Source organism: Perna viridis, chromosome 1 (assembly GCF_037379345.1).
Source record: "Perna viridis isolate PV_CMFRI_1.1 ecotype Kerala chromosome 1, ASM3737934v1, whole genome shotgun sequence".
NCBI classification, from domain to species: Eukaryota; Metazoa; Mollusca; class Bivalvia; order Mytilida; family Mytilidae; genus Perna; species Perna viridis.
Genome location: NC_142445.1, coordinates 20,537,247 through 20,609,335, shown reverse-complemented (window position 1 = coordinate 20,609,335; position 72,089 = coordinate 20,537,247). Strand labels below are relative to the sequence as shown.

At 35.4% G+C, this 72,089-nt stretch overlaps 5 protein-coding genes and 1 pseudogene across 7 annotated transcripts in view; 3 read left to right on the top strand and 3 right to left on the bottom strand.

The window, feature by feature from the left end:
• The window catches only part of LOC148627703 (uncharacterized), a 5,934-nt gene extending 5,117 nt beyond the window's left edge, over positions 1-817 (top strand). For both annotated transcript variants that reach the window (XM_088577194.1, XM_088577205.1), the window contains exon 4: positions 606-817. In XM_088577194.1, coding sequence (XP_088433320.1) covers positions 606-802 — 197 coding nt within the window. In that variant the 3' untranslated portion in view covers positions 803-817. The remainder of the gene's footprint in view (positions 1-605) is intronic.
• A 5,650-nt stretch (positions 818-6,467) lies between these two features.
• LOC148627701 (uncharacterized) lies at positions 6,468-8,317 on the bottom strand. Its single transcript, XM_088564679.1, has 2 exons — positions 7,096-8,317; positions 6,468-6,883 (listed from the first exon to the last, which is right to left on the bottom strand). The coding sequence occupies exon 1, from the start codon at positions 8,179-8,181 to the stop codon at positions 7,699-7,701; it is 483 nt and encodes a 160-aa protein (XP_088420805.1). The 5' UTR covers positions 8,182-8,317; the 3' UTR covers positions 6,468-6,883; positions 7,096-7,698.
• Positions 6,624-7,650, bottom strand: LOC148627702 (uncharacterized). Its single transcript, XM_088586246.1, has 3 exons — positions 7,642-7,650; positions 7,096-7,510; positions 6,624-6,883 (listed from the first exon to the last, which is right to left on the bottom strand). Exons 1-3 carry the CDS (start codon positions 7,648-7,650, stop codon positions 6,624-6,626), a joined length of 684 nt encoding a protein of 227 aa, XP_088442372.1.
• Positions 8,318-36,586: 28,269 nt separating the features above from the next.
• On the top strand, positions 36,587-40,952 carry LOC148627700 (uncharacterized). Its single transcript, XM_088577154.1, has 4 exons — positions 36,587-36,743; positions 38,644-38,791; positions 39,288-39,433; positions 40,548-40,952. Exons 1-4 carry the CDS (start codon positions 36,695-36,697, stop codon positions 40,793-40,795), a joined length of 591 nt encoding a protein of 196 aa, XP_088433280.1. The 5' UTR covers positions 36,587-36,694; the 3' UTR covers positions 40,796-40,952.
• A 3,765-nt stretch (positions 40,953-44,717) lies between these two features.
• LOC148627699 (uncharacterized) lies at positions 44,718-51,606 on the bottom strand (annotated as a pseudogene). Its single transcript, XR_015922574.1, has 5 exons — positions 51,456-51,606; positions 49,800-49,911; positions 47,383-47,414; positions 45,541-46,186; positions 44,718-44,931 (listed from the first exon to the last, which is right to left on the bottom strand). The product of XR_015922574.1 is annotated as an uncharacterized LOC148627699 (transcript).
• A 3,718-nt stretch (positions 51,607-55,324) lies between these two features.
• Positions 55,325-71,497, top strand: LOC148627698 (uncharacterized). Its single transcript, XM_088577141.1, has 5 exons — positions 55,325-55,408; positions 57,657-57,729; positions 65,387-65,456; positions 69,731-69,867; positions 70,884-71,497. Exons 2-5 carry the CDS (start codon positions 57,723-57,725, stop codon positions 71,282-71,284), a joined length of 615 nt encoding a protein of 204 aa, XP_088433267.1. The 5' UTR covers positions 55,325-55,408; positions 57,657-57,722; the 3' UTR covers positions 71,285-71,497.
• The last annotated feature ends 592 nt before the right edge of the window (positions 71,498-72,089 follow it).

Here is a 72,089-nt window from a genome sequence, read left to right as displayed (position 1 = left end):
AAATATTCACTCCCTTGTTGAGTTTATTAGTCAGAACTAATATCATTTTTATACAGAGAAAACGTATGAAATATATCACTGTAGTCTTGAAGTATCGTGAGGCAAAAAGGTTTGATGTGTATTTCGCCTATTTTTGTTTTACATATACATTAAAACTAAAACATTATTGTGGAGATTTAGACCAAAGAAGAAGAAATATTTAATCCTTTGTGAAATGGTTAAAATACACTTTAAACTTTTCTTGACCTTTTCTTAATACAACCCATCAAAATTATATCTTTTTCCCAAGCTATCTAAAATATTTGGTTTAAGTTGTGTATCCTCTAAGTTTGTTGACCGAGTTCAGCAATAAACAATCCCACAAACGTTTCTATTTTAGGTTTATCACTACATGTCTCCCTCTAACATGAACTTACAATGTATACATAATCATACTCCCTTGACATTGCTAATCTTTGATAAATATGCTGATCATGCAGTTAATAGATTTCGTGATGGATCATCCATTTACGGTTATTCAGATTCCTGAAAATTCATCTTGACTTGATTTTCTTTGTTTAAAAACTGACTCAACGTTGAACTACATGTATGTTACTATATTTTAGATAATAACCAGCAAAGAGCAACATTTCAACCACCTCCACCTTATCAGCAATACGACCAAAGCTGTCAACCACCATCATACACTGCAGTCACAACTAATGAAATATCTAACTGTGATAGAAATTACTTATTACATTTATACCTACAATTATATCACGGAGTTCCTCCTAGAAATTCACCACCACCGTTTTATCAATAAATGAATAATACACTCTTGCGTAGTCTCTCGCAACTGGAGGTTGAAAGACGTGCAAACGTCATTGAAACAGTGATAAACTCATAATCTGTCTACATTTTTTGGCAGGGGAGAGACACGTACATGTAAACACCTGGCAACACTTCCGCTTCCAAGGTTGACTGGACAGAGTTAATATCACATTAAATTTTAACACAAAGACGGTAACTAATCCGGCTGCGCAATCAAACGAAAACTATAACTGACAACTCCAATTTAATATATTACATCTTCTTTATACGCTTCGGGAGGGAGCGTTAATGGTTTATTATCTACTGGGTTCTGCACACTTGTGGTCAGTGAAACATCAATACCCGGTTTGTACCTTCAGTTTCAGGTGCTTAACATAACATTACGGCAGCTTCATTTGCGTATACTCTGTAAATTTGATTAAGAACCAAACCAGTCTCTGAAAGAGTAATCAAGGGAACCAAGGTTATAGCGGTAATCCGAAGAATGTAATTCAGGGACAAAGACCAGACATTGAAAACAGACATACACAACAAAGAACATAAAGTAACTAAAATCATACATACAAAGTAACAAAAGCAAATGAGCAACTCGGACTCCACTAAAAACTGGGAGCATGGACCAGTTGCACCGGTAGGGTAAGCGTCCTCTGCTTTTCTAGAAACACCCGCCGAGTTGCTCATAAAAAGTCAAGTCCGGGATAGACAAACGAGGGAAGGAAAACTATGATCCGTTGAATAAATCAGTTTTCATGGTGCTGATGGATACACCATATTGATCCACGAGTTCATACAAAAAGTCTGCGCAAGCTCTGGCATAACGTATGAGTTGTGCTATGAACACTCCATACGCAGGAGTCGAAGGGATATTGCCACAGATGAAAGGAAAGTTGACAATTCTGAATGAAAAGTCATCACGTTTGTCGTAAAGTTTGGTCTATAGTTTTACTTTACCATCGATTTCCAAGTGTAGGTCAAGATATGTGGCTGACTTCACAGTGTCTGTAATATCCTTTATCTCAAGTTCTTTTGGGTAGATGAAAATATTCGTTAGTTTTGATGAATAATTACAAATTGAATCATGATAGCTTTTCCAAGATAAGATAGGCCATAACAGTTTGCAGTATAGCGTCCAAATGTTTATGAAAATGGCGAAACCAATATTACCGATAATTCTTGGTTACTTAAAATTGCGAAATGGTAACGAAATAAAACGAAACGAAAAGAATCGATAAAAAGAGAATTGAAACGAAACAATTCGAAACACAATGAATCAAAACAAAATAAAACGATACAAACCGAAAAAGAATGAAACGAAACTAAATGAAATAAAAGAAGTATTTTAAGACGTTACGAAGTTTATACATGTAGGAACCATAATGTTAACTTTTGCCGAACAATTCGACCCAAAGACATTTCGGACCATGACAACCCATAATTCCTTACGTATGCCATACATCTTAGCCCATAGACATTTCAAAACCATGACCATTATGATAATGTATTGGGACAATTAAATCGTACATCATTACAAAATTTACCATATTGGAAGGTTATAAGAATAATATATCAAATCAGAGCTGACAAAATAATTAAAGGTGTTTTTTATTAATGTTTCCCCGGGAGCGTTAAAAGGCTTCACCTTCCTCATAATTAAGTAACATTGTCAATTAGAACAATTGGATGCAGACATGTATAGATACTAAGAAAAGTGGCTTGTTCAAATGTTTTGCAACACCTGTATCTTCCACTGTTTCACTGTTTATACTACGGAGCGGGGTTAATATACTGTTTTACATATGCCTTTCGTTCAGTCATTTCGTAACACTTTTTTAATATTTTTTTGTTTTTAGATAAAATAAATATTGAAATTACAATGAAGTCGTTACTGAATGTAACCCCCTTCCAATAAGTCTCTGAAATACATTTTGTAATATTACACAATTCTTACAATGACCCGTGTTCAATGATATTAGTTTGCACTGATGTTTTGAAAATTGAAAATTGAAAATACCACATACCTTCTCCAATGCCGATGTGGCATGCAGTACGTTGGCGAAACAGTACCTTTCAACAGGCGTATGAATGGTCATCGCAGTGACTACAAATGCAAATCAGACCTCCCTCCAAGTCGCCATCTTAGATCCGCCGGACACACCCAGGAGGATCTCCACAACATTGTTGTTACGATTAATAGAACATAATAAAAACTGGTCAAAATGTAAAATGGTATCTCGGGAAAGCTTTTGGAAGAAGAAATTGCAAACAACTTCTCCAGATGGAATTAACGAGAAAATATAATTCATTTTTAAGTCTTGGTCTAAGGCTGGTACAGCCCTACTTGCTATACATCAATACGCCGTACTACTATATTTGGAATTTTTATTTTTTTTAAATTGTTTTCCACAGTTAATTGTAACTTTGATAAAAAGACCCTCTTTGTTATTTTCATTCAGGCTCCTTATCAGTTGCTTATGTGAGCCTTTGATAAAGGTACAATTACCCACAGCGTACGCGATTCAGCTTCTGAATCTGTTTTGATCTTGAACTTTGTGAGTTTTATGCTCATTATAGTTTTATGCTGAGGAAAGATATCAGTTATCCGAAATATTCAACTTAAATGTTCTGGTGATGTTAAACATAGTTAGACGTTAATTTAAGTTATTGTTATGTTTCGCATCGTTTTTAACGATCCATCACCCCGTATATATATGTATATTTTTTTCCCTGTATCAATTTGATCCGATGAAGCAGTGCATAGAATAGAGTCGTCACATTCACCTAAGCAAGTGAATACCTGTGACGTAAAGAATTTCACTGACAGTTAACGAAGATCTTGAACATTGTGTCATAATGTTATAAACACATGTTGTGTGTTGGTCTTGAACACTGAACAATAAAACTAAAAATATTTACAAACACTGTAATAAGAAACTACAAAATAGAAAGAACTTAATGTTTTTCGCTAATTCCGTGTGGGTGTTAAATACGGAGTTCTTTTATCCAAAATCCCTCCCGCTTCACTCTCTGTAGATCGCTTCAGAACGTGTTTGTTCCACGATGAAGATTTTCATTTTGTGGAAATCATCGAGGCAGTGGTTTGGTTAGTTCTATAACATAAAACCACGCATTTTATGTTTATATTTCACGTTTTCATCGGATATTTTCATTTTTTGTTTATAGTCAAAATGCGAGGTTTTAACATTGGACGCCATTCTGCAGGAGTGACGTTCCGGTGAATTGACCTGATTGATTGATTGATTGTTCTTTTATGCCGTTTCGGCCACCAGGGCCATATCACGGTAAGAACATTTAATGTAAGGAAAATATTAAAAGCAAGATCAAAGTCTCTTCAAAAAATAATGAAATTAAAACAAACAGCTATTTACATATAAAAAGGTACATTAAGGTAAACATTAGACATAAAATACATATAGAAACATAACTTCGATAAAACATATATAATATCCTTGGACGACCCATCATTTCTGCTAATTGTCACCCTACCGAAAACATTTCTGAGTTTGTGGATTGCCATCTCCGACCACTTGTTCAAAAGCTCCCGTCATATTAAAAGACACCACGGACTATCTGAGGAAAATGGAATCAATGAATCCTTTACCTCCCGAAACACTTCTGGTCTCCCTTGATGTCACTTCACTCTATACTAATATACCACATGATGACGGTATAGAAGCCTGCAGAGAAGCTTGGTAATCACGAGATATTTTGGACCCCCCTACCGACTGCCTAGTTAATTTACTCACTTTAGTTTTCAAGTGTAACAACTTCACTTTCAACGACGAACACTACCTCCAAATCAATGGTACAGCTATGGGAACGAAAATGGCTCATTCGTATGCTAACATCTTCATGGGTAAATTAGAAAATCAAATAATCTCAACATCTTTATCGAAACCCCTCTCTTGGTTTCGGCCCCGTGCAGGTCCGGGTGTTAAAATAATAGGCCTGCAGCAGCGCTAAGCTTGTCGTAATCTGATCTGCAATAGTCTCCAGATGAATTGCTTCCAAATAAAGTTTTATTCGAATTCCAAAAGGAGGGGTTTTGTTTTCATATTTTCGATAAATGTCGACATAAATAGGATTAATGACACAGTCGTAGGCAGGGCTATCTGGGTAGGCCATAAGTTTGTTTACATATTGAAGACCTAATTTCAAACGTCTGTCTCCAATGGATGGTTCATTTTCCTGGGCATAAAGGCTGTCAATGGGAGAGGTTCTGAAGGCACCAAGGCAAAGTCGCAACCCCTGGTGGTGAACAGCGTCTAAAATTTTAAGGTAAGATTTTTTGGCGGAACCATAAACAATAGATCCATAATCAAGTTTAGACCTAACCAAAGATCGATATAAATTTATTAACATTGAGGTATCGCCCCGTGCAGGTCCGGGTGTTAAAAGAATATGCCTGCAGCAGCGCTAAGCTTGTCGTAAAAGGCGACTAAGTAGTGCTCAGAACCCTAGCCGGGGGCTAGGCCGCTTTGCCCACAGAGCAACTGGGATGTGTGCCCCAGGTGGTAGAATGGGGTACTCCTGGCGTGTTATATGCTGGGGTTGTCAGGCTGTAATACGGAAAACCTGACCGCAAACCATAGTGGTGCACCGTGTTGGGAAAGATGCCACGTTCCTCGCACGTTAAAGAACTCTACTGTGGTATTCTCCCGGAGTAGGAACCATAGGGCTCCGCCACAGGAGGCTAAATTGCCCGACCCTACCCACCTCTCCCTATTTCCAGTGGTAATCAAAATTTGTCGACCCCATTGTCCTTGTGCCCCATCCCTTTTTCATTATTTTCATCATTTCATGTTCATTTTGTCATCCATTTCATGTTCATTGTCTGAATATAGCTGAAATATTGCTGCTCGGACGTTAAACCCCCACAAACAAACAAACAAAATAATATTGAGGTATTAGCACCCTAATCGGTACTGGACACCATTTTTAAAATATCTAGTGCCTTAAGACACCTATATTTAAGTCATTTGATATGGGGAAGAAAAGAAAGTTTACTATCAAAAAGTAAACCAAGGAATTTTGTTTCTTCTACTATTTTGATTTTATTACCAAGAAGGCGTCGGGTAGTTTCGCCCTTTTTCCCATTCGCCCTCTCGTTGTATCCCCTTTTTCCCGTTCGTCCGGGTTGTTTCACCCTTACTGCAGGGTCGTTTCGCCCTCATTGGATATACATGTGTTCATATATACCGAGTAATTGATGGGTCATTTCGCCCTCCTTAGATTTATTTTCCTGTTAATTGGCGTGTGTTGTGACAGGTAAGAATACATGTTTTTTCTGTGAATAAAAACTTGAATGTTTGTATAGTAGGGGTTGATCTAATTGTTAAATTGATAGATACTTGTACTGGTATTCCTTTTTCTTTCAGATAAAGCCCATCAGTTGCTGATTCTGAGGCAATGTCACAAGAGATATTTATTGAGAAATGAGAAAATTGGAAGATATTGATAACCAATAATGTCATTATATATCTTTTTCGGCCTCGAGAATAAATGTGATATATGGTGATGACAGAAGAGATTAATATAAGTTCTGAACATTTATTTAAATAATTCATGAATATAAGAGCACAATTACTAACACATTGTTACAACAAACTGTTTAAAGAATACATAGAAAATGAAGCATGATTAAAATTTGATTGAGAATAAAAGCACTATTTATATAAGTTACATATAATAACACATAGTAAATGACAGGGTTAAAAATACAACATGATCATGGGAATTATAAAAGCACTAATTATAATAGTCACTACATCGTTCAAAAACACTGGATCACAATATCACCAGTCGCAAAATCGGTATATATGTCCAATCTTCTTGAGGAACGTTGTTGTTGTCATCTGAGTGGAAGGGTCCTGGTACATGGTCCACAATTCCTTGAGTTTGTCGTCCAGTCGGTTGTAGCGGCGATTGGTCTCCCTGGCAAGGTCATCGGAAGCAACACTGATGGCGATGAGTTCAGCCTCCCTTCTCAACAGCGGGATCAGTCTGTATATTCCACGGCCGGAACTGGATTTCTGGTTGAGTCTGGTGTGCCATCCTAAAATGAAAAAAAACATGTTAAAATTGCAAGGAAAATGTATTTCAAAACCTGAAATGAAAGAGGTTGTTATACATTTCTAGTATATTTAGTTATGTATCCTATCGTGGATTCAAAATAAATTTCTTTTATTAAATTGATATTTCTTTTCATTTTAGTTTAACTATATAGGTGTTTGATATTAAATATAAACTCAATAAAAATATAGATACCTTCCACGTCGTTATTCGTACGTACGGACAGCTGAAAGACGCTCCACGATTCCACTGGAATAACTGAGTTCCGAACCCACTGCCTGTCGATGTAGGTGACGAGGGCTCGCAAATTGTCTGTGTTGGCCTTGGAGTGTAGGTTGCTGAACGTCTCTCTGATCTGGGCTGATGGAAGAAATGGTAGGGACATCAGTTGGCGAAGGTACCGGTGAAGTGAGTCATTCTGTCGGTAGGCGGTGGATAGTCCCTCCTCCTGGATACGTCTCCAAATGGCCTGGGTAAAGTGGAAAACACAGCCCTTGATGTCGATGCCTGGGTAGACGAGTCGTAGGGCCTGCCATAGTCCTGTCTCGAAGTCGGCCACAAATCCCTCCACGCTGACGTTACCTAGTAGTTGCTGCAGGTGAAGGAGGACCTGGAAAGATTAAAAAAATATTTGTAAGATAAAGGTATTGTTGGATCCAGTATTTAATTTTTTTTACCAATTACAAGTTCAATTCATTGACTCAAGTTTTACTAGATAAGTTCAGAAAATCAGTACTATACTGGATCCATCACATTTAATAATACATGAAAACAAACGAAGCTCATATTAAGATGTATTTATAATGCTTTAAATAAATGATCAATTATAAAAAGATTGAACATTAAAAAGTGAGTTGGTGGTAGTACATCAATGGATTGAGTTTGTGGTGGTACATCAAAGGATTGAGTTGGTGGTGGTACATCAAAGGATTGAGTTGGTGGTACATCAAAGGATTGAGTTGGTGGTGGTACATCAAAGGATTGAGTTGGTGGTGGCACATCAAAGGATTGAGTTTGTGGTGGTACATCAAAGGATTGAGTTTGTGGTGGCACATCAGAGGATTGAGTTGGTGGTTGGGAGTCATCTGGCCAGTTGGACGTCTCACATGGTCTACATACAAAGTGGATGTTTGCACCTGACTTAACGGCATTGCGGTATTGCAGTTGTGCAATACCCGTGTTACATATACGATGTTGCCATTTCTGACAAACATCGCATGTAATGGCGTGCTGTCGGTCGGTTACTGGTCGGGAACACTCTATGCAAAGTTCAGTAGGCATACTGGAGTTGTTTGGGAATGCCGGATGATCCCATGGAACTCGTATTTAAGCACCTCGGTGAACGATGCCCAAGCTATTCGATCTTAAGATCAAACTATTACCACGATCAAGCACTGAAGCCGTGAATGCAATTACATACGGGTTAAAACATTATATACTATTACAAATTAATTAAGTTTAATACTAAAGCTGTGAATTCAATTATACAAAGGTATAGTGTAGATCAATTTAGAACTAATTATGTTAAATGCTGAAGCTGTGAATACAATTAAATATGGGTCAATAAATTACCTACTATTAAACATGAATTGATTTAATTGCTTAAGCTGTGAATGAAATTAGCAAACATTTAATTGAAAAGAAAAGATAATGCATTCTATATTGTTTTTGACAAGCTGTCTATGCAGTTACGCAATATTCCGCAGCATTCAAAATTAAACAGTGAACTTGTACGTATGAATATGTACATTTAGAGAGAGAGAGAGATCTAAATAACTATTCAACATTTGTAGGGGCAAAATCTTCGATCTTTTTTTTTCTATCAATAAATAAATAAATAAATAAATAAATGTCTACGGAGGATCGAGAGAATTCAATAATTGCCTAGGGGCGAAAATCTCCGACCTTTTTTAACAGAAGAAATAAATACATAAAAATGGAGGGATAAAATGACTCATCACATAAACGAACTCTTTTTAATGTATCATCAACTATTTATTTGTTGTAATGATACATAAACGTATTAGGGAGTGAATATTATAAACGAATTAGAGAGGGCGAAACGACTCACATCGAGAACGAAGGCTAAGATAGTAGTAAATAATATTTATAAGGAGAAATTCCTTATTAATAAGGAAAGGGCGAAACGACCCGGAACCCCATAAAGAAAGAGATCTGGGTCCGAATACAGCTTTCGCTTTCGACAAAAGTGCATACCAACAGTTTTAGATGTAGAAAACTTAAACCCGTTCTCCAAGCCCATTTCTCAATTCTTTTGAGGCAAAGTTGTAACTGCCTTTCAATATTACACATATTTTGTCCCCTGTAGCAGATCAAAAAGTCGTCTAAATACAAGGAACTGTCAATATTGTCCTTCAAAACTTGAGCTAAACTATTAATTTTGATACTGATACTGAAAAGAGTGACAGAAAGAATACTTCCCTGAGGAACTCCCATTTCCTGTTCCTTCTCAGAAAAAGTCGAATTTACCCTTATATTAAAATGACGATCTGACAAAAAATTAGACAAGAACAGAGGAAGTGTTCCTTTCAACCCCATATCAAATATATCTTTTAAAATACCATGTTTCCACGTCGTGTCGTAGGCTTTTTCTAAATCGAAAAAGACCGACACAATGTGTTCATTTTTAGCAAATGCATTTCTGATGAGCGTTTCATACCGGACTAAATGGTCAAGAGTAATTCTGCCTTGCCTAAAACCACACTGAATATTAGTGAGTAAGTTGTGCTTCTCAAGGAACCACACATGGCGATCATTGACTATTCGTTCCATTGTCTTGCAGACGCAGCTTGTCCATGCGATCGGGCGATAATTTGAAGGATCCGTATGATCCTTTCCTGGTTTTGGGATAGGGACAATTGAAGCCGTTTTCCAGATGGACGGAACGTTACCGGAAGTCCATATCTCGTCAATTAACGCAAGAAGTGTATGTAGAGATGGATCAGGAAGATGTTTCAAAAGTTGATAGTGAATATCATCTAGCCCACTAGCTGTATCGTGGGCTTTAGTCAGTGACGATTTTAGTTCCTCTGTAGAAAATTGAGGGTTGTAGGATTCAGCATTATTTGACTTGAAGTTTAATTTTGTTTGTTATTTTTTTTTCGGTGGTTAAAGTGGTATTACCAACTTTAAGGTGTTTCACTTAAGAATTCGAATTTTTTCCTTTTACTTTTCTGATAAAATTCCATAATTTATTGAGGGAAGTGTGAGATTTAATACTAGAATCAAACTTTTTCCAAGAGGTTCGTCTGGCTTGTTTACAAGTTCGTCGTCCCCGTGCAGGTCCGGGTGTTTAAAAGAATAGGCCTGCAGCAGCGCTAAGCTTGTCGTAAAAGGCGACTAAATAGTGCTCAGAAACCTAGCCGGGGGCTAGGCGCTCTGCCCACAGAGCAACTGGGATGTGTGCCCCAAGTGGTGGAATGGGGTACCCCTGGTATGTTACATTATGGGGTTGTCAGGCTATAATATGGAAAACCTGACCGCAAACCATAGTGGTGCACCGTGTTGGGAAAGATGCCACGTTCCTCGCACGTTTAAGAACCCTGCTGTGGTATGCGATAGGAGTAGGAACCTTTGCGCTCCGCCACAGGAGGCTAAATTGCCCGACCTTACCCATGCCCCCTTTTTCTAGTGGTAATCAAAATTTGTCGACCTTGTTGTCCTTGTGACCCATCCTTTTTTTTATCATTTTATGTTCATTGTCTGAATATAGCTGAAATATTGCTGCTCGGACGTTAAACCCCAACAAACAAATACTAGTACGTCGAGCTTTTGCTCGAAGTATTCGGAAGTTTGACAGATCTGCTGGTGTAGGATTTTTGTCAAACCGGCGATGGGCCTTTTTGCGTTCTTCGATCGCTTTGTCGCACTCATCAGTAAACCATGGTTTACTAGGCCTTTTTGGATTTGTCGAGGTTTTAGGTATTGTTTTAATAGCAATTGATGTCAGTCTTTCATTAAATAAAAAAATTGGATCTTCAAAATCCCTCATCGTTTCTAATCGTAATTCTTCAAGACAGTGGGCTTCTTTTGGAGTTTAAAAAGAGGTTGACGTTCCTGTTTTGGAGGATTAATGCTCCAAAATAATTGGAAAATGATCACTCCCGCACAAGTCATCATGAACTCGCCATGTAAACTCTGACAGTACGAGAGAATCACAAATGCTTAAATCAATAGAAGAAACGATCCATTGCCTGAATGAAGGAATGTTGAAGATCTGTCATTAAATATGCACAAATCTTCTTGCTGAAGGAACTCCTTAACTTTTTTACCTTTATCATTCGTATGATTACTTCCCATAAAGGATTATGAGCATTAAAGTCACCGAAAATAATTAATGGTTTGGGCAACTGTTTAACCAAATCAACTAATTTATTTCTGCACAAAATTGAATTAGGGCACTGTGAATGGAACAAACGGTTATGGTTTTATCAAGGGATAACCGAACGACCACTGCTTGTAGATCAGTAGTTAAAGGAACTGAACTATATATTACTCTGTCCCTTATAAAAATGTAGATCCACCCGCAGTTCGTTCGCCCCGTGCAGGTCCGGGTTTTCAAAGAATAGGCCTGCAGCAGCGCTAAGCTTGTCGTAAAAGGCCACTAAATAGTGCTCAGAGACCTAGCCGGGGGCTAGGCGCTCTGCCCACAGAGCAACTGGGATGTGTGCCCCAGGTGGTGGAATGGGTACCCCTGGCGTGTTACATGCTGGGGTTGTCAGGCTATAATACGGAAAACCTGACCGCAAACCGTAGTGGTCCACCGCGTTGGGAAAGATGCCACGTTCCTCGCACGTTCAAGAACCCTGCTGTGGTATTCGATAGGAGTAGGAACCTTTGCGCTCCGCCACAGGAGGCTAAATTGCCCGACCTTACCCACCCTCTTTTTTTCCAGTGCTAATCAAAATTTGTCGACCCTATTATCCTTGTGACCCATCCTTTTTGTTTTTCATTTCATGTTCATTTTATCATCCGTTTTATGTTCATTTTCTGAATATAGCTGAAATATTACTGCTCGGACGTTAAACCCCAACAAACAACAAACCACCCGCAGTTCGTTCGCCCCGTGCAGGTCCGGGTTTTAAAAGAATAGGCCTGCAGCAGCGCTAAGCTTGTCGTAAAAGGCGACTAAATAGTGCTCAGAAACCTAGCCGGGGGCTAGGCGCTCTGCCCACAGAGCAACTCGGATGTGTGCCCCAGGTGGTGGAATGGGGTACCCCTGGCGTGTTACGTGCTGGGGTTGTAAGGCTATAATATGGAAAACCTGACCGCAAACCATAGTGGTGCACCGTGTTGGGAAAGATGCCACGTTCCTCGCACTTTAAAAAACCCTACTGTGGTATTCTCCCAGAGTAGGGACCATAGGGCTCCGCCACAGGCGGCTAAATTGCCCGACCCTTCCCACCTCTCCCTAGTTCCAGTGGCAATCAAAATTTTTCGATCCCATTGTCCTTGTGTCCCATCCCTTTTTCATTTCATGTTCATTTTATCATCAATTTCATGTTCATCGTCTGAATATAGCTGGCCCCGTGCAGGTCCGGGTGTTAAAAGAATAGGCCTGCAGCAGCGCTAAGCTTGTCGTAAAAGGCGACTAAATAGTGCTCAGAAACCTAGCCGGGGGTTAGGCGCTCTGCCCACAGAGCAACTGGAATGGGGTACCCCTGGCATGTTACATGCTGGGGTTGTCAGGCTATAATACGGAAAACCTGACCGCAAACCATAGTGGTGCACCGTGTTGGGAAAGATGCCACGTTCCTCGCACGTTAAAGAACCCTGCTGTGGTATTCGATAGGAGTAGGAACCTTTGCGCTCCGCCACAGGAGGCTAAATTGCCCGACCTTACCCATCCCCCTTTTTCTAGTGGCAATCAAAATTTGTCGACCCTGTTGTACTTGTGACCCATCCTTTTTTTTATCATTTCATGTTCATTGTCTGAATATAGCTGAAATATTGCTACTCGGACGTTAAACCCCAACAAACAAACGCTTTGCAACACTAGCATATGATGTTTTGCCAGATGCAAGAAAATTGTTGGAAAGGGACCACTTCTGGCGAGCGTCACTATATGAAATTTTGTTTTCAGTTCTTAGCTTTAAAATATCTTTCTTTTTTTATAAAGAGGGCAATCTTTAGATGATGACATGTGAGCTTCCTCACAGTTTCTGCATTTCAGATCTTTTTTGCAGTCGACTCCCTCGTGTCCTTCTTCAGAGCATCGGATACAAAACAGTTTTCCTCTACACTGACCCTTTCCATGCCCAAACTTCTGGCATTTAAAACACCGAAGTGGGTTAGGAATATACAGACTGACAGCTGTCCTGTATGGACCAATGTAGACATGAGATGACACTGAAGTGGAACTAAATGTTAACAGGGTTCTCATTGGTGTGGTTGCATCTGCAAGTTGAGAAGTAAACCTTATCACTGACTTAACGCCTTGTGATTTCAGTTGCTCACAGATCTCTTCATCAGTCAAGGCGTCGAGGTCTCGACTTCTGTATTTAAGGACACCCTGTGACTGATTTAGTGACGTGTGTAGATATAACCACATGAAGGTCACCAATCCTGGTTAATTTTAACAAATTTGATGATTGGCCAGGTCTGAGGCATTAAATTAAAATTCCTGGTCTTATTTTCTTTGTATCTATAACTTCACCAGCTACACCCTTGATAGTTTTCTGTATTAAAAAAGGAGAAAGGTCATTAACATTTTTGTCTTTATCTTTTGCAGAAATTACAATAAATCTTGGCCAGTTATTATCACTTTCGTCAGAAGAATTGCAGACATCACTTTTTCGTTTTTTTTAACAAGAAACATTGGACTCCCCGTTGTTTTTTGTCGCCATGTTAAGTTTTTATAGCCCCGTGCAGGTCCGGGCGTTAAAAGAATAGGCCTGCTACAGCGCTAAGCTTGTCGTAAAAGGCGACTAAATAGTGCTCAGAAACCTAACCGGGGGCTAGGCGCTCTGCCCACAGAGCAACTGGGATGTGTGCCCCAGGTGGTGGAGTGGGGTACCCCTGGCGTGTTACATGCTGGGGTTGTCAGGCTATAATACGGAAAACCTGACCGCAAACCATAGTGGTGCACCGTGTTGGGAAAGATGCCACGTTCCTCGCACGTTAAAGAACCCAGCTGTGATATTCGATAGGAGTAGAAACCTTTGCGCTCCGCCACAGGAGGCTAAATTGCCCGACCTTACCCATCCCTCTTTTTCCAGTGGCAATCAAAATTTGTCGACCCTATTATCCTTGTGACCCATCCTTTTTTTTTCATTTCATGTTCATTTTATCATCCATTTCATGTTCATTGTCTGAATATAGCTGAAATATTGCTGCTCGGACGTTAAACCCCAACAAACAAACATAAGTTTTTATAAGTTTCATCGTCTCTGTTCCCCACCAGCCACCGAGTGCCAACACGGGCGATCCTAGGACTCGACGGATTTCCAGCAGATAGCATCAGGGATTCCAGAGACGACACACTCGAACAGAGCGTATCTATCAATGGCACATAGACAGCGTACTACTCGATTGACCCATGAGCCACTGCCTTCTTCATTTGCCATTTGTAGGCTTTTGAAAATCTTAGAAACATTGGATTAAACAAAATGCCATCAGTAAAGCAGATGGACAAATGAAGGCATGGCGTGACCAGCCGATTGATCGAACCGGGTCCAGCCGTATCCTCGATCGTGCAGGTCCGGGTGTTAAAAGAATAGGCCTGCAGCAGCGCTAAGCTTGTCGTATAAGGCGACTAAATAGTGCTCAGAAACCTAGCCGGGGGCTAGGGCGCTCTGCCCACAGAGCAACTGGGATGTGTGCCCCAGGAGGTGGAATGGGGTACCCCTGGCGTGTTGCATGCTGGGGTTGTCAGGCTATAATACGGAAAACCTGACCGCAAACCATAGTGGTGCACCGTGTTGGGAAAGATGCCACGTTCCTCGCACGTTTAAGAACCCTCCTGTGGTATTCGATAGGAGTAGGAACCTTTGCGCTCCGCCACAGGAGGCTAAATTGCCCGACCTTGCCCATCCCCCCTTTTTCCAGTGGCAATCAAAATTTGTCGATTACCACTGGAAAAAGGGGGAATGGGTAAGGTTGGGCAATTTAGCCTCCTGTGGCGGAGCGCAAAGGTTCCTACTCCTATCGAATACCACAGCAGGGTTCTTTAACGTGCGAGGAACGTGGCATCTTTCCCAAAACGGTGCACCACTATGGTTTGCGGTCAGGTTTTCCATATTATAGCCTGACAACCCCAGCATGTAACACGCCAGGGGTACCCCATTCCACCACCTGGGGCACACATCCCAGTTGCTCTGTGGGCAGAGCGCCTAGCCCCCGGCTAGGTTTCTGAGCACTTTTTAGTCGCCTTTTACAAGCTTAGCGCTGCTGCCAGCCTATTCTTTTAACACCCGGACCTGCACGGGGCCACACCTGAAGAAGTCTCCAGTGTTGATTCATTACTTTTTGTTGTTATTGAACTTTTCAACACATTATATAACAAAGGTGCTTTATTTTCTACCTTTTTTAATGTGCAATTCCAAGAGAAATTCCTAATATTGGAGACATTAACATCTTGACACAGATATAAGTCTGTTTCTTGGTGGAAAAAGACTTTATTTCTTTCTTCACAATTTGTGAGCATACGCGTATGAAATGTTGCCTACTGCCATTTGTTTGCTCCATAAAGATCCTTTATTGCCCTGGTGTATTTGCGAGATTTAACTACATTTATTATGGTGTCCCATTTTGCGTACTTGCTTGTATTTGGTTTATATGACATTTTATTTCCAGATCAATTATAGGTACGACATGAGATAAAAATAAAATATGACTCGAATTTGACATAGAAATCTGAAATAAAATTCCATCTACCAGTTCAATCAAAATCCAAAATACCAATAACTATCATCTTTGTCAATGTAAATGAATGCGTTATAAGACAAACATAACAAGGTACGTCGTTTACCAATTCCAGTTGCAGTTCCTGCCAAGTCAGGAAGAGAAGAGTAGTCAAGGACGTCAAAAACCATCTCGGTCAGTTCCAGTCATCTTTGCAAATATTTGGTGAGCTTTGTCTACTTATTTATTACGAGACGATTTAACAAGTTAAATCATTTTTGAAAACTAATACAATCCATTCTTGTTAAAATGATCGTTTCTAGCTAAATAAAATTAAGAAATAAAACGAGGGCGTCGAAAAATTAATCAGGAATCACGCTTTCTGACACAATATGTATCAATTATGCAGTTTTCAGATGTGAAATTCAGGTACTTCAGATATACTCCAAATGATAAAATATCGGATAATTAATTTATGCCAGTGACAGTGTTTCTAATCGATTTCATTGCGGATATGTCTTTATAAGCCATTGGAATATTTAACGCAAATATATCGAAGACGGTCATTGCATTGCAAAGGTAAGCCCTTATACACATTCACGCACACATACAGTGACACAACATTTACAACAAAACTTCAAAACAACTGAATTAACAGGTGGCATATACTATACTTAAACCATATAGTACTACATGTAGTTTTTTTCCGCCATCCTACATTTTATGAAGGCGATGATGGCTTAAAATAAAAGAACGACAAGGTTTTTCTTTGAACGAAATGACAACATTTAAGTCAATGTAACTCTTTAATTTGATAGAGTGTTTTTGTTTCTTTTCATATATTGTTTTTTTATATAGTTGAACAAAAAATACTGAAATTTGGTTTATAATGTTAACCCATTTATTCGCCATAATAATAATTAGGTTGATTTAATGTGGACATGTTGACAATACCATTCTTGCCCTAAGTAGTCGAAATTTAGGCGAAGGAAAGGAAAATTTAATTTATTCAAATTTGTTATACTACATGGTGTTTCTAAAGAAACTGCCATGTTGATTCCTTTATACCATTACGAAATGTTATGCAATCTCAAAATTCAACGATCATGTTACCCGAGAGAAGAAAAAATTGATTAGTTAAGGAAAATATACTTATCAAGTCTTATCTATATAAAAACAAAAAAAGTTCAATTCTCTCAACCAAGCATGCGTTTTCTACCTAAATATTTTTCATGATGGAAACTATACGCGCTATAAAATATCAAATAGACAAAACAATTTTTCAATATCGATCTTGTTTTGGCATGCCATGATACTTAGATTATCTAGTCACACCTCTAGTGAAATATTATATCATGTACAGTGCTTTTAACATCTAGAGTTACCATTAGACTGAAACGTAAAGTTTTCATATTGCAACTCATACATTATGCCAGAACTTGCCATAACAACGCAGACTGTGTATCGCGCTAGACTTCTTACAATTAGCCTTTATTACAGGATTATGTTGCTATAAGATTGAATTCATCACTACAGCAGTTTTATGGTCGTCATCATAAACTTTGTATCTATCTGCACCATGAAAACTGATTCGTTCAATGTGTCTAAGTTTTCCTTGCGTCTTTTGTCTACCCCGGACTTGACTTCTAATGAGCAACTTGGCGGATGTTTCTAGGAAAACAGAGGACGCTTACCCTACCGGTGCACATGGTCCATGTTCCCATTTTTTAGTGGAGTCCGAGTTGCCCATTTACTTTTATTACTTTATATGTATTATTTAGGTTATTTTATGTTATTTGTTGTATTTGTCTGTTTTCCATTTCTGGTCTTTATCCCGGGATTACATTGTTTCGATTTCCGCTAAAATCTTGGTTCCTTTGATTACTCTTTCACATTTCCCTATTCCTAATATCCCATTGTCCCATTCGCCAAAAAATTCGTAAGTAATATTATTGTTCATTTTACGAGATTATTTAGTTAATTTTAAATCATATTTATCATTCAAAATTGAAATACAACTTTGTAAATGGTCAAAAATTCCAAAAAAGTTTCAAGTGAAATCTAAAAAGTCTAGAGTAAGCAAATACTATATGATTATGATATCATGAAACATATAGAACACCACCCACTGAATTAAGGATAGATAGTAAAAATCAATATCTGACTGTATCTTAATTTTTCAACTAGGTTGTTATATCATCGGCAAAGCATGAGTAACTGCACATCAGGGTCATCAAGCAGACAAAATACTACAACAGCATCAATACTTCTGATTCCGTTGTCTACAGCAACGCTCGTTCTCAATTTGCTTTCACTCAGTGTTCTATTGCGGTCAAAGAAACTGCGAAAAAGCAAATTCCTTAGTCTATTGCTTTCTTTAAGCATTAATAATGTGGTTGTAAGCTTTGCAAGTATCTCCATAATTGCAGCAACCCTAGTTCAGATGCAATGTATAAACATTGGGTATGTTTGTTTGTGTTTACACTTACTGACAAATACTGCCATGTCTTGTTCTCTATTGCAAGTTTTGTTTATCTGCATCGAAAGGCTTGTAGCAACGTTTTCAGTTTCGACAACCAACCGTTGGTCACGAACCTATACGTGTATATACACAGTCTCCATGTTGATAACTGCAGGTTATGTTACGTTGCTTTTTGTTCTGTATGCCGACCATGAATCATCATCCTGCAGAACAGATGAGATGTTTGCTGAAAACTATTGGCTCTATAAGCTTCTTTTGGGTATTAAAAGACTAATTATGATTGTAACCTTTTCCGCTGTCTATTCAACTGTGGTTGTACGTTTAAAAACGAGAATGAAGAAAATTTCGCCATTAGGGTCGATTCAACAAAATGCGCAACTGTCAATAAATAAAACCAATAACGTTCAACCGTCAACGACATCACTGAGTCCAACAGCGAGCACTTCAGCTTTCCATGGTTTTACTAAACTTCAAACGTCAAGCAAATTAAATGAAACTACCGATCACGACAATGTACAACATCAATCGGCTCAAGACGGTTCACAACCATCTACAAAAGAACGATCACAATTCGATAACGTCGAATCATCCATCGAAACAAACCAAGGAAATTCAAGAGCCAAACGATTTCGACAGTCAATGGTAACTCTGGTAATGGTTATAATAGCTACATCTGTTTGTGTTCTTCCCAGTATAGTTACAAATATGCTTTCGGCTTTGACGGTTGATGTTGTCTCAAACGGAACATTGGAATTCACTAATATTTTCATCGTCCTGAATCCGTTGATAGATCCGATTGTGTATGTTCTACGGATAAAGGACTTTCGAGACAAGCTGAAATGTAGGAAGCCATAATATTTTAGTAAAGACGTATTATGCGTTTTAAGAGTGTCATAAAAGGATCCAAAATCATAAAACTTTAAAGTTTATATTTATGGATGTCTCGTATACTTTATAACCAGTTGGTTGTTCGACATCAGTATATTGATCTATATGTGGCCAGAAAAAAATCATTCATATTAATAAAATGTTTCCTTAACATCAATCAATTTTTGACGAAAGACTAACGGAATTTTCATTTATCTTGAAAACTGTATACAAATTCAGCCGCCCCGTGCAGGCCCGGGTGTTAAAAGAATAGGCCTGCAGCAGCGCTAAGCTTGTCGTATAAGGCGGCCCCGTGCAGGTCCGGGTGTTAAAAGAATAGGCCTGCAGCAGCGCTAAGCTTGTCGTAAAAGGCGACTAAATAGTGCTCAGAAACCTAGCCGGGGGCTAGGCGCTCTGCCCACAGAGCAACTGGGATGTGTACCCCAGGTGGTGGAATGGGGTACCCCTGGCGTGTTACATGCTGGGGTTGTCAGGCTATAATACGGAAAACCTGACCGCAAACCATAGTGGTGCACCGTTTTGGGAAAGATGCCACATTCCTCGCACGTTAAAGAACCCTGCTGTGGTACTCAATAGGAGTAGGAACCTTTGCGCTCCGCCACAGAAGGCTAAATTGCCCGACCTTGCCTCTTTCCCCTTTTTCCAGTGGCAATCAAAGTTTGTCGACCCTATTATCCTTGTGACCCATCCTTTGTTTTCATTTCATGTTCATTGTCTGAATATAGCTGAGATATTGCTGCTCGGACGTTAAACCCCAACAAACAATCGTATAAGGCGACTAAATAGTGCTCAGAAACCTAGCCGGGGGCTAGGCGCTCTGCCCACAGAGCAACTGAGATGTGTGCCCCAGGTGGTGGAATGGGGTACCCCTGGCGTGTTGCATGCTGGGGTTGTCAGGCTATAATACGGAAAACCTGACCGCAAACCATAGTGATGCACCGTGTTGGGAAAGATGCTACGTTCCTCGCACGTTAAAGAACCCTGCTGTGGTATTCGATAGGAGTAGGAACCTTTGCGCTCCGCCACAGGAGGCTAAATTGCCCGACCTTACCCATCCCCCCTTTTTCCAGTGGCAATCAAAATTTGTCGACCCTATTATCCTTGTGACCCATCCTTTTTTTTTTATCATTTCATGTTCATTTTATCATCCATTTCATGTTCATTGTCTTAATATAGCTGAAATATTGCTGCTCGGACTTTAAACCCCAACAAACAAATTCAGCCATCGTATTAAGGTTGCCAAAGTTTTTTTCCCATATAGCATGTACATCAGTTTAAAGTTATACTTAAACCTACATTATTAAAAAGATAATGATTAACTTTAGTTCAAGTTCAAAAAGAATATTTTTTTTACAAGGAAACATTTAGTATTATAAATCAATATTTTATTGTATTATGTTGTGCAAGATTGATGACTTTGAATGAATATAATGTACTTTTGTGAGTTTATCTTGTTTCTTTTCATGTCATACCAAACGAAAAGTGTATCAAGTAAGTAATGGCACTGTTTTATTTTGAATCAATATTATTGCGTTTGAGCGGTTTTGAGAATAATACCATCAAGCAGAAGCAAGAACAACTAAAGGCTCTGGAGAGTCTAAATCGCTCACCTGGTAGATAATAGACTTTTTAGCATTCTAGAGCTGAACTGTTGATTCTACGGTACTACAAGAATCATTTAATCATTAGACAGCATCTCAGTTTCATGCACAAACACAAATAAAATATAAAAAAGAAAATGAAAACTGGAAAATGTATAAGAAAGCCTTTCCAGTTATGATAAGCTCAATAAACGTTGATTTTCATGTGTGGACGGTACCATCTCTCAAACCATATATCTTAGTGTACATATCATTTGCTTATCACACTGCTACATACTGTATGAAAAGAAAAAATGACATCAGCATTCCTTACGTTAATAAATAAATTTAGATAAAACCGCCGATCAGTTCTTAAACTCGAATGCAATCTTAAACATCTTTAGATTAAGCCCATAACAACTATGAGCAGCAGGGCCGGGGTTCATGAAAAATCTCAAAGCGATTTTCCTCAAATCATTTCTCAAATTTATACCAATTATATTGCTTGAAAATGAAGGTTTGAAAAAACTCAAAGATCTGAGTAAATTTTATGAAATACAGGCCTGCACTTACAAAAACAACATCAATCATTTATTAGCTTCCTTAACTTAGACTTGATGTTTGATAACGCATATAAAAATAAAGTTGGAATAATATTTTTCAATACATATTTAATAGTATATTCTGCATTCACCAGATCATCTTTGGTATACAAAAATTGCCAGTAAATGATTGAAGAAGTTCTTATTCAAAGGATACATTTTAGAAATATCATAGCTTTAATCTTTTCTCATTGGACCATTAGAATCAATTATGTACATTTGATATTCCTTTAACAGTTCCTTCACTTTACATGAAACCATCATCATCTTGAAAGATATAATATTTCTTTAATAATTCTACTAAAGTTTTGATTTGTTAAAAAAGTAGGTTACATAATGCAAACAATAAGTTATAAGGAAAAGGACGGAAGTCGCGTGTCACGTTGAAAATTGTGTTTCATTTACAACCTTAGAAAAACTTGTTCCTAATTCGTAATATGCAAAATGGTAAATGCGTATTGGAGTTGAACAGTTAATATGTCTTAAGGCTTTGCATACAAGGAGCGGAGCATAAGTACCATAATAGAGTTTGACAATTTTGATAATGCACCTTATGTCTCGGCCAATAGCAGCATGTCAGAATTCCAATAACATATGATATGCGTCTGCGTGAAAAATTCAAACAATCATTTCCTAACTGCATACCTAAATGTCCAAAAAAACATCACCACTTCCGACAGAACTATTTTGTTTTGAGCCATATATGTTTCAGAGCACCTACGTATATATTTTGACGTCTTTATTAACCATGGTTCTCTACTAATAAATAAGTCCCGTGCAGGTCCGAGTGTCAAAAGAATAGTCCTGCAGCAGCGCTAAGCTTGTCGTAAAAGGCGACTAAATAGTGCTCAGAAACCTAGCTGGGGGCTAGGCGCTCTGCCCAGAGCAACTGGGATGTGTGCCCCAGGTGGTGGAATGGGGAATCCCTGGCGTGTTACGTGCTGGTGTTGTCAGGCTATAAGACGGAAAACCTGACCGCAAACCATAGTGGTGCACCGTGTTGGGAAAGATGACACGTTCCTCGCACGTTAAAGAACCCTGCTGTGGTATTCGATAGGAGTAGGAACCTTTGCGCTCCGCCACAGGAGGCTAAATTGCCCGACCTTACCCATCCCCCTTTTTCCAGTGGAAATCAAAATTTGTCGACCCTATTATCCTTGTGACCCATCCTTTTTTTTTCATTTCATGTTCATTTTATCATCCATTTCATTTTCATTGTCTGAATATAGCTGAAATATTGCTGCTCGGACGTTAAACCCCAACAAACAAACAAACAATAAGGTGAAAATAATACTTCTTCCTCTTTAGTCAAATGAAAACTTAATAATATACTCGTATTTTTATTCAGTAACATCTGCTCCCGACCTAAAATAAATTGAAAGAATCACAAACTTGGTTTGAGGTGTTTCAAATGCTGAACTTATTTTTCAAAAAACATATTTCTATTTTCAGGCATATAATTCATAATGTGACAATCTATAGCTACAGGCATGAAGAGTAGATTAGATCTAATATCAAAATCCGTTAAATGAATGACAACACAACGCTGTCTTGGCTTCATATTTATTTTATTGTTTTCGTTTTGATGTTAAATGTTCAACATTTCTAAATAATTGCCTTTTATAAAATGTCAAATAGGTACCTTTTTTATTTAACAAATCATTTAGGCGTTTCGTGAAAATACCATCGTTCTTAGGAAAACGATTTGCTTCCCGAAAATAGCATCTATAGTTCTTTACACGCTGTAAGTTCTTGTGATAATTTTTTTTATACAAGTATTTTCGCAAAATCCAATTTGATTACTGCCTTTGATAAGTTGGCTACAATTGTACTGACATTTTTATTTGGGTTATCAACAGTCGTTTTGTAACATAGTTCAGCATAGTCTTAGTTGTAGGTTTAACTTTCATGCAACTGTAAAATGTAAATAAAAATATCTTTATTCTCAATCACCAAACGTACAGAGAAACATAAACATAATACATATTATTACAAATGGAGAAACGAAAGCTAAACCATAAATGATGATATTATAAAACCGTGCAGGTCCGGGTGTTAAAAGAATAGGCCTGCAGCAGCGCTAAGCTTGTCGTATAAGGCGACTAAATAGTGCTCAGAAACCTAGCCTGGGGCTAGGCGCTCTGCCCACAGAGCAACTGGGATGTGTGCCCCAGGTGGTGGAATGGGGTACCCCTGGCATGTTACATGCTGGGGTTGTCAGGCTATAATACGGAAAACCTGACCGCAAACCAATGTGGTGCACCGTGTTGGGAAAGATGCCACGTTTCTCGCACGTTAAAGAACCCTGCTGTGGTATTCGATAGGAGTAGGAACCTTTGCGCACCGCCACAGGAGGCTAAATTGCCCTATCTTACCCATCCCCCCTTTTTCCAGTGGCAATCAAAATTTGTCGACCTTATTCTCCTTGTGACCCATCCCTTTTTTTTTTTCGTTTCATGTTCATTCTATCATCCATTTCATGTTCATTGTCTGAATATAGCTGAAATAATGCTGCTCGGACGTTAAACCCCAACAAACAAAACAAACATGATATTATAATATTTGCGTCCAAGAAGAGTTTAACCTTTTGTCAATAATTTTAATGAATTTACATAAGTTTGTTTATTCTACAAAACGATCCCAGTTCACTTAATTTTTTAGTTTAAGAAGTTTGGTGTATTGTGAACTTAGTTTTAAGATACTGCTTTCTGCTTATCGCGAAATGAAAGCTGCATTTTTGCTGATAGACTTCACTCAAAGCATAATAACTTGCAATAGTACGAGTGACGGAGCAGGACATGCTTACTTCTCCGATGCTCCTGATGTCACTCCCTGTTTTTGAGTTCACATTGATAGCGCTTTAGTATTTTTTTTTTGTCTTACGATTTGTTTTCTTTGTTTTATTTTTTTTTTATCTGTAATCTGTTGTATTTTAATTTGTGTATGTAGGTGGTTTCCTGTTTTCATTTTCAGGCCATATACTTGAATTTTGACGTATTTGCCTCGTTTCATTCTTGATGCTGAGGTATTTGTTTTTGTCGATATATGTATAAACCCACTTCTTATTTTCATATACCACGTATTGTTCTTCACTGTCTTTTAAAGGGTGCGATACATTATCCACATGCTTTGTTATAAGACATTAAATCCTTATAGATATACATGATAAATTGTATTGTACGATATCTATTAATTTGCTTCTCTTCATCTTCTTATCTTTGAAGAAATATGGTTATTCTCTCGGGTGTAGTATCAGCTTTCGATTACCTTGATATTTCGTGATCTATTATTAAAATTATGACCTTATTTGACGCAATAGACCTATGTTAATGTTAGCACATATCCATCTTTATAGCCACTAATGAAGTATCAAATGTAGAAGTCTTACTAATAATCTGGCAACTCATTCTTAGTAACGGTGAAACATTATTAATACATAACTTTATATTGCTGAAATACAATAAACTCACTTCAGACGTGTATAGGGCAGATAGTTTATAATGAAGTATGCTAAATTATTTAAAAAATGATTGAAAAACACTTTGAAATATTCCCTCATTTTATTGTTATATAGTTTTGGTATCGAATACTTCTTGTATACAACTAATTGCTGGATTATGAACTTCCGACGTATTAAATTTTAATGCTGCTGATGAAGGTTACTCTTTGAAAGATGTGTGCAGCATATTGAAATTTACAATATATGTTTTAATTTATATTCATCACCTATTTAATCAGTCAAATATTCGGAAAGGGTGTGTAACCGAAATACGATCACGGATGCGCGGAACTTGTTCTCTTAGCGTTTTCTACACGAGCGATCACATCTTGGCTATTCACAATCGCAATAAGTAATTCTATTTATTATAAAGATTTGTGTATGATGCAGATACATTATTGGTAAAAACAAAATGCCTCAGAAGTCATTAACGGACATGACACATGGTACGTCAGGTAGATATTCCATGAATCTGTCGACATTATACTTTGATAGAGTCAAAACTAATCGTTGATATTTGTTTTGACACTAGATATTTTATCATAATTTATTATCTTTTTAGATAGTTTCTAATAGTTTAGAGTAGTTTCCTGTATTCGGTTTGTTTGTTTGTTTGTTGGGGTTAAACGTCCGAGCAGCAATATTTCAGCTATATTCAGACAATGAACATGAAATGGATGATAAAATGAACATGAAATGATAAAAAAAAGGATGGGTCACAAGGACAACATGGTCGACAAATTTTGATTGCCACTAGAAAAAGGGGGATGGGTAAGGTCGGGCAATTTAGTCTCCTGTGGCGGAGCGCAAAGGTTCCTAGTCCTATCGAATACCACAGCAGGGTTCTTTAACGTGCGAGGAACGTGGCATCTTTCCCAACACGGTGCACCACTATGGTTTGCGGTCAGGTTTTCCGTATTATAGCCTGACAACCCCAGCATGTAACATGCCAGGGGTACCCCATTCCACCACCTGGGGCACACATCCCAGTTGCTCTGTGGGCAGAGCGCCTAGCCCCCGGCTAGGTTTCTGAGCACTATTTAGTCGCCTTTTACGACAAGCTTAGCGCTGCTGCAGGCCTATTCTTTTGACACCCGGACCTGCACGGGGCTCCTGTATTCGGAGACAGACAGTTTATAGTTTATGGTGTATGCCTCGCCGCTTCAAGTAGCGTTTGTGGTAATGTCTAGTAAGGTGTTGTCTCTCTTGGTAAAATGCACTGCTCTGGTGAGATGACTCTTTATTAAAAAATCGAACATTGATACACTTTGCTTGAATATTAGTGTTCATGATGTATTTTTGAATATGCTGGTGAAAGTGTTTTGTATTTAAGCAGCGTGATTGATCATAAATACACCCTTTTAAGTAAGAATGACACGATCTCTGCTTGTCCTGAATTTACAATAATAATACAAATGTATTCACTTACTGACAACATATGTTTTCGTATAATCAAATTGACTACTGTAAAACTTTATAACTTTTTGGATTTTGGAAAAGGGAGATGTTTCTAGTGATTGGTAGGTCTGAGTGGTCAAATGTGTTTTTTCAAGTGCGATGATTTTGTTCCCCATCTCTTGCTATTTGTAGCATTTTATCGTAACGCATCTTTGCCTGGAATCCATACAATATGGAAGCTGATGTGTACTTGTAATCGGCATGAAATCAGAATCAATCATGCCAGTTATGCTTCCAAAGTACGTAATAGCAGTGTTGTTTACGGAATGAAGAAATTTGTATTCAGTCTAAAGCTTAACGTAATAACTCTTCCGTTCAAGGATTTAACGTCATTTTTTAATCACAACTGGCAATATATCCGTTGTAATGTAGATCACACATTTTTCACGGTACATTTGTTTCTGTCATCTGGCAAAATCATACTGACATATTTTTTTTTTCAATTAATTGATAGTGTTTCAAATGATATAAACATAATACGTTTAACTATTTTGAAAGAATTTTCACCTGTAAGTATGTATGATTAAATGACAAACATAACGTATATAAAAACTTTCAATGGGGGAAATTATTTGCAGGGGAATAACTTCAAAGCGGAGATAAATGGCAGGAAAATGTTCTAAGGAATTGTTAGGAATTTTTTTTTTTTAAATACAACATTAAAAAGATTTAAATTTTTCAATACATGTATGAAAGAATGACAGTGTTCTTTAAATAAACTTATAAGAATTTCTATTTACCAATGTTTGAATGGTTTGCGATTTAGTGAAAATTCCCTACAGAAACCATATAAAATGTTGTAAAACGTGTCTGTATTAAAGTTCAATTATAACGAAATTAAGTTCAGTGACCTATATGTTTTCCACATAAATACATTCAAGGTCATCTTTGAGAGAAAAAAAACTATATGAATATGTTTACTAGAAATCTTAGGCATGATGTTACTTGCACATTGGAATCATTTGTAGCATTTATATCGTAACATTAAAAAATACATAGTAGGTGTCATTTACATTGCTTGCATATCCGCGCGAATAATTACTTCAAGGACACAAACACGATAATCTCAGAATAGAAACCAAAAAAATTTTTAAAAAATAAAAACATGTTTTTTCCCGATGCCAGGAGACAATAACCAAATATGTTCTACATGCGGACTTCTGATAAAAGACACACATTTTTTATTTCCTTCGTGTGGCTAAGGGTTAAAGCAATTTCGATGACAAACACTTTTCTGGTAATATAACAAAAGTTACATGTTGCGACTACAATAAACACTGTATTCAGATGAAAACTGTGCATCTAGAATATTTGGCCTTGACTTTTTATAAAGTTTTGATGAGGCAAAATTACTCTTCTAAATCAGTATGAATGATAAACAAATGAGGGTTATTGTGCAAACCTTTGAATTTTTTATGTGATATGAAGTTACAGTTAAATGGAACATTTTGTTGTTTCGGTCATGGGTATAAATATATGACCAATCAAAAACGAAAACACGTCTCAAACTCAAATATTCTGATTGATAAATTTAATTTCGGTGATCAAATCTTATAAGCCGACATTATCAAATGAAATGTGGAACATCTGAATATATTTGTTAACTGTTCGTATTTTCTATATCCACAACCGATCATAAACGTTGTATGAAACGCGTCTTTCAGATGGTTGTTTTTGGCTTTATCTGTAGGTACAACTACAAACTACTCAAGTATAGTAGACAATATTGTAGTTAAATCGCGATCTTTGAAAGTTTGTTCAAGTTTAAAGACCTCACAGCTTTACCTACTCTAAGATCGAATTAAGATCTTGTTTTCGTTTGTCCATTTTCTGACATAGTCTACAACAGCATCCATGATAATTTTAAACTTGTAATTTTGATTTTTTTGGAGCATGGGACCCTTAGCAAGGGCTTTACGTAGAGATTCGTTTTCTTTTAAATCTATACCTTCCGTAATGACATGACTGGAATGACCATATTTGAATATAATATGTGGCAAGACAAATCAGATAGTTTAGCTTTGAGGTCTTGGAGTACCTTTCTATATTTGTAAATTTTAGATGCCATTGGTGAAGTATAGGGATATGAAATAGTTGGTATTGATTGGTTTTTTTTAAATACGGCGCAATTTTATCCTTGCAATTTTATGATTGAGGACTTTATAACATCTATACCTTTGTTGACAAAGGTAGTGATAGAAATAAACCTTTCTTCTTCATCTTGATCTTTTATACAAAAAGGTGTTTAAGGAGTCTGTGATGACCAATATCAAGAAAGAAGATTTAAAGTCTAGATCTTGACATTAGCCTCGTCATTTTCGGTTAGGAAAATATAATCTGCTAGTCGCATTGGAATCTCTGTTGAAATACGATACATTATTTATTATTTCAGATAACATTCAACAATCATCAAATGTAAATTAGCCCTCATCTTTACTAAAGCATGAACAGGATGTAGTGCTTGTGATACAGTTTTAAACATACCATCTTAAATTCTTCAAATGAACATAGAAGTTTCAATGTATATTTTAAGAAACCGTTAAAAGATTTGTTCGTTTGTCCTATTTTTTGTTTTTTTTTTTCTTTTTTTCGTCTTTATTTTTTATTGCCAATGGAGAATTCGAACCGTAATATTACATATTGACTATTACATTGCATACAATAAGGATATAAATAATTGTGTAATTTTTGCCTTGTTTTGTTTTCACCGTAAGTTTTCTTTTATGTTGCTTGCTTCCAAGAGGGCAATAATTTCGCTGTACTTGTTTTTGGGCCAGCTTCAGCCTGCCCTGTTTTGTGAGGGATTCCTCGTCGTTCATTAAAGACCTATGAATGCCCTTAAGCTGAAATGTGGTATCCCTGTGGGGTATTAGTCTCTTTGACATATTCACCATATCCATTTTCGCCTTATATTGAAAATGTAAACAGTCTGTTCAAGTTTGTTTTCTAATGGTACAATTTAGGGGGGTAATAGACGGAAGAACTGAGAAAGGATAATTGGTGCGTTCAAGGTATCAACTGCAATTTACGTTAATTATGTATTGAAAAGAAATCAACCAATTGATGGAAATAGAATTGCCTATTTGAAAAGTACATACATTTACCATGACAAAGAGAAAACAAGTGACAATAAACACATTTTAGAAGTTTTTCCATTCTCACATGCGTGTGTGTGTTGATATAATGTTTGTTATTAATATTACAAATTATCCACAGGAAGCGTGGTACCAACTGGCCTGGAAAGAACTTCCGGTGTCTAGATAACAAGTAAAAATGATAACCGAAACTACAGAAAGGTTTATTTACTTTCATGGGAGACTGGTGGGATATTATACAAACTTCACTTAATTTGTTTAACAAGTATTGTAATATCTGCTAAATGTTTTAATTATTGTTTTTTGAAATGACACCTGCAAAACATTGGGAAAGCATTCTTTTACAACAGTTTTCCCTATGACTAATGTCAATATAGCATTAATGCCTGTTACTTTGAGAATGGTCAGTGTATGTAAGATTACTACAATTGAAATTATACGTTAATTATTGTTTCGTGGATCCTGTCAAATTAAACTTCTGGTGGATTCAAATTTTAATTTAACAACGTTTTCGTTTGTCAGTCGCAAAAATGAGTACACAGTGGATAATGACATATGTTTATGTTAGTTTTTAACCCTCAATTCATACTTTATTTTTGCTCTTATGATTGACTCATTTCCATCAAAACGTTTTTCTTTACCTTTTTGCACCATTTTTACTAATACAGGGAGAAACGTACAAACATGTGTCATACATTTGACATATAAAATTTGGTGGATGGTCTTTTGCAAATTCTGTCTGATTTTATCATTTTTGAAGATGCAACTTTCCGAAGTTGACTTATCTCTTGATTTTATATGGTAGTAGTGTGTACTGCTTTTCGCTTTGATTTGTCCAGCAATAATAATAATAATTATTATGGAACAAGTATATATATGTTTTCTTGCAAAAATAAGTCACCCCAACCACATATTCATACTGTAATTTCATGTTTAACAATTTATTGTTATTTAGTGTTGTAAAATTATTCGATCCATTATTTCCTTAAGAGAGAAACAAATTTAGATTTTCCATTTTGGAAACTTTGAGTCATATTCTACTTCCGGCTTAAATAGACCTATGAGTTCTAGGTTTTGTAAAGTTCACATAAACTGTTATCCTAAAAAACGCCAAAAACTTGAGGAAAATAACAATCGGTCGAAAGTTTGGTTTTCCGTTCACACCGAGCATATCGGTTTTATTTCTGCATATCATTATAGAGCTGTCCAAAGTCTACCACCAAAATATTTTTAAAATTCCTATCCCAGATATCTAAATGTCCTAACTTATGATGACCATTTAGTTTTTTTCCATGGAAAATGTGGTTATTTTGAAAACAAATATTAAAAAACTTAGGGTGGTCTAAAACATTCTTGGCAACCGCTCACATAAGGAAATTAATAATAAGAAACACTGCAAAAAAAAATAAAAAAATCCGTAAACTTCGTTTGGGCGACATAATGATAATTATCAAGATAATAGTAATGATATTTCCAAAAGTAGTATAAGAGTAATCAAGGGAACCATGGTTATAGCGGTAATCAAAAGAATGTTATCCAGGGACAAAGACCAAACATGGAAAACAGACATATACAACAAAGAACATAAAGTAACTAAAATCATACATACAAAGTAACAAAAACAAATGAGCAACTCGGACTTCACTAAAAACTTGGTTTATGGACCAGATGCACCGGTACGATAAGCATCCTCAAATATGCATTGCAACTACTGTGCTTGGTATAACAAGAGACATATTATACTGGTCTTCGGCAGTCAGATGGACTAAAACAATGATCATTCATTAATACATATTTTTGAATGACGAAATATGAGCGTTAAACCCTAATAATCAATCAATCAATCATGAATTTTGTTTATTACTGCTGATAAAAAGTTACTCTTTAAAGCTCCATAAAACCCGATCTAGGCTTTCATCAATCCGGGCCGGGCAATCGCAAAGAGCAAGTGGTCATGACTAGATGCCGCATTGGACATTCTAGATTTACACATGGCCATTTGCTTGTTGGTGATCCTCCACCTGAGTGTATCCCATGTGATTGCCCTTTCTCTATCAAACATGTTCTTCTAGATTGTGTGGATTTTGCCAACACCAGGCAAAATTATTTTGACTGCGCCAATATGTTTGATTTGTTCAAGACCGTTTCATCTGAAAACATCATCGATTTCTTGCGGGACATCGGTTTATTTAATAAAATCTAAATTGGATACCTTCCTTAGTTTTTCAATATTTTAAATGTTTTATCGAAGTTATGTTTCTATATGTATTTTATGTCTTAGGTTCACCTTTTATGTACCTTTTTATATGTAAATAGCTGCTTGTTTTAATTTCATTTTTTTATGAGGAGACTTTGATCTTAATTTTAATATTTTCCTTGCATTAAATGTTCTTGCCGTGATATGGCCCTGGTCGCCGAAACGGCAATAAACAACAACAATCAATCAATCATTAAAGCTCGTGTACAGCATACGAAAATGTGCAATATCTATATGATTGATATTTTAGTATTTCATAATTAGCACCCTTACCTTGAAAAAATATAGCTTTTTAAAGTTAGTAGAACATACAACGCTTTTCGTGGTCCTTCTTGTATGTATTTCTTATATATGATCATGATAAGACATACATATAGATACGGAGACACCAGGGACAAAATAAGAGTGCAATGTAACAATAACAAAAATAAGTATAAAACTCTGTTTGCTTTTCACAAACCTTTAAATGATTAATGGAAATGGCAAGAAAATACAAAGGAACTCCTTAAATCCGAAAAAGCCTTATATCACATAAAAAGATAAGACAGTTTGTTCTAACAAGGATACAATTTCCTATTTATGTAAATCCAGATTATGCTGAGTCTATATAGTCTTCACTTGGAAAATGTGAAACGAGATACAATATTCAATTGACGAATCAAAGATTGTATCCGTAATTTCAAACTCAAATTTGAAATATGATAACAAAATTGAAAAGACAACAAAATAAAGATTCATCAAAGATCTTAGTTCGGAATCGATAATTCTTGTCTGTTTTAATTCTAAGAATATCAATCTTTCTAAAAATAAATGTTAGGTCAGAGACTTTTATTCAGCTTCATTTTGATTCGCCCAAAGTATGAAGAATCGTTTATTTTGTGAAGCCATTCCATATTTTATATAGGAAAAAGGAAACAGAATGTAATAAACAAAACGGAGGTAAATGTCAGTCTTTGTAAGAATCAGGCAGTGGGTTAAACATGGTATTAAAACAGTACCATTTTGAAAGTGTAATTAGGCTAAATCAAAATCAAAGAAGTAGAAGTAGATTTTCCATGAAATTATAAAAATTTCAAGAGTATATAACTGCCTAAAATCTCGTTTTTGTAACTATCTATCGACAACTTTCTTTTGTCAAATCCAGTGATACAGAAATCAAATAGTGATCTTTTCATATAGAGAAATCATCCTAAAGTTAAATCATATTGTCAGATCGTTGTCAGACTTGTTTCTGATTTTTTCCAATTTTACCTGATCCTTACAAATACTTACACTTAAGAACTAAAGAAAACTTTTCAGATCAAAATCATCAATTCATGAAAAAAGGGAAAAAATACACACATGGATTCATGCATCACTTCTATAAAACTTACAAAAAAACAAAAAACAAATCGGAATCATCTAAACACCACATTTGGAATTAATAACATGTTTGTTAAAGAGGTTATAACTTCTACTTCTTAATTAGAGGAAAGTCTTGTTATAAAATGATCCTGTTCATTTTAGTGTTTTGAAAATGATATTCTATAATTGTATGCTAAAATGCACACATTTGGCAACAAATGCAATGAAATATTTTATGAAATTAAATCTCGATTTTATCCCCATCAAGTAAGAGTCCAGGGCTAATGTCAAAGGATTCTAAACACCAGTGTAACCACTATAAAACTGCATTAGCTGTCAAAGGAGAATGGTCATTAAGGACATCCATACGTCCAACTTTTCATTAAAACAAAAAGCTGTAACTTGTGATGGGAAAAACCGTTATAGCCAAGGAGACGAATGTCTGATCTTACTGTGTACGATTACTTGCATGTTGTAAACGCGGATTTGCTCGACATGAAGGGGACATCAAATGTATGAAAAAATTGATCAAATTATCTTGAAGATGCTGCTTTTGTACCAGAGTTGGTAGATGGCTCAGAAAGTGAAGAAAGTGCAACTGAAGAATGAAAAACTAAGAGATGTTTTAATTGTATTTTACAACAATTTTGTAAATGTAATATATGTATTGAAAGTTGATCTACATTTATCTCTGATACAGTTGATGACGATCTTAGTGTAAGTGGTATTAGCATTCATACATGTAATTATTTTTGTTTGTTTGTTTGTTGGGGTTTAACGTCCGAGCAGCAATATTTCAGCTATATTCAGACTATGAACATGAAGTTGATGATAAAATGAACATGAAATGATGAAATGAAAAAGGGGTGGGACACAAGGACAATGGGGTCGACAAATTTTGATTGCCACTGGAAATGGGGAGAGGTGGGTAGGGTCGGGCAATTTAGCCTCCTGTGGCGGAGCCCTATGGTTCCTACTCCGGGAGAATACCACAGTAGGGTTCTTTAACGTGCAAGGAACGTGGCATCTTTCCCAACACGGAGCACCACTATGACTCATTCTTCTATTATTTCAATCAATTTAAAGTTTATGTATTCCTCATTCAATTTCCTGGAAATCCGTTGTTTTGGGTTTTTTTTTTTTGCTGTATTTTCCATGTTATTCCAAAGAATTGTCTATAAGGCATTGATTTTTGTGTATATTGTTTTTTTTTCCATTTTTTTGGTAACTTCCATGGTTTTAACCCTTTATTTCCTATCATTTAAATGTAAAGTGCATTATGAATTAAAATTATGATATGTGGTTACAATCATTTTAAGTAACCAGGAGTTTTTATTCAAAATTCCCAAAAATCTTCAACTGTTGTTGTATTTTTCATGTTTTTTATTATATTTATTTCTATTTCTATTCTCTAAATTGTAAAGAAAGCGTTAAGCAATATTTCCATCATTTCAACCACACCTATATGTTCTGTTAATAGTTATTTCAAAATTCCCAGAAATCACCATTTTTCGGGGTTTTTCATGTTTTTACCCAAAAATGGATCTCATAATGTTCTTTTCAGTATTTTTTTTTAGTTCAAAGTATGACTAGCATTATTTTTTAACATTTCATCAATTATTATATTTGTACGATGAAAACTAAATTATTTAATTTAAAAAATCGGAAATCATTGATGTTTGTTATTTTTTGCTAATTTTACCACAAAAATAAAAAAAAACTTTAATGATAAAAAATGGTTATTTATGGAAATGAACAAGTTGCAACAAAGAGAAAACCATAAAATCCTTTACTTCTAAGATTGGGCAAAAAATAACCCTTAATGACCAGTTTTGATTCTACTGAATTTTGCTGATTCAATGAAATAAGTTTGTAGAAATGCAATTGAAGCAATAAATGTCGATAATACCTACAGAATACTGCGGAAACAACGTTTTTTTTCTCAATCAGAGACGATCGGTAGCTCTGATCTAATTATTTCTCGCCATTACTTCCGAAGATAACCGACAGGCCATACACATGGGTTCAAAATACTTTAACCTTGGTAAAAAAAAAATAACAATAACGGATACACAGGTAAGCACGTGCATTGTTTTCATTTCATTTGATCTATTTCTTGATTAGTTTTCAAATGAATAATGACCATATTTGTGCCACATTATATCACAACACGTAAATTTCAAAAGGATCCTTGCGTTATATTCGAACTTTTTTTCTATTACAGCTTGAGTCCGTCGGTCTTTCTTGACGTTCAATACCCACTTTCGCTTTGCAATCAGATTTATTACTAAAGAAGCGACCCTTACAGCACATGCGCGGATTAAGGTCACCAGAAGTCACATGCATACGAATTTATCTAGGTCGATTTTTTTATCTTGCAAGACAATAAATATATAGACACCTATTTCATGTATTTAATGCATTTTATTTGTGGATATCAAAACAAATTATACAGGAAAAGTACAGATTAGTAGAAATAATTCAAAGTTAAGGTATATTTCAACAGAAAATTTTTTTTACGAAAATGACAGCTTATGCAGCTTTAACAATCGTAAAAAATGTCAGACATTTACAATGAAATCATCAAAAAAAGTAATTATTAGTACTTCATTGTACATTGTATCCATCTGCGCCGTGAAAACTGATTTGTTCAACGTGTCGTAGTTTTCTTTTCCTCTTTCGTCTACCCTGGACTTGACTTTTAATGACCAACTCGGCGGGTGTTTCTAGAAAAGCAGAGGACGCTCACTCTACCGGTGCAACTTGCCCATGCTCCCAGTTTTGGAGTCCGAGTTGCTCATTTGCTTTTGTTACTTTGTACACTATATATATGATTTTAGTTACTTTATGTTCTTTGTTGTGTATGTCTGTTTTCCATGTCTGGTCTTTGTCCCTAGATTACATTCTTTTGATTACCGCTATAACCTTGGTTCCCTTGATTACTCTTTGAAATGCATTTTCGTGAAAAAATCGAATACTAAATGATAAGTACAACTGATCTCTGTTTTTCATCGCCTTCTACCCCGGACTTGACTTTTAATGACCAACTCGGCGGGTGTTTCTAGAAAAGCAGAGGACGCTCACTCTACCGGTGCACCTGGCCCATGCTCCCAGTTTTGGAGTCCGAGTTGCTCATTTGCTTTTGTTACTTTGTACACTATATATATGATTTTAGTTACTTTATGTTCTTTGTTGTGTGTGTCTGTTTTCCATGTCTGGTCTTTGTCCCTAGATTACATTCTTTTGATTACCGCTATAACCTTGTTTCCCTTGATTGCTCTTTGAAATGCATTTTCGTGAAAAAATCGAATACTAAATGATAAGTACAACTGATCTCTGTTTTTCATTGCCTTCAGGAATTCAAGAATAACATACCTCAGGTGGCGGAGGACAATTGATGAGGTGCTTTTAGATGAAAGTGACTTCTTTGGTTAAAAAGATAAAACACTTGCATACTAGAGCTTATAAAGATTATTACAACGCCATTACTATGAAGTATACACAGACGGAGCCCGACTTGCAAGACCATTTTCATAACCTTAATTTACAATATTTCCGGTACATAAAATAGTGATATGACATACACATTCAAACATAAATACAATGTAGATGTAATATGTGGTGATTTTAACACAGCACGATTTCCTCTCATCTTAAATCGATTTCCAGTTTCCGACATGACCCGGAATTTTTTAAATGCGCATTTCCATTTTTCTATTCAATTAACATGGCTAAAGGTCTGAAGTTGATTTTGCTTCTACTGTACTCTCTGTTTGGTATGTATCACTAGCTTTAAGTGTTTATCATCATGTTTAAGAATAATAGACTATAGTAAGGATAATTTTATTCTACTTTTATGCATCATGCCTACTAAGACGTTTTATGTACTTAAATCTATCAATCGACACGACCAGTTACCAAATTAGTCAAGATTGATATGACAAGAGGATATTCTTAATTTTAACAATGATTTACTTTACCAAATATATAGATGAATACAAACACAATAGCTTTAAACATAGTACCTAGAACAACTGTATCTTTTATTATTGTATACAATGTATTTTCCTATAAAAAAAAAAGGGTGAAGTAAGCCTGCAATTTATTCCAGTATTTCACTGAGTGCGTTGTAGGTTTAAAAACATGACTTTATCAACTACAAAAAATCATTTCAACTCAAGTTTGTAGCACTTGCTATACAACAAATGGATAATTTGATGGATACTAGGAAATAATGTTTTTCTTAAAGTATTTATTACATATAGAAGATCATTCAATATAAAATTCTACTGGGAACAATATTCATGCAATGACCCTGTAATATCAAGAATGACTGACTAATAATTTTGTACCTCGCACTCGAAAAAAAGGACATACTACAATATAGTCTATAAAAAGTTTGCATAATCACTGATTTGGTAGAAAGTATACAAGATTTATGAGAATATTATAGAGAAGAAATTATTGAAATTAAATGGCCGCAGTTAAAATATTAAAGAAGTTAAACAGAAAATCTTATTCAATTCTATAGTATAAAACAGTACACAATTAGTGGAAAAAGAAAACAGTTCTTCATGGTTTAACAAACGGAAAAGGAGACGCAATATTTAATTATATCGACTTGAAGTTGTGTTCAAGCGTTTCTAACGGTATGATGTCCGTTGACATCGAAACCGACTTTCCAGTCAAAAATTTAAAATTCTCTTATTAGGATTTGGTTTGAAGGGTAATAATGACATGGCAAGTGATTTTTTTTTTGTTTAGATAAGATTCAAAAGTCGCCGTTGCCATTTCAACCAACTCTGCCACCAAAATTTCGAAATCCTTCCATTGGGATGACATTTGGTTTTTACGGTGAAATATGTCGAGTGAAGATTTTATGTTTTGAGAAGATTCAAAAGTAACTGTGTCATGAGAATTGATTTTCCGCCAAAATTTCCAAATGCTCCAATTTAAATTAAATGTAGCTTTCAGAGTGATAATGATATGCGGAATCAAAATATTTAGTTTTCGAGTCTGTTTAGAGTCCCGGATGAGGCCAGTTTCGTGAGCCCTTCAAGAACCGCCCCGTGCAGGTCTGGGTGTTAAAAGAATAGGCCTGCAGCAGCGCTAAGCTTGTCGTAAAAGGCGACTAAATAGTGCTCAGAAACCTAGCCGGGGGCAACTGGGATGTGTGCCCCAGGTGGTGGAATGGGTACCCCTGGCATGTTACATGCTGGGGTTGTCAGGCTATAGTACGGAAAACCTGACCGCAAACCATAGTGGTGCATCGTGTTGGGAAAGATGCCACGTTCCTCGCACGTTAAAGAACCCTGCTGTGGTATTCGATAGGAGTAGGAACCTTTGCACTCCGCCACAGGAGGCTAAGTTGTCCTACCTTACCCATCCCCCTTTTTTCCAGTGGCAATCAAAATTTGTCGACCCTATTATCCTTGTGTCCCATCCTTTTTTTTTCTTCATTTCATGTTCATTTTATCATTCATTTCATGTTCATTGTCTGAATATAGCTGAAATATTGCTGCTCGGACGTTAAACCCCAACAAACAAACAAACAAACCTTCATGGCCATTCAGATCATAATCACCTCTTGTAACTTTTGAATTATCCTTTGTATTATTTTCAAAGATGGTATGCCATTTATCATGCATGTATAATTGATACTTCCCTCATTTTCAGGTTCATTGGAAAGTTATCGATACTACGGATCATACTATAGTTATCGTTACTATAGTTATCGTTACTATAGTTACCGATATTATCGCTCGTATTACTCATACCGATACTACGGTTATTATTACTATTATAGTGGAACCTTGTCGTCAAGGTAAGAGTTCAGTAAAGCTTATTACATGACATATCATACAATAACTTATTTTTTTTATGTTTATTTAATTTCTGGTTTGGCCATGTTTTCATATTGTTGTCACCACGTCACATATATCCTATAGTAAAGCACACGAGAAAAATAAGTCAAATTGTCTGTTTACACAATCATTGTCTAGATAAAATGTCCTACGATAAAACAAAAATATTGATCATTTATAATGTACTGTAGCGACGGAGATGCATGTTATTTGTCGAATCCTCTTTACATTTCTTTACACCTAATGAAGCATTACTCTCAACAAGTCGTGCTGGGATTAATACCTAGTAACTCTGATTAAATCAAAACATTGATTTTTTTTAAAAATAAAAACACATTTTTTACAAAAATTATCATGAAATTATTTTTATTTTACAATCGTCAAGAATTATTGTATAGAAATCTTTTTTGTCGAATGACTTTCGGTTTTTTCTTGATGCTCCCTTATTTTTAACAGCGAAAAGGGAATAGTTGCTGGAAGTGTTATTGGTTCTCTATTCGGAATATTTCTATTTACTGCATGTATAATGTACTTCTGTTACTACCGAGGGAGAAGGACGACTGGAACTGTCATATCACCTGGACCAATAACTACAATTACTGGTATGTAAAGGGACAACTCAAAAGTTCTGATTACATAGGATGTGTGCCATGATTCGTCTTTTTAACATATAAAGTGACTTTTTTAGAATTCCATTCATTACTTTTTATTTTTATTTTTAAGATTTTAGTTATATTGCTATCTTGCATTTTATCATTTTCAAGAGCATGCTCAAATATTATATTTGTTGTTAATTTCGAGTAACATGATTTTCATCATTTCTTTTGAAAAAATCTTTATATTGTGACTGCAAAATTAAACGATTGCTTAATATTATGCACATAGATGATAATTATAAACACTGTTCGATATAGAACTGCGGAGACATATTAAGAAGTATTTGTCATGTAATATTCTACGACCCTCTTGTCATAAACTAGAGGTAGTTTCAAACATTGAACAGTTTGTCCATACAGATTGTTTACTATTTTTTTTTCAATGTACTATCAACTTTAGGTGTAGTGGGTAGAAAAATAAAGAATAAGCTTTTCTTATCACAGCGTCTACTCCATGTTATAAGTAGTAGTTCAAGTTTAATCATTATGTACTGTAACATTTCATTGCAGTTTATACGTATTGTCCTTGTTCTCATTCAAAATACTGTTCTACTGGTATCAATTTTCTTGCCTACGATTTTTTTTAACATTTTATAAAGAACCCGTTTTAATATGAACATGTCTGATATTGTCTTGATCTTGCAAAACTGCTATTTATTTTTCCAAATAAAGTATTCTGTTCGTTCCAATATCACTTCTAATTTGCTGCTACATCACTATACAACTCCAGTAATTGTTATCAAAGAGTTCTGCTTTCAAATTAAGTTTTTCAATTTATTGTATTCTCAATCCTTTGCAATAATTCAAACTTTAATAAAAACAAAACAGTGCACAAGTCGAAATGTAATGATATTTTATTTTTTTTCAGAAACTGATACCAAATGTACATTCTTTAACAATGCGAAGTAGCAAAGTATTTCGAGTTCAATTGTACCTTGGAGTTACACATATATACTCTTAAATCGACTTGTGAACATGTAGTGTACATATATTTTCTCTAGCACTCACTTTATAAAAATAATCAAATTGTATTATTAAATAATATTATAATATTCAACAGGTTCAACTCACCCAGTACCTGATTTTCCACCTGATCATAGAATTGTCTATACCCCTGACGGACCAGTATATAAGACTGAAGAGAATGTAGGCATTAGTCAACCACCGCCACCATATGAAACAGCGGTACCTGCCGAAAATTCCGGGTCTCCTCCTCAATATGTAGGACCTACTAATGCCCCATCAACCATAAATGTTGATTCAACAAGTACAGTTAATTTGGTCAATAACGAAGTCAGACATATGTAAATCTAGCTGCTGCATGTAATTCATGGATTGGTAGTTTCAATTTTGAAGTTACATGTAGTTCGAAATGTGATAAAAATTGATTGAACCATCTTCTTTGTTGCCAACAGAGACAAATGTCACGGAAGAACATTTACACATAAAGTCATGAAATAATCTAGTTTATGTTCTAAATTCACTTCGTTCAAACGAACATAAAGCATTTATTTGCGAAACTTGACATAATTGTCTATGAAAATAAGACACAAAGACATGGTATTGATTCTATCAGGCACGGTGACTTGTTTAATAAACTATACAAACAAATTCAATAAATTTCCCAAAACACTAATCTCTTCTACAGTCCCGCACTCCCGCTGTCCGAAATTACAGAACTCAAACAGCATTCTATAAATATAAAATGAATATCAGCATAAATATTCAAATATCCAGAAAATATATTAAAAATGCATTAAATTCCCCCCAAAAATGAATTTGTCTACAAACGTGTAAGTAGTAGTCGAGTGGTCACCGCACTAACTTCGATAAATATAAAACCTTGCGCAGTTCCTTTATATACCCAAAGTACCAAAACCGGTTCTATCTATGTATAAACCCGTTTTAGAAATTACTGCGCGAACTGCAAATAAATATATTTATGTTCTAAATTCACTTCGTTCAAACGAACATAAAGCATTTATTTGCCAAACTTGCCATAATTTTCTATGAAAATAAAACACAAAGACAAAGTATTGATTCTATCAGGCACGGTGACTCGTTTGACGTACAAAGAAAGCATTAGATTACAAGCCTAATTTCCTGGAGACAGATAAACATTTGTCTAAATTTTCTTGCACGTAATCGTCCTTTGCAGACTGAGATCGCCATCTACCATGAGCTTTAAATAACCTGTCCAAACACGCCGAGCCTCCCCCTGACCTAAAACTATGCAAATCGGACTTCTTAGCATCCAAACCTAGCTCTGATAGCGACTTCTTAATTAATTCTCTAGCACGTGTGTAAGAAAGCTTTTCATTACTTCTTCTCAAAATAAAAGAATAAGATTTCTTGAGAAAAGTTGCAGATCTAAATATATACATATAAGAAATAATTGAACCTTAGCCATGTTAAGATACCTCTTCAAAACATCTACTGGACAAAGTAAAGAATCAAGTTTCGAAATCACAACGTTTTTACCATTTCTGTAACAGACTGTTTCGCTCTTGTGAATAAGTATATCTACATGAATTTCATAAAAAGTGATATGCTTAGCTTTAATGTTACATAATTCGTCGTATCTAAGAAAACCTGTATACATAAAAGTTTGTTGGTTTGTTGGGGTTTAACGTCCGAGCAGCAATATTTCAGCTATATTCAGACGATGAACATGAAATTGATGATAAAATGAACATGAAATGATGAAGAAATGAAAAAGGGATGGGACACAGGGACAATGGGGTCGACAAATTTTGATTGCCACTGGAAACGGGGAGAGGTGAGTAGGGTCGGGCAATTTAGCCTCCTGTGGCGGAGCCCTCTGGTTCCTACTCCGGGAGAATACCACAGTAGGGTTCTTTAACGTGCGAGGAACGTGGCATCTTTCCCAACACGGTGCACCACTATGGTTTGCGGTCAGGTTTTCCGTACTATAGCCTAACAACCCCAGCATGTAACACGCCAGGGGTACTCCATTCCACAACCTGGGGCACACATCCCAGTTGCTCTGTGGGCAGAGCGCCCTAGCCCCCGGCTAGGGTTCTGAGCACTATTTAGTCGCCTTTAACGACAAGCTTAGCGCTGCTGCAGGCCTATTCTTTTAACACCCGGACCTGCACGGGTGTATGCATAAGAGCATACATAGCTAATAATCTAATGTCCTTCAAGGAACTAGAATCTACATGCTTTTTGAACAAGTCTGTCATTATAAATGAATCGACTGGAACTTTTTTCGCAATCGGTCTGGTCAAAATTCTCTTTGAAGCTTCCACCACGTTTTTAAACCACTTCCGAATTGCATGGATTACATACGCCCGCTGTATTGTGCGCCAAATTAATACTATAAAATGCAGCTTCTACGGAACTAAAATGATTAACTGATCCTACTAAATGTTGTAAATATAAACTGACGTAAATGTCACTGCTAGGAAGCACTGAAGTTATCTAAGGATAATTGATGGTCTATTTAACAAATCTTTTGAAACCTCCGATGTATTTTGTTACCGCATTCTTGGCTCGTGCGTCCAAAATAGTCGCATTCAAATTTTTCGATAGAGTTTGAAGTTCTGGATGGATAACTACGTTATACTATAACCAAATTCCAGTGGAAAAAAAATATTCCATAAAATACCCATACAAGAAAAAAAATTATGTATAATATTTGTTGTTAAATAATATATACCTAAATTAAATATAATTAAGTTAACAAAAAACGGTCCAGTGACCAACAAGAAAGACCAGTGTCCCAAAATAACATAACATCCGTCCTGTGACCAGTATGTACAAAATGTCCAGTGACTCTATTCTCAGAAAAGCCCAGTGACAGCGTACAATAAACACAAGTCTGAAATCAAATAAAAACAAGTAACGTCTTGAAGCGTCAAGTTTAACAGCCAGTATTTTTCCAGTGAAATTACCTTTCGCAAACAAGGATTTGTATTATTTCCCGTGGAGAAAATTCGATCAGTTTCGTGAAATTCTAAAACGTCCATTACGTTTCTCTATACTCGTAACCTGCGTCAAGTAACAAAGGCCAAAACGGCGGAGAGGGCCACTTAGGTACAATCAAAGAGCCCAAGGCTTTGCATTTCACTACTGATTTACTGCTTTACTAACCATAGCAACTGGTGGGACTAACCAGTTGTTCTCCTGTGTCGAGTTGCAAGTAAATGCGTCAATGCACTCAGAACCCGGATTCCAATACAAAGAATTAAATCTGGGTAATTTAGTGTTATCCATATTTGCAAACCTATCTATTGTGCATTGACCCCAAATTCCTTTAAAAAATTGAAAATATCGTCTGAAATACGCCAATCGTCTACATCAGTTATTCTACTAAGCATGTCAGCTTGATCGTTGAATTCCCTGGGAATCCATCTAACGAAAATAGTAATATTTGCTAAATTTACAACATTCAAAAATTGATAAAGCCTACATCTGTAACTCGTGATTCTTACTCCCCTTATGAACTACACTAACGGCATTTTTATTGTCAGTATAAAAAGAAAGTGTACTATCTTTAAGTAAACTTATAAAACTGTAAAAAGACAACTCAATCGCTTTTACTTCCCTCCAAGTGGAACTTTTTAATTTTTCATCTACTGACCAGCACTTATGCATAATACAACCTAAATGCTCAATGTAGCCTGCAGCTGCTACATCACTTGCATCAGTAAAACAATGTTCTCAGCAGCTTTTCCTAACAAAGGAATTGGCTCTATACTAGCTACGTTGCCTCTCCAAAATAATAAATCTCTAATGCAAATACTGTAATCAATATATTAACCACTTGATCCCGGTGATCTCTGATGTTTATAACAGTAAACAAACTTGTTGTCATTATCTGTGTGATGTCACATATTGCAGGAGAGGAGAAATGGCTTTACCTGTTGCCTTAGCTACCAATCTGACTTTCATCTTGGTCGAACTAAATAAAATATGTTCGGCCGTTCATGTAACGTTTGGGAGTGGAGAGATCCGTTCATAAATGCATGAACGACCGAAAATAGCTGTTCAATCCTATAATAATTCTGAAATAGCTTTGTCAACAAAATCCTTGTGTTCTAAAGCAGACCTATTTTTTTCTCAAAAATACGCTCTCAGGTTCGTTTAATAAAGGAATTTTATAGCCTTCTGCAATTACATCAAGTATAAAATCAAATTTCTTTCCAAAAATCAAAAGATTGCTTGAAACGACCTTTAACATTTACGTCAGAACTGGTATCGAGTCAAAATTGTCAGAATGTAATACCTTAACGTATCTTCATAAAATGAGTTAAGCAACAGATCCTCTGGTAACTCCATTTCTGTTCTTTGGTTTCTTACAATCCCTGGACCAGTGGCGGAACTTCCCGCAGTTGTAGCAGATGTCGTTAAGGTGCACTATAGTTACATTAAGGCGCACTGTTTCGGATACCAAGTTACCCCGTCAAATTTTTGTAAAACTTAAAAAAAATATTAAAAGTTGAAATTTGGTGCATACATTGTTAAAATGTAGTTAAGCATTTATACATAGGCAGATGTAATATATGTAATTGTAAACAGGTGTAATTTAAATGAAGAATGGTATCCGGAACGTTTCAGTCCCCTGCCGCATTAGGTTCTCTCCTCAGCATCAGATGGCTGATTTTCAAAATACCTTATTTCGCACGAACTTTTGGGACTAAAATTGTGAGAAAATGAATCGAAAAGGGTCTTATTACTTTTACCCTTTTTCCACCTAGTTCATGCATGCTTTCATCCCGTGGTAGTGTCTAAGTGTCTGATGTTTTATAAAACATACTATTTGGCTGTTAGTTTTGGAAAGGCACCCCTCATTTGTACTAAAACTGAGTAATATTTTTTTTTCAGTAAGTTACCATGGCTACTGACTTTTATAACAATAATCACTTAATTACTTATAAATGACTTGAACCTCCACACACCAAGGATTTCAAAAATATGCACTTTTTATGACAAAACACTATAAATTTCTGTGCGGACTGCCTCAAAACAGCTTTATTTCAACAAAATGAGACCAAATTTTCAGAAATGACCTAACTGTATTATACTACCTTAGGTTTTGCCCGGTTTTGTTGACCCTGTCTGGAACAAAGTGCGCCCACACGAAAGGGCTGCCCACGAAAAGCACCATCAGCATCTCCACCATTACGAGCGAGCTGCACCGCTGAACCCGCTGCTTCAGCTGAGCGTTTCCTAGCCTGCTTCTTGACTGCCTTTTCCGCGTTAATCTTCTTAACTGCGCGAATATCTGCGGCCCTATTCCTCTTTTCGTCTTCTGAGTCACTGGCAACTTCATCTAAATACTCGTTTACGGTCCTCCACCCGACTTCAGGCTTATCAGCTATTCTAATCAACTTGTTTCTGCGCTTCAAAAGAATGTTCGAATCCTCCAAAACTCTAACTGCTTTCTTCGGTCTGTTCTTTTGAATGTACTTGATAGCCGTGCCGATATTGTCCTGAATGTCTGAATTTAAATCAAATTGCAGCTGATTTCCCTTAAATTTAAAAGTATTTTCTGACTTTTTAACAAGTTTCACAAGATTATCAATGGTATCGGAAAAGTTTTCTCTATCCCGGACAACTTATTATTCATATACGAAGTTAACAAAGAAAAGATATCAGCGTTGGACACCTCGTGCTCCGATTTACCTTTCTTTTCATCCACTTTTTCTTGCTTCTTCCTTGCTTTTTCTCGTTCTTGTTTCCATCAAGGAATGTTCTACCAACAATTCTGAAATAGGGCACTGCCTTTCCGGAGCTGGTTCTATTTCATTCTCAATCTTCGAGTCTGACATAGACATAAATTTGTCTACAAACGTGTATGTAGTGAGTGGTCACCGCACTAACTTCGATAGATATAAAATCTTGCGCAATTCCTTTATATACCCAATCTACCAAAACCGGTTCTATCTATTTATAAACCCGTTTTAGAAATTACTGCGCGAACTGCAAATAAATATATTTATCGCCCTTAAAGATGACAAATCGAAAAAAAAAAAACAAGAAAACAACTTTATATTGAGTGTGATAACAGTACCAGGACACATAGTCAATGCTCCTAGTCCGGGTTGCTCACATACATCTTTTTCCATGTGTATTGTTATATTGATTATTTGCGTGTGTTTATTCTTGTTGTCGGGTTGTTGTTTCTGGTTTATCTTTAATACATATAAAACATCTCAGAACGGTATTCCGATTTAGTTCATTTTTCCACTCCCTCTAGAATTTATAAAACTAAAACAGCAAAAGTCAGGCCAGCTGTGTGAAAAGAGAACAGCTAACTAAATACTAATGCAATTCAGTCATTTTTTTTTAAAAAACGGGACAACTACAATATCAAATTTGATTCATTCATAAACTTGTTTCAGCCTTATCGAGGAAGATTTCTTCTGCAGAACAAAATACACATTTACCTGAGTTGGCGTGTAGTAATTATGTTTATAAAGTTGTTCCATTATTTTTATCTTAACACTCCATATAAAAATTGAGAGCCAAAACAGAATACTAAACAAAAACATATTTAATTTGTTGTTTAAAACGAAATTATAAAAATGAGAAGATGGATTATAAAGATAAGTACATGTATTAGCAATAAAGAACCTATCATGAAGAATCTCATAACTTGTAGTTGGTTTCTCGTACATTTTTTTGTTGGGAGTACATGATATATCATTCGATTTACATCTATAAGTTTCCATTTTGTAGAATATATGAGCAAATAAAACAAACTAAGACCTTAAAGTATGATTTATTGTCTAACAATGGACAAAAAAATATACAACAGGTGCTTTAATTTAGATTACCCCTCAAAACTAACACCAAACCTAATTGTTGTTTCTACCATTTTTTTTTTTTTTTTTGCTTTTTGGTCTACACTTTTAATCAGTATATACCTAAACATGTTATTTCCAATGTATACAATTCTCTAAAACAAAAGGAAAATATACGTATATCAAACAACCATTTAAGATGTTATAAACAACTACATGTTTGATTACGGATTTCCACTTTTTTCCGTTGGAATGGTAACGCTGTTTGATTTGCGCGTTTATATACAAACAAAACGTGACACATTTGAAAACAACGCAATAAATTTTGTTGTTAACACTACAGTAACTGCATACATATAATCAATAATGAGAACCGCACTGGGTTTAATTTTGCTCATTCAAATTTGGTTGATTGGTATGTATTGCATGTTTTGTTTGTATTTTAGTTCATTAAACATCAGAATAATTGAGATAATTAAAGAGTATCATTATAATTAGACTCGATTGCAATGATATAGATACATCATTACACTGCTTTTTGCGGGACCGAGTAAGATTGCAATCATACTTGATTAACATAATTATGTACAGTCAAGTGAACAAACATTCTGGACGCGATAAACAGACAATACACTCATTAACAGCAAACTCCGAAACAAACCGCATTCGTAATTACTTTATTCTTATATGTTTTCTTCTATTTCTTTTCAATTCATAGAGCATGCCATTCTCTATATATCCATCTTTGTCTTAGTCATCCATCCTTCCGGGAAAAAGAAGGTTCTAATATTTAAGCATTAATTTGATGCTTTTTCAAATAATGTAAAAGCACCTTAACTGGTAAATATGAATTCAGCATTGCGCCAAAACTTTGGTGGACGATATGATTCTCAAACAATTCAGTAGTCAATTTGAAGTTTTTTAGTTTAAACCACTATTACGAAGTCGGTTTGTAACCAGTATCTATTAAGACATTCTTTACATTAAACGGTATATCTGCTCTATGTATTATATATTGAATGGGGTACCCCTGGGGTGTTACATGCTGGGGTTGTCAGGCTATAATACGGAAAACCTGACCGCAAACCATAGTGGTGCACCGTGTTGGGAAAGATGCCACGTTCTTCGCACGTTAAAGAACCCTACTGTGGTATTCTCCTGGAGTAGGAACCATAGGGCTCCGCCACAGGAGGCTAAATTGCCCGACCCTACCCACCTCTCCCTATTTCCAGTGGCAATCAATAATTATTGACCCCATTCTCCTTGTGTCCCATCCCTTTTTCATTTCATCATAATTTCATGCTCATTTTATCATCAATTTCATGTTCATCGTCTGAATATAGCTGAAATAATGCTGCTCGGACGTTAAACCCCAACAAACAAACAAACAAACATACACGTGTTTCAAGGCACAGCCTCTCATACCAATCTTTTTTAGTCGGAGTGATTTAACTTTATTTGATATATACAGTGTCGTATTCCTTGTTTCTCTATTACTATTTTTTGATACATCATATCAATTAATATATATTTATAGTTTCTTCATTATTTTTTTCTTCATTAAAGAAGTGGTTTTCAATTTTGGCCTCTCCTAAATTCCAAAATGGAATAGGGTGTCTTAAACGGTTTCATCGGGGTAACGTTACCGAAAGTCAGTAAGACTTTATTTTACTACAAAATTTATTTAAAGGCAGTGTGTGTGTGTGTGCTGCAGTGAATCATTTGTACTTCTTTAAATGAACATATAAGATGCATTTGAATGTATATGTATATAGTTAAAACCCAAAACATTTTGTTACCTCTAACTCGTGTTCTAGCACTTTAAAACCTAATGAAGTGAAAATAACACAGGAGTATGATAGAGCTAAAATATGATTTGAAACAATTTTTACAAACCAAAATATGCTGACATGATTTTTTTCATTTCATTTTTTTTCAATAAACAAGAATTTTGAGAAATTGGCAACAAAATTATAGTAATATTAAGTCATCCCAATGGTAATTTCAACATTTTAAGAATAAACAGGTTCTTCTTAAGCTATATGAGTCTAAAGTTAAATTTATGTGCTAGCAATATGTTTTTTACAAGTCGTCAAAAACAATGGGTAAAAAATTTGCTCTACCAAGAACTGAAGGATTTGATGTTCATGGATCATAACCGCTACTAATATCTTCAAAACTAAGATCCTTTTCAAAAATTTGCAATTTTGTTTTTGCAAGCTTAAAAACTTAGCTTTAGGTGCAATTTTAAGATTTTCCGACAAACCTGAGCACAGACAATTGTAATTTAAAACAAACCATATTGCAATAACAGCTGTGTGATATGTATCATACATTGTCAGGTCAAATGATTGTGTCTGCAACAAAATATCATTTACACAATCATAAAATATAAACATAATCTCTTCAATAGATACCCCAATTGAAGGTATTAAGAAATTATTAAGTTCTGGGTGTCTTATTTTCTGTAAAAAAGAGAAAACTATAGACTGAGCTAATATTTGCTTTTAGTTGCAAAAGAATCTATTTTTGAGTCGTACTTCACTTCATCAGGGGTTGTATCACCAGGGCTTACTGAATCTCCACTCTCTACTGCAACAGGAACGCCAGCAACAAGTATATCTATATATCCATGCCATGTTTGTGGATTCCCTGTCAAAATATTAGAAAAAAATAAGTACATTTTTTACATTTACAAATAAATAAACAAATGTACATGTATATGTAATTAATATAAAATGATAGTCGTTGCAGATATCAATTTTTCATAAAACTCCTAATCTCTAAAGAAACTATATACCTTGAAAAGCCTATAAAACTTATTAAGATCTCCAAATTCAGGACTCTTAAAAAAATTGTATTTTATTTTTTGCTATCTTAAAAAACTTTGCTTTGAGTGCAAATGCATCGGAGAGTAAAGCAACAAAACCTAGAACAAGATCTCACCACTTCCGGGTCAAATGGCTACCCCCTATGTAGTTCCAAAAAACCACTGAACCTAGTAGACTTATGCATTGTAAGTGCATTATGTGTGTGTATTCTGATTAAAAGTAGTCCAAATAAAGCTGAGAATGTGTACTTTAAAATCATATATGTAAGTTACTAGTAACTACAAAAGTGTATGAATATTGTTTACATGTGTGAGGTAAAAATGTGGATTTTCAGTATTATTTATTCAAGTAAATTTTGTGAAGAATTTCTACAATCATCATACCATTAGCATAATGATTATGAAGGCCTTATTTTCCAAGCTTCGCAATGGTATGCAACTTTTAGATGTCATTTGTCCTGGGAATTCACAATGAAACTTTGAAAATTACTTTTTTAATATGTAAAGTAATGGAAACATTAGAAGTGGTTAGTGAGACCTAACTCTTAATTTTGATTTTGATTAAATATTCAACATACATGTCGTATGATGAGAATTTGACTAGAACCAAAGTGGCCCTTTTTCTGCTCCTAATTCTTAAATTGAGGTATATGCAGATATAAATTGATACAATTTTATAAGAAAAAATCAATTCATTTATAGTCAAGTTATTATCTTGACATCCTGAAAATTCTTGTTTCTGGCCCCTTTTTGACGAAAGTTATTCCCTGAACGTAAAAAGTTCATTATTCATTGGCAGCATACATTATCAACATTTTGCGGTCATAAAACATTGTAGAAAAAGAACGCTGATGTGCAACATTTACTTAGTTGTAAAGAGCAAGGGAGCTAATGTGAAAAGAGCCAAAAAGCTTTATTACTGAAAGCAGGTGGTAAAATCTCCTTATAGTGACAATTGAATAGCGGTCATCATAATTAATACATTCAACCTTAAAAGGCAGTGTCCAAAAGATCCCAAAGGTGTTTTGGAGTAGTTAAGTACATGTAGGACACATTGGTATAATGTAAGGCAGATTTCTACCTAGAGACTACTACTCAATATCCTAAATAGATTAGTACTGAAATTGGAAGTGGTCTTTTTCAACTAGCTGTAAGACGTATATAGTACTGACAGGAGTTTTCCAGGAGTTATCTTTCCAAGTATCTGTGCTTGTGATGTCACAAACATAAAAAAAAATGGCAGCGGAAACTGGTATGCTTTAACTTTGCGATGTAATCCTTTGCACAGTTACTTTTTTTTACTATCTGAATTGATTTAACCCTACTTGTAAAAAGAGCGAACTTACACTTTAATAATTGCGTTTACCTATACTTGTACTGCCACTGTTGTTTGCCACATTTACATTATAGCCACACATACAGGTGTAATCTCTAAAAGCATTACGATCGTCAAGTAAATATCCTGAAGTAGCCAACTTGCTAAAAACATGTTCAGACAATGCCACAGACAGTCCCATTTCATTCTTGTGATAACCTTTTCTGTTTAGCAAGTTGATGAAGACATTTTCTCAGCCTAGTATAAAAATTAATATAAAGAAATATTCTGATTTTCTCACATGTGGAACACCATTCATCTTCTCTAACAATTATTAAAATACATTCTGGAAAAGTATGTGAAAAAAATACAAAACCTGGGTTAATTTTGTTAGGGGAATTCAGAAGTTCTGTACTCCCAGTACGTAATCCCCAAGCTTTAGCCAATGGAAAATAAAATAAAATGATTTGCAGGGGGCATCTTGAAATGACAAAGAGGTCAAACCCTGGACAATTGAGGCAAGTATGGACACACTACTAAAACTTGACACAACCTTGAATTTTGATTACAATTAGATATCTGGCATAATTAAGATAAAAGATGCTCCCAGTAGACAGATCAATGAGATTAACTTCACCATGCTGGGTGAATTTCACACCCTGGTCAGTGATTCTCCGTACACAATTTACAATTGTAATATACGATGTCCCAGCTAGGTGGGTGCAATACTAATATTTCACCCAGAAAATATCAAACGGACACAGTGTTTTACCAACAACATGTAACATGGATTTAAACTCTGAATTGAGTTTTCGGGGCTTTTTTTACCTTCAATTTACCACCGATTATCGGTCATATTCCCAATGACAAAATGTGTCTTTTTTCCCCAAAAAATTATTATGAATTTTCTAACCAAAACAAGCAATATGAAAGTTGTCAATTCGTCTGTTGGTTGGATGAAAGTCATATTTTATTGATGAGGTGGCAAATCGTTATTGTCACAGTTTCTTGAGAGCAATTTTAAGATCAGGGTAAAAACATGTCTATTTTTCAATTTACGACATTTCATGGCAGCCGATTTACGGTGATTATTTCAGAACTTCATTTACCTTTATCTTCCTTGGGTTTTAGAATAAAAGGTATCCAAAGTAATAATACATCTTTATGTCTCATAGTAAATGAATTTATTTGTTAGATTTTCCCAATTGATAAAAAAATTCCCAATCTCAGGGGCAGGAGCCTTATTTGAAAAAAAGGTAGAAAAAGCCCTGGTGTTGCAGAAGCAAATGTCCTTGAGTGCACAGTACATACTAATACTGTTTGAAAAGATTGATTGGTGGGGTTTAATGCCCGAGCAGAAATATTCCAGAGTTGCTTATTCAGGGGATGAACATGAAATGGGTGACTGGGTGATAAAATGAACATGAAATGATGATGAAATAAACAAAAGGCTCCCCAGAACCTGAATCGCTGACCTGGTATTGTTTTTGCCTTTCAAGGACAATAACTCTAACAAGGAGTTTTCTGACAAATTTGACTCCACTTGATTCATTGGAGTCTTTTGTAAGCCTTATAATAAGGATCATTTCAGCAATTGAAAGCTATCACCTAAACCTAAAGGATTTGGAGATGTATGCAAAAATCTGCTGACACCAATGTTCTATTTTTAGTAACAGCAGCCATGTTTTTTAACAGATCAAAAATAGAAACGGTTATTGTGTTATTAAAGCATACTCTAAAAAACAAAAATGCCAACTTTCATTGAATTCTGTAGAGTAGTTTCTGAGGAACAGCAAAAAACGTCCAAAAAGACCAATAACTCCAACATGGGTCGACAGATTTGCACCAAATTTTGATACAGATAGATATCATCATGCTAAATACCTTTACCGACGGCAGAATTTGGTTAAACCAATTACTGTTTTGGAGAATCTCTGATACTTTGTAAAAGACAGACTATGTGATGAAATAACACACTTTCCAACTTGATATTTATTTTAAAATAACTACATACAAACGTTTTTTGTTCAGTTATTTTCGACCTGAGCATGTAAAAGACTGACAAAAACGTCTGCTGAAGTTTGATATAATGTCCGGCATGTGCTGTCAAAATTTCCGGACCCTTGTAATGGAGATATATGCAAATATCTGCTGTCTGACCCTTATGTTCTATTTTCAGTAGTGACAGCCATGTTTTTTAACAGATCAAAAATCCAAACGGTCATTTTGTGCAGAATACTCTAAGGAACAACTATACGACCAGGTGAGCTAAAAATGGCATCGGATACAAGGATAATGGGGTTGACCACAAAGTAGGTTCCGTCAGGCCCTATTTGGGCCCTAGTATCAACATTTTTGAAAGATTTTTGTTTTGCTCTATACTATGTACTAAGTTTATTTGAAAGGATAATAGTTGTAATAAATACACCTCAGCATATTTTGGCAATATCAAGAACGTTTTGACATAATAGCGGTCAAAATGAACACAATATTAGAGAAATTTTGTTGCATTTTTGCAGTTTTCAATAGTTTTTGCCTAAAACGGAAGTGGCCACATCCGTGTTTATCCAAAATATTGACATACATGTATATGTTATACAAAAATGTATCTCATAATATTTCACAATATACAAAAAGATCAAGAATGAACATGCATGCGGCCAAATTTTTTTTCACAAAAACTGTCACAACTATGCTGAAATATTGATTTTTCATCATTTAGGCAATTTTGTTGACAGGTGCTACAATGACGAGTTGCATTTCTGTTTTGGCCTAAATCTTATTGAACTAGTTGGTGTAAACACTTACAAGTATACAAAAACGATAAACATCTTTTTTTTTATCAATTTCAAATTTCATGGCCAAAACTGGCCATAACCGAACCTTCTCCTTTTGATTGCCACTGAAAATAGGGAGAGGTGGGTAGGGTCGGGCAATTTTAATGCTGTCACCGACCGATGGTTCCTACTCCGATAGAATACCACAGAAGGGTTACTTAAATTGCGAAGAGCATGGCACATTTCCCAACACATTGCACCACAATGGTCTGCGGTCAGGTTTTCCATATGGCCTGACGACCCCAGCAAGTAGCATGCCAGGGGTACCCCATACCACCACCTGGGGCACATAACCAAGTTGCTTTGTAGAGCACCCTAGCCCCCACCAGAATTCTGAGCACTAGTTAGGCACCTTTTACGACAAGCTTAGCGCTGCTGCGGGCCTATTCTTTTGACACCTGGACCCGCAAAAGAAAAGCTGAAAATACATGTATGCCAGGGATAAAACTTAACTTTTTTTGCTGGAGCCAAATGGGCTACTAACCTTTTATTTCTTGGGACCCAACAAAATTGTTAGTGGTCCAGTTTTTTTCTTTGGAAAAAACAAATATATATCAAACAGTTCTTTAGTTTAATATTGGAAATACCTACATAACAAAACATTTGTGTATCTGTAATATTATACTTTTTGTTTTTCATATTTGTGAAAGTATGTAACGTTATCCTCATTTTTTTTCTTTTCTGTGGAAGCTTAGCACTGCTTATAAATTTCCATTTTGAAACAGGAAGTTTACAAATTTTGAATTTTGATGGACATGTACACAACGATGCGTACATTGTTCTTATCGTAATATTAATAGTTAGGAATAAATAAATTGATTTGTTACTGACTGTTTGGGTAGAAATGTTCGAAATATGTATCAAAATTCAACCGGATTGACTATGCCATACCGATTTCACTTAGTCTATTATTTCGACTACTGGTTCCCTCTTTGAAAACATGTGACTTCCATTTATAAAAAAAAAACCAGCGATGTTTTTATAAATAACCATGCAGTACTTCTAGAACTAACTTGTCAGTTGGAGTTATGAAATAAAAAAATATTTCAGTCGCCACCTGGGCGATCTGGAATGTGACGTGAAGTCGCCCAAGTGAAATTATGGTGGCCATGGACGACATTTAAGCTTTATACCTGTAAGCAAGGAGTTGAATACAAAGATCCTGATGTATGTAAAAAATTTGTCTAAACCTCAAAACTGAGAAAACTAGATTGCAATTTGAATACCTTCATCTGAAAAATACTGCAATAATCTTTCCACTGCATCAGTTATGTTATCGTCTTCTGCCAAGTTCTGGAATGTATTCTTTATCCTGAAGCACCTTAACCAACGTTTCAACACCTTTCATAAATATGGAGGCAAACGGATAGAACTCGTCTATTTTTACCTCTGTGTCACAGTGTGCATGACTATAAAACAATTTATACTTCTGGGGTTCTTTCAGTGAATTTTGGATATTTCGTAGTCGGAATTCTCAAAAAATGCAAAAAGTGGGATTTTCGATTTTTCCTTTAAAAGTCACATAAATTTGTTTCTACAACTTATTGCTCAATTAAAACGTCTCAAATTTAGTATCATTCGATAGAAAATTTTATTTTCTATATAAATAAACCACAAAAAAAGTATTTTCAAGAAAGAGTTTTCAAAAAATGTTAAAAACATTACCCCTACTCCTAGAAAACTAGTCTCAGTATCGAACAGAATTCTCATTCACAGCATACTGATACGATACAATTCATATTTTAGGCATTCATACTTAAGATATACTCAACATATCTGATCAATTCAGGCGCTCAGATGTTTCTTTTGGGGTGACGATTGCTATAAAATCACAAAATGGGAAATTTTCAGCATTTTAGAATTCCTTTTATATCACTCATTATTGTCATATTTTTTTTTTTTTAGAATATCGTAATTCAAACACGCTTTTGCGTGATACGGTACATTAATACTTTCAAATGAGCCCAAGTAATAAGTATTTGAACTTTTCCACGTCAAGTAAGGTGGAAAATTGCCACCCCTTACCATGAAAAAAATACCTCAACATGAATTAAAATTTATTTTTTTAGGGGGCATATAAACGGTCTAAAATAGATATGTTGGGTGTTATTGCTCAATTTATTGATATATCCAACATATCTTCTCATTTCAGGCGCGTATTTTCAGTTTCAATGTGACGATAATGATTTTTTTTTAAAAAAGAGAAATTTTCGGAATTTCATGTTTTCTTCATTTTCACCTGTAATTGGTAAGATCCCAAATTTGCATTTTTTTTATAAATTCTGGCTAAAAAAAACGCTAAAATTCATCGAAAAAGCCCCAGAAGTATACATTGTGATAACACTAAACAGAAAATACCGAATAAGTTATTTTTACTGAAGCATAAATACTCTGGGAATTTTGACATGAAACAAAAGATCAATTCAAGTGATTTTTCGTGGGGTAGGGGTACATTTTTTCCTTTTACCCCAAATCCCTTCGTGTAACCGCCAAATTTTCTTGGTACAGTTTTAAAGTTGAGACATTGGACACCAAGATAATATCTCAATTTGTTTAGTTTGTTTACACATGCTGTCACAGGAAGACTTGAGTCACAAAAATCTTGGCTATTTGATCCAGTGGGGTATACAGATATAATAAGGCTTATACTGAAAACAGAATCCGAGAATATTGAATTCTTTGGCAACAAATTGATTCGGTAACGAAAGGTATAAAGATACCTAGAAATCACCATGTAGTTGATGAATGAGGGATGCACGGTGGACCCTCCCAGCTTAGGGGCTACGTGGGTTATTATGTTTTATTTCAGCTTCCAGAAAGGATGAGTCGACTTGTTCCGATAATTATGCCGACAAGTCGACATATATAGGACATGTCAACATAAACTACATCTCAACAACCTGACTTAACGAGGACAGTAGTGAGAGGATAAGTCGACCTGTTCCGATTATCATGTCGACATGTCAACATAAGTACCTCAACAACCTGATTTCACAACGGCAGTGGTGAGATATATCTCGACCCAAGGACGAGATGTTGAGATATTCTATGTCGACTTGACTAGAAAATTTTCGTGATAAGTCGACATAAAATGTCGTTATGTCGACTTTGTGAGATTTTTAAGTAGACTTGACGTGATAGTTATGTCGGCATACTGACATAATTATTTTGACAGCTCAACTTGTCGATGGAAGAAATGAAGCCTCCATAATTTTCAGCCTGGTGCAAGTCAGATTATTAATTTTCATCATTACCTTGGATCGTTATTCTATACTCATAAAAAGATTTTTTTTGAAAGAAAATTTAAATGTGCATATCCGGGTTACCAAAATAAGTGGTTTGGGTTTCATTTCGTTTCGCTTTGTTTAGTTTCATTTCGACCCGTTTCGCTTCGATTTCATTTCGTATATTACAGGTACCCATCAGACAATGGCAGACGCAGCTCCTTTTCCTGATTATCCAAGTTTTCCTCTGTCATCATATGCAATGTATGTGTTTCAAAATTTTGAGTTCTAATGCGCATTTGGCATGGTCATTTTCAAAAGCATATACTGACATCGTTCCGATGCAGACTGAGCAAGAGGATGTGTTCTTTTCCCCGCTGCACACTTTGATACTAATCCCTTTTTGGATTCAGTGTCCGGAGCTATATTCTGATTTGGCCGCCCAAATCAGAAAATAGCTCCGACCACTGAATCCCAAAAGGGATTAAACTTTACTTGAAGAGTTTGCAAAGCAATGGCCATTATTATACTTAACTTCTAAGTAATTAAAGAATTGTCCCACAAATCTGACTTTGTGTAACAATGCCTTCCATATCTTTCAAAGACTAAGATGGCCGCATCAATGTTTTGGTGCAATCGGCAAACATGGGTTGACTCCGCTACTCTTCCTCAATCCGTATGAGGAGGGTACGGGCTCGGCCGAATTCCCTCTTTTCACAGTTCAGGGCAACAGGACATTATTTAGCAATTAACCAATAGTAATCTCCCTTGTGTGTAGGTGTTTTAACATAGGGTCAAAGGGGGAATTTAATTAAATATTGTGATTTCTTTAAAACATGTTTCTAAATCAGAGGAGAAAAAATGACATGAATGATACTAATTAAATTCAGCTAAAAATCAACCTCTGCTTTATAAATTCAGTAATTAATTTAGAAGAAATAAAAACTTAATTTTTTATATGATGCCTACCCAAATGGTGGACAAAGGGAGGTAACGCTGTAATTTGCATAATAGGTACGAGACCACAATTATCTGCCCTTAGCTTTTCGTTGTATACGAATATAGTTCCTATAATAATAGGGGATTTTTCAAAAATTTTTTAGAAACACTTCCTTTCAGAATTTCTCATACTTTTTGTGCTCAAATGGAAGAGGAATAATGAAATTATTTTAGTAGATGTGTTGAAATGAGAAATTTGACATTTAGGTTGTGATTTGGTGAGGTCAAAAAAGGTCAAGTTTGTGACATCCAGAAGCCATTTTGGGTCATTTTTTAGGGTATCTCTGTGTTTATGCATAAAATTTGAAAAAATAATGGTAAATTTTTTTATATTTTTTATATAAGTTGTTGGAAGGTTCAAATTAACGTCCCTGAAAATCTGAATTGAATTGCGCCGGTGGAATTTTTTTAAATTACAGAAAGGCTATGAAGAAGACAGTGGGAAAATTAATTGTGGTTTCGTGCCTAATAGAGAGGTATGTTTGCATACAAAAACAGCTGATATGGCTACATTTTTATACTGGTGAGTATTTTTATGTTTCATATGTGTAGTAGAGGTACAGTACTATTGAAATATATCAAATTTACTATATTTTGAGGAAATTTTGCATAATTTAGCCATTTTTCAAAAGATAGGAGATGGATATCTCAAATTTGGACTTTTTTTGTGGTTTTGAGGAGTACCAAATCCTCGTTTTGAGAAATATTCCTACTCAATCTTGCTTGAAAAAGTAACTTTACAAAATGGATGCCTTTTTTCAGAAGTATCATCAAAAGCTAGAGGAAAAATGTGCCCTTGGGCTAAATGGAGAGTGTTTTATTTGGACAGGGTCATGTACACCAAATGGCAAATATGGGGTCATAAATTGTAGATTTCCTGGTGCCATTGGGTGGAAATTATTATATGTGCACAGGCTTGCATACATGATACAGCATAGGGCTGCACAGTTAGCAGCTGTTGATGTATCACACCTGTGCCACAATACCAAATGCATAAATGTAGCTCATCTGGTGTTGGAACCACATGGTATCAACAACAGTAGGCAAACATGTGTGTCGAAAGGGGAATGTATAGGTCACATTGCCCCCTTTCCCCCCTGTTTAGTGCACCTTAAGATGCCAGATAATAATTTAGGTATTTTAATGGATTTAAAAGAAAATGGGCAGGGGAAAGTGTTCATTTATTCATTAAATTTCATTTTATTCGTATCAATATAAGAAATCTTTTTGAAAGATTTGGGTGGTCCTTAAAAGGACCTTTGATTTTTTTAAGCTGTCTGTCTTTTACTTAGGCATCTTCTTCTTGCAGTATGCATCATGCATCAGCTCATCTGGTACAGGATCTAGTTGCCCTTTTACATAGTCTGGTCTCTTTTTGTGGAGCTCTTTATGAATCTTGTGTTCCTCCAGTCTGACAGCTGTCTGTTGTAACCTTCTTATCTTTACTTCAGGTTTCTGCTCATAATTCCTTTTGTAAGTATACTCTCTGTCCATTTTATCAAAGAAGGTCTCACAGTCTTCGGACACTTTAATGTTCAACTCCTTGCTTTTCATCTTGGCTGATGTACCAGGTCTGTTGTTGGTCCTGTGTATTGCAGAATGAAGTCTGCCTTCCATGTTTTTTCCATGAGTTACATTTTTTGGTAAACTCACACTCAATGCACGATGAACTCCTTCATTTTTATTTGTTGTGTGGAACATTCTCATGCTATTGACTGCTTCCTCACTAAGTATCATTTTCAGTAGTTCTAGCAGTATAATTTCATCAATTTCATCTATTTTCAGCACAGTGATGTTGTAAGTGCTTAGGTAAAAGGATCTAGTCCACCAGTTATCACTGACTGTACCTTTGCATACCACAGACTCCTTAAGGCAAGATGAACAGTCTCCACCATAACACTGGACTGTAGTTGAAAGGATGGTAGGTAATTTTTTACATACTTTTTCTGTGTCCTTGTTATATTCATTCATTAACTGGTTCAATATCATGGAACTGCGACACTTCAAGTCCAGGCTAAACATTTTCTTCAAGTCTTTGTTCTCTTCTTTAGTTTGTCCATGAAACATGGTCTCACTAAACTCAGCTCGCATTCCCGCTCGGAATTGATGTTGGCTTAGATGTACTGGGTCCGCCAGTCTCTGCACTTCCCACATAGGATACAGTACATGTATGGCATCTTCTACTCCTTTAGCGGAACGTGCATCTCCATCTGTTGTGGCATAACGGATAAGCATACCTTGCAGTGCAAGCTGATTTCCAATTTCTTTTCCCATGGCATATTCTGATATTGGTATAGTTCTATGAAGGGTAGCAGTACAGTCTTCATGGCCTGGGCACTCTGCATCAAATCCCTTTCCTCTGAGCCAAGCTCCCTTCCAACATAGCTGGTTTAGTGAAGATGATGCGACTACAAACTGCCATGGAGTATTTTGTTCAATCGCAAGCATCTGTGCCTGTGATGCATTTAACCCTGGTTTCTTCCTGCTGGACCTTGTTGCAGTTGGGTACCTGCCATCTAAGGTCACATCTATCACATTTTCTGGTTGTCCCTTCTTTTTGTTGTATGCCTTCACTTGTTCAACCTTATCTTTCATGTCGTCCTTGTTCTGCTTTACCATAACTTTAGAAATTCGGTCGGTGTTTCTCTGCATACCACTCTTGCATGGAGGTGGAACACTTACACGCGCTAAAATCTCCTGGGTCTTGGTGCTTCCTATTGGACTATCTAGTCCTGCTGAAACTAGCGCAATGTTAGTACCGGCTGGATTTGGCCCTGGCTTGTTGTTTTCAACTTCCGAGTACAACTTTGCTAGTGTTGGAGTCACAAACCAACAGTTTGCACACCGAACTCTGTACATGATACAGGCACCCCATTTTCTGTCACTATGTGGCTCCATCCATGGCCTCTTACAAGTTTTTGGTGTTTCCCTGTGCTGTTGGTACGCCAAGTTGAACATGTCAAACATCTTTTCACTCTCAATAATATGAGAATTATTTGATGTCACCTTTTCTTTGTCTGCTTTCAGAAACCGTGGCCGCAGGATCATACTGGATTTAATCACACCACTTCCAACTTCTTTTACCACTTGTGAGCTGTCAGTCCTGGATACGGAATCAGCTTTGATGTCGTCTTGTTGGTGATCTTGCAGATTCATTCGGATGTAAGCTTTTGACTCTTCTTCATCTGATGAAACTGCATTCTCAAAAACGAGACCTTTCGACCACGGAGTATGACCTTTCTTGAACCGTCCAGCATTACTAACCTTGTGGCTTCCTGCTAGACCAGTTTTGCCTTTGTTGTGTGGAGTATTACCATCAGTAAACATATTTGAATCTTCTTCTTGTATGGTTCCGCAACAAAATTTGGTATGATTTTAGTCTCGAAAGGGCTACTATTTGTACTTTTTGGTTCTTTTGATAGTTTAGGTGAGAATTTCTAGATGCTGACAATGTTTACTTAGTTCTAATAAGGCTCAGGGTGCAGTCTTTTACTCATTAGATCAGATAATTTGATCCTAATAGGATACTAGACTGCCCCCTGAGTGATGGGGGGTTTTCAAAGAATCATCAAAGGAAAGCCAATATGGTGGTTTAATTCCGTATTATTGATAACAAATATTTGATTTGGGATTGTTTTTGTACTTTTTAAGTAGATACTAGTAAAAAAAAATAAAATGCCTTTAGAAAAAAAAAAAAAATTAAATTGACCATTTTTGCACCACTATATTATAATTTTCGTTCTTTGAGACCCAAATGTGATAAATCAATTTTGTTTTCTTTAAAATGTGAAGAAAAAAACTTGCTGTGATGAAAATTTCCTAAAATACCTGTGTAATTATTCAAAAATTTTCTTATCTGAAGAACTTTATGTATGAGTATGCAACCCTGAGCCTTTAGATTATTGGTCATATTGCCACCTGTAGAAAATAATTATTTACACAAATACTTTTCAACTTATCAAGAATCTGTAAATTGGGGCTGTTTTCTGAATTATTAAAGTAATTTACAATATTTTTTTCTATATTTTTTATGAAGTAGAAGTATTTTTAATTTTAGCTTCATTTGATTCAATTCTATTTTTTTCCATATTTGGAATTTGAAAAAAAAAATTAAACCACTTTAAAACTATTTTGATAAAAGAAAATTTGTAATTCAAATACTATAATTATCCAAGAGAAAAAAACACTTTAGTTTGTGAAAATATCTCCAAAAGTAAAAAAGTTATTGCAATATTGATAAAAGTGGTCATATCTAACTTTTGGAATTTTTCAGATAAGAAAGAAGAGCTGCAAACAGTTTTGGGTAGCTGTCTTTGAAGCTGGTTTGTGGACATGATAATGAGCCGATTTGATCGAAACTTTGCAGAATGATTGGAAATATGATGAAATAACAGAAGATGGTTTTTTATTACAGTATTTTAACTTTAGCGCATCTAATAGGTACGAGACCACAATTATCTGCCCTTAGCTTTTCGTTGTATACGAATATAGTTCCTATAATAATAGGGGATTTTTCAAAAATTTTTTAGAAACACTTCCTTTCAGAATTTCTCATACTTTTTGTGCTCAAATGGAAGAGGAATAATGAAATTATTTTAGTAGATGTGTTGAAATGAGAAATTTGACATTTAGGTTGTGATTTGGTGAGGTCAAAAAAGGTCAAGTTTGTGACATCCAGAAGCCATTTTGGGTCATTTTTTAGGGTATCTCTGTGTTTATGCATAAAATTTGAAAAAATAATGGTAAATTTTTTTATATTTTTTATATAAGTTGTTGGAAGGTTCAAATTAACGTCCCTGAAAATCTGAATTGAATTGCGCCGGTGGAATTTTTTTAAATTACAGAAAGGCTATGAAGAAGACAGTGGGAAAATTAATTGTGGTTTCGTGCCAGAATATGCGACGCGTGTATTATATTTGAGAGAAACTTGTGGAACGAAAATATTACCTGGGCTTTTAGGTTAACTCGTGTATATGCGATTGAGAACCCAATCGGTCTCAGAAAATATTTATTAGTTTCGATGATTATTAAAATACAAATCGAATTTTAGCTTTTCAAAGATAGTGTTGGTCATAACAGTCTGCAGTATGGCGCGTAGATGTTCACGAAAATTACGTTATCAATATTACCCAAATTTCTGAATACTTAAGTAACTGTCTTTGTGAGAATCATGCAAAATCTAGAAATGTTATACACCCCAAAAAAGGCTACATATTTTTATTTTTGTAATTAAGTTGTTTTATGGGTGTATATTATGAAATGTGTAATTATTCATTCCGATCTGTCTGCTCTTAGGATATGATCAACATTACAAATCCAGTGGATTCTATTGTATCTGAGTGTCATTTACAGAGTTATCTCACGGAATTTTGAAATCTACAGTGCATTCTGTATATTTTTTTTTATCTCCTACGAGCACGGGTTGTATGAAAAACCAAACGTTAATTTCTGTTTACCAAAGCATTTTATACAAAATATCAAAAATAAAAATATGTAGGCTTTCCAACCATGTATCACATTTTGCATGATTCTTAGCTGGAGTGCTACTTAAAAACTGCGAAACGATAACGAAACAAAACTAAACGATATAAGAAAGAATGGGGAAAAAACAATTAATTCGGATTAAAAATAAATCAAAACGAAATAAAAACAAAATGTAACGATAAAAATCGAAACAGAATGAAACGAAACTAAATTACATAAAAGACCTTTTGCATTTTATAAAAACTGGCGTCGGACAATTCGACCCAAGGACATTTCGGACCCTGACAACCAATTATTCCCTACGAATGCCGAACATATCTGACCACGACAATTAGTACAATGCTTTAGGACATTTAAAACCATATATCGACAAAATTTACCGTATTTGAAGGTTATAAGTCTTTTAATATATCAAATCATAAATGACAAATTATCAAAGAGTAATCAAGGGAACCAAGATTCTAGCGAAATTCATAAAAATGTAATCCAGGGACAAAGACCACTCATGGAAATTAAGCAAACACAACAAAGAACGTAAAGTAACCAAAATCATACATACCAAATAACAAAAGTGAATGAGCAACTGGGACTCACCTGAAAACTGGGAGCATGGACCAGGTGCACCGGTAAGCTTTTCTAGAAATACCCGCCAAGTTTCTCAAAAGAAGCGAAGTCCGGATAAACGAAAGAGGAAAGGAAGACTATGAAACGTTGAACAAATCAGTTTTCATGTTGCAAATGGATACATCGTAACGACCCACGACTTTGTTAATTAATGTTTCTTCGGGAGCATTAAAAGTTTTCACCTTCAGCATATAATTATGGTGTTCTATTAAATGTAAAATAATTAATAAATTTGTACTAAAAGCAAAAATACCTTTGATTTTTTGGGTACAGGGATTTTGGGTTACACATTTCAGTACTTTTGGAAGCTAAAAATCGAATCACGTGAATCGAATTACTGGTTTATCTTTCTACAATAACAAAAATATTCTCTTCTTCATGTGTTTGACGCCATTACCATTATAACGATGCGTTATTAATGAAAACAACAGCAGTTATAGCTAAAGCGTACAGTGACATTAAGTCAGTAGTAGAAACAATCAAACGAATAGTCTGATTGTGATACAGGGAATATTGTTGCATCGTTATTTGGAAACGGATATAATGGTGGCTTTAGAAACTAATTACCGCTTTCACAATGCTAGGTCTAACGAGGAGAAAAAAATATAAAAAAAACTATACGTAATAAAAAAACAGCATCGGATTCCATAAACCTGAAATTATTGATATCAGGTCTATGTAATAATTATGACGTAACAAATGCATTGGATAGAATCGATATATTTTGTTGCCGTTTGAAGTTTGAAACAAAAAAAGTTTTAGACAGTAATATAAATCCAAAATGTATAGTCGACTTAACAAATGTGATTTATAGTTGTAGATAAGGTTCAGTGTTATAGATACAGTGGATACTACTATTACTACAGCCCAGGATTAACGTTAGCGTAAGTAAAACAGGTGTGCCTTTGCACAAAAACACGACTTATTTCACCCGAGTCAAAGACTGCTAAAATAAATTGTTGCAAAATTAAATTTTATCGCTTTAAAAATAAAATTGTAAAAATTCATAAAAGGGTTATATGTTCTTTCGTTTGCAACCTATCGAAATACAATTATATAAATCATACGATTATAGAAAATTTTGGTATCATCTTATTTTCAACAAGTACAGGGGTAGCTTCATAAAAAATCATATCATGTAACAATTAAATAAAATAAATAAGTATTAATTTAGCTTTTAATGTGAAGTATTATATATACCATGCTTTTTCCGAGTTAACATACAGTTGCGATCACTTCTAACCTCTCTTAAATTCTGTCAGAATCTGTCAGGATTTCTGTTCTACGACAGCAGACAGATCAGAAATCCTGACAGATCCTTACAGGGTTTGACAGGGGCTGTCCTGGGTCAGGACACATTTTGCCCTATTCCCTGACAGATCTTGATAGAAATTGTCCTGGGTCGAGACAAAGAAAACACGGAAAGCTGTTCTAAACTGTCATACCCCTGGACAGTTCCTGACACTAAATGTTCTATTCTGTGTGACTTAATTTAGAACAGGAAGTCCGCGATTAATAAACAAAACTGTGTGACTAATGTAAATTAGCAAATCCGATTAGGAAAAAAATCTTGATTTCAAAATTTACATTGAATTCCCAATTACAGTGTATATACATAAAGCTCGTCATGATCATCATCCCACAATCACTGGATCGTCGTTCATATTCCAATTTTCGTCGATCACGGTCCAGTCACCCATCGTTCAAAAATTATCATTGTTTACATGTAGAATTTTTTACAGTCTGTCATACACCTGTGATATTAATTAAAGTAAATTATTTAATTATAAAAGTAAAGGTCTATGTTTCTGTTCCAATATAAGTGTAAAAGTGCTAACCGATAACTTTCAGATGTTTGGTAATTCTCACGAAGTTCAAGATTGACAAAGTACTTTTTGAGTGAAAACTACATTTAAGAACATAAGGGTCACAAATCATTCTAAAAATGTTGACATTTTGGCATTAAATGGTTGACTGATACCTAAATATATCGGTCGAAATTCTCCAAAATGCCACTTTTAGCTACGAATACGAGTGTGAACAGTTCCAATTTACCTACATGGTCTTTTATGTAGAAAATGTAGAAATTAAAAATGTTAGTTTCATATTAGTGATTGTGAACCTGTATTTAAGTTAAAATTCTAAAAATTCTGCAAAATGTATGAGTGCAAGCAGTTTATTTTTCATAATGGTCTAAAACACTGTTGACTAAAATGCTTATTTTTTTTTTTCAATTTAACTATCATCTGGCTGACTCTGACACATACATGTTTGTCAAAATTCTTCAAAGATGTCATATTCTTGCAAAATGTATGAGTACCCACACTTTAAATTTCCATGAGAGTCTAAAATTTATGACTAAAATGGTATTTTTTCAATAAAACTATCATATAGTATTTGTGACATTAATTTGAGTTAAAATTCTTTAAAAATGTCATATTCTTACAAAATGTATGAGTGTGAGCACTTTCAATTTCCATGAGGGTCTAAAAGTAATGACCGAAATGGTAATTGTTTTCAATACAACTATCATGTGGTGGCTGCGGTACATTATTTTGAGTCCAAATTCTTCAAAAAAGCCATATTCTTGCAAAATGTATATTAATTTGAGTTAAATTCTTTAAAATGTCATATTCTTGCAAACTGTATGAGTGCGTACACTTTTAATTCCCATGAGAGTTTTAATTACCAAAATTCTAAATTTTTCAAAATAACTATCATGTGGGTGGCTGTGACACATTTGTTTGAGTCAAATTTCTTTAAAAATGTCATATTTTTGAAAAATGTGTGAGTGCGAGCACTTCTGAAATTCTTGAGAGTCTAAAATAATTGACTTAAATGCTATTTTTTGTAATATAACTACCATGTGGGTGAGTGCGACTTATATATTTCAGTACAAATTCTTCAAAAACGTATATATACATCAGTCAAAATTCTTCAAAATTTCATATTATTTCAAAGTGTATGAGTGTGAACACTTTAAAGTTCCATAAAGGTATAAAATTTCTGTATAAAGTGTTTAAAATTGTAAATATATATAGATACTCTGTATCATACTGGTGTCTAGATCTGCAACCAAAATAATTCAGTACAAATTCTTTAAAGTCAGGCAATATTTTTTGTTGGTACTGCATACCATACATAAAAGTCGGGTTAAAAAAATTGGAAAAAAATCAAGTTTAAACAAAGCAAGGCTTCTTTCCCGTCGTACGAATCGGGATCCAGGTGCTACGCCTTTTTTTCGGAATCACGCATACGTATAGTATGTAATTCAGCCAGAGAAGTATTCTGGAGCTAATGACTGGACGAATCTGTCAGGAACTCTTCTAATCTACGTATCTGTTCTACCTAGAACATTTCCTGACAGGAGGGTGTCAGGACCCATGACAGATTATGACAGAGCCTGTCCAAAGCCCTGACAGACCCTGACAAGGTGTGTTGCGGGTCAGAACAGTTTCTGACAGTTTAGAACTGTTCTATGACATCGAATCCTGACAGGATTGAAGAGAGGTTAATAGTGATCGCAACTGTATTTAGACATCGAATCCACGATGAGTTTTTTTAAATATGTTAATGAGTAAGGCACGGAATATGTTTTGCAACATAACGTTCGGCTAATGAAATCGGTTCTAGAGCTCTTAATTCTCATTACTGCAATTCATTATCATGTCTAAGAGTAACCAAGGGAGCCAGGGATAAAGACTAGACATGGAAAACTGACATACGCAACAAAGAACATAAAGTACCTAAAATAATACATACAAAGTAACAAAAATAAATGAGCAACTTGGAATCCACTGAAAACTGACACCATGGACCAGGTGCACCGGTAGGGTAAGCGTCCTCTACTTTTCTAGAAACACCCGCCGAGTTGCTCATAAAAGGTAAAGTTCAGGGTAGACAAAAGAGGAAAGGGAAACTATGACACGTTGAACAAATCAGTTTTCATGGTACAAATGGATACACCGTAACTATTTCATGATGACGATCATAACACTTCTGTAGTGATGACTCCAATCTTGTAGCCACATAACCCTGTTCCAGAAGCCTAATTGTAAGAAGTCTAACGCGATACAAAAGGTCTGCGTTGTTACGGCAAGCTCTAGCATAACGTATGAGTTGTGATATTAAAACTCCATACCCAGGTGCTGAAGGGATGTTGAAAGAAAAGTTGACAATTCTGAATGAAAGTCAACAAAAGTTTGGTCAATAGTTTTCTTTACCATCAATTTTTAAGTGTAGGGTCAAGATATAAGGCTGACTTCAAAGAGTCTGTAGTAGCTTTTATCTCAAGTTCTTTGAGGTAGATGCGGTGTATCAAATCCCCGAAACTAGGATTATTTAACATTGATGCGTCAACTCTATAGCGGAAACTGAGGTTAAAGGATCTAGCTTAACGATGTTCTTTTTTATTCGGATCAAAGCTGCTATAAAGTCAAACTCATAAGAGTGAAGGAATATGTCAGCAAGTAGACGAGCACAATTTGTTCCCATTGGAATGACGACCGTTTGTTGAAAAAATGCCGCCATCACACTGGACAAATATGTTGCCAATAAGATTGGAATGATTTGGAATTATATTTTACAAAGTATGAGGAATCTCTACCAAGAACTATATATTTGTAACTATCTGTACTGTCTTTTTTTGGAAAAACAACGATGTATAATGATTTTGAGTCGGGATTTTAACTGAGTATGGGGAATATAAGGAAATCAAGAAGGTCTCCCTTTTAAATGTTGTGACGGGCGGAGTTTAAACTATGGAATAATATTTAGAGCCTGATATTAACCATGATCTACTTTTATAGAAAATAAACGATTTATTTTCTATGACGTTAAAGTTATGGTATAACATCAAATCTTCCGGCCAGACCATGCTTTTTTTTAAGTGCACAGTATTAAGTCGGTTATTTAGCTATAAGATCAAAGGAAAAATCTATATTCATGTTACAATGCTACTTAATTAATAGATCAAAAGGCACGATAACATATTCAAAATAGTTTCGCGTTTCTAGAACTAAACAGGTAGCATCGATCAGCCACATTCAGATTTAGTAAGAGGCGCCAAGACTTTGAATGGCTTGAAATATGAAATACAATATGTACCTTAAAATTTGAATTATTCATTTTAAAAAAAAATGTTTATTTAATTTTTTAGACAAAGATTTGAAATTGCAGGTTATGTCATCGCTGCACTTGTAATTCTATGTATTTTGTGGTGTTGTTATGAAGGTATCAAAGTATGTCTGTTTGGCAGTAGTGAACAATCTGCACTTGACCTTGGGTCAATTGTAGGTAAGAATACGCATAATTGTATAGATAAGATATTGAAAACAAATGCATCTTAAAAGCTGAATTCAAATTGACGTACAGAAATATGACACTGAAAAATTTACGACACAATAAGGGCCTCATTTTTTCATGACAATAGCCCAATAAAATAACAATCTTTTATTAAAAAAAAAATATCATTTACATTAAGTAAATGTGAAATGATGGTTTAACGAGGTTTTGCACTTAAAGGTAACTTTATTCCTGACATCACTTTGCTTACCCTACTGGTGCACCTGGTCCACGCTCCCAGTTTTTAGTGGAGTCCGAGCTCATTTACTTTTGTTGCATTGTACGTATTGTTTTGTGTTTTCAGGTTCTTTGTTGTGTGTGTGTGTGTGTGTGTCCGTTTTCCATGTCTTTTCTTTTCCCTGCATGGATTACATTCTTTTGATTTCCACTAGAATCTTGGTTCCCTTGATTACTCTTTCATAATGTTCACCTGAATCATCAGCCAACAAATGGATGTGCACTAATCCACAAATGTCATTTATGTAAGCGTATTGAACTTAAGTAACCGCCTTTATAAGAATCATGCAGATTCTGTAAAATGTGATACACTTCAATAAAAGGCTACAAATTTTAATTTTTGTTATTAAGTTGCTTTATAGGTGATGAAATGTATATTTATATATTCCAATGTGTCTGCTCTAAGGAGATACTACGCATGGAAAATGCAAATTATTGTATTTAAGTGTCATTTACAGAGTTATTTCCCTTAATTTTGAATTCTACAGTGCATTCTATATCATTTTTATCTCCCATGAACAAGGGTTAAATAAAAAGTCACATGTTACTTTCTGTTTACTATGACAATTTAAACAAAATATCCAAAAAATATGTAGGCTTTCCAACCATGAATCACATTTTGCATGATTCTTATGTTGAATTCTACTGAAATAGAAGTTTTTATTTCTTGATGGGCAATACCAGTGTGTTGCTTATTTCGCAATCTATGTCTAGATTTGTTTTGATTTCAGAAGACAGCAAATCGCAAGAAAAAAAAATAAATACTAATCATAGGATAGTATTTACACCAGATGGAGTGTTATACAGGTCAGACCAGGGAGACACCACAAAGCGTCCGAAATCGTTAGAAAATGTGCCTTCTCTCAATGCAAAACCATTATCTGGAGACAACACATCACATACGTCTTCATATTTACCGTCATCGCCAACAGGAATATCGCCTTTACCCTCTACTGAACTCTCTGGTAAACAATTAGAAACATCAGAGCAGTACAGAGCATATGTGTCGCATGCCAGTGAAGTAGGGTTGCCTGCAAATGGTATGACATCAATCACAGTTGATTCAGCCAGTACAGTAAACTTAATCGACAATGAAGAACCAAGTAATGTATCAAAAGAAGAGAAGACATAAAATATACTTATTATTTGAGCAATATTGTGAAGACCCCTTTCTCATGTCGCTTAATTCAGTAGTTTTTTTACAATATGCCTACATACACACAAACATGATATTGTTTATAACAATAGATATGTTTTTTTTCTTTTAACAGATGACGAAATGCAATGTACCGATTGATCGTTTTGACTTACCATTTTTTTATTTATAAAGATACATATAATAGTATTTCTTTCTGATTGATTTGTTGTTTCTCTAATTACATTGGAATAAAAAAAATAATCTAGAGAAAATGACAATTGTTTCCTAATTATCAAAAGTAATAGATAAGAAATCACAGAAACAATATCTAACATATAATTCAGTCGTTTGTAGAAAATTTTATACGGTTTCAAGAATACGTAAGACAGTCAGGTTGGCGATAAAGCAATATATGACCGTAAGCAATATTTGTTCGAAACACGTATATGACATTAAGGAGTATACTTCAGAAGTGTCAAAATTAGTGTCAAAGTGTTTCTAAAAGGTCATACGAATCTAAAATACATTAATTACAATACGTCATATCCTTTGATAAGATGGTCGATGATCAGTGTTCATGAAACGTATAACAAACAATATGATTTTCTTTTCTTATCCAGGACAATGAGAAATGTCCCTCAAAAAGTTATATCATTAATTTATCGGTCGACATGGAATGCTTCCCTCCCCTAAAACAAATTAAAGATTTGTCCTATTCGTCGTACACAAACGTTGATTGCTTAGAAGTGAATATGAACACAGGTTTGTATTGTCTGGCATCACGTATGAGTTGTGATAT

Coding starts and splice junctions, on each gene's coding strand:
- LOC148627698 (XM_088577141.1), top strand. Junction 65,457..69,730: donor AGCCCAGGATTAACGTTAGC/GTAAGTAAAACA, acceptor TTAATTTTTTAG/ACAAAGATTTGAAATTGCAG. Junction 69,868..70,883: donor TGACCTTGGGTCAATTGTAG/GTAAGAATACGC, acceptor TTTTGATTTCAG/AAGACAGCAAATCGCAAGAA.
- LOC148627700 (XM_088577154.1), top strand. CDS start 36,695: ATGGCTAAAGGTCTGAAGTTGATTTTGCTTCTACTGTACTCTCTGTTT. Junction 36,744..38,643: donor TCTACTGTACTCTCTGTTTG/GTATGTATCACT, acceptor CCTCATTTTCAG/GTTCATTGGAAAGTTATCGA. Junction 39,434..40,547: donor ACCAATAACTACAATTACTG/GTATGTAAAGGG, acceptor AATATTCAACAG/GTTCAACTCACCCAGTACCT.
- LOC148627701 (XM_088564679.1), bottom strand. CDS start 8,181: ATGCCTACTGAACTTTGCATAGAGTGTTCCCGACCAGTAACCGACCGA.
- LOC148627702 (XM_088586246.1), bottom strand. Junction 6,884..7,095: donor TACGAATAACGACGTGGAAG/GTATCTATATTT, acceptor TTTTCATTTTAG/GATGGCACACCAGACTCAAC.